The following is a 72,089-nucleotide window of genomic DNA, read 5'->3' as shown; positions in this document are numbered from 1 at the left end:
TCAAAGGTGTTTCAGACAATCATTCCATCTTATTTTCTTTCAAACTTGTCTTTCATTTTTAAGATGGTAAGGTATGATATAGGAGACATTTAGCTGCTCTTTTTAGCACTTACTGACCTATAGAAACTTATAGAAGTTTATATAAGAATAGGCTGTGACATGTCAGTGAAACCAGAGCACTAAATGCACTGGTTTACTCTACTTGTTTCAGTCATTTGACTGTGGCCATGCTGGAGCACCGCCTTTAGTTGAGAAAATTGACCCCAGGACTTATTCTTTGGATGCCTAGTACTTATTCTATCGGTTTCTTTTGCCGAACTGCTAAGTTACGGGGACATAAACACACCACCATCGGTTGTCAAGCGATGTTGGTGGGACAAACACAGACACAAACATATACGGATCTTGTTCAAAACAGGGGCACCAGTATTTTCTTAACAAAACACTTTGAAACTTTGGACACTGGTAGAATGTGTCATATAAAACATCTTTTTCTCTTAGTCTTCTTAACAAAAAAACCTACATCGCAAGTTATTTCATGTTAAAGTTGTCGTATTTCTGTAATTTCAACCAATGACTGACGTCCATTCAGCCGAATAACAGTAAGTGCCGACTACGTAAACAAACGATTGTCAAACGATTTTGGCGGTGATAAAATTATTATTTCCTTGTCAAAAAATGGCTGAAGCATATTGGCAGTAGCTAATAAACCATTCTATTATAGGCACAAGGCATGGTTTTTGAGGGAAGGAGCAAGTCGGTTAGGGTTAGGGTTAGGTAAAACGAACACACGTGTGTTGCCTCTGCAAAATGTCAGAAGTAATGGAGATTAAATACGCTTTACACCGCTTAGGAGTAACTGTAAACAGCTGAATACTTGTCAGTGATTATCGAAATAAGACAATTTTTTACATGAAATAAATCCGAATACAAAATTTTTTTTCTGTTCTATAACACAAAATAGATAAGTATACGAAGTTTGAAAGTCTTTCGGTACCAAAAACACTACATAAAACATTAACGAAAACTGGTGCCCCCGTTTTGAACAAGATCCACATATACACACATACATATATATATATATATATATATATATATATATATATATGACAGGCTTCTTTCAGTTTGCGTCTACCAAATCCACTCACAAGGCTTTGGTTGGCCCGAGGCTATAGTAGAAGACACTTACCCAAGGTACCACGCAGTGGGAATGAACCCGGAACCATGTGGTTGGTAAGCAAGCTACTTACCACACAGCCACTCCTGCGCCTATATTTATTTGCAATTTACAAGCCTCCTGCTTTTCCAAGCTTACCCTTGACGTATAAAACATATTTAAACCTTGCCCAGAGGGATTGATTCACATGACATCAAGGCATGTTTGTGCACAGGTAGCTTCATGTGATGCATGTCTAGCTTGTCTGGGAGGCAAGCCTTCCTCTGAGACGTGTATGGAGTATCTTCTGTTATTTGACCTATAACTGGAACCCTTGACAGGTTCTGCTAAATTGAGCCGGAGTAGACAAATTTGGGAGAAGTGGTGATAAAGGGACGGTCGTGGCTGGAAAGCCTGTCACCATTGGTCTACTCAGTCAGTATGACAGCGGATAGTGGATAGAAACTAGTAAATAATTAATGAACAGAAATTTGTGTGAATGCATGTAGTGAATTTGTATTGTGGTTTACGTACGTAGGCATAGGTATAGTTGTGTGATTAAGAAGCTCACTTTGCAAACTTGTGGTTTTGAGTTCAGCCCCACTGTGTGGAACTTTGGGCAAGTGATTTCTGCTATAGCTCCAGGCTGACCAATGCCTTGTGAGTAAATTTGGTTGATGGAAATTGGGTTTAGTTGCATAAATCACTCCCCATACTTATTTTTAAGCTTGGTACTTATTCTATCGGTCTCTATTGCTGAACCATTGTTTGTTAAGCATTGGGTATGAGGACATAAACAAACACAAAGACACACACATACATAAGCACACACACTTATACACACACATACACATATATATATACACAACACGCTTCTACACAGTTTCCATCTACCAAACTCACTCACAAGGCATTGGTCAGCTCAGGGCTATAGTAGAAGATACTCGCTCATGGTGCCATGCAGTGGAACTGAACTTGAAACCACATGGTTGCAAAGCAATCTTCTTAATCACATGGCCATGTCTACCCATTTAGTTACTGTATAACTGTGGAATTCCCTTCTGAATTATGGGTGTAAGGCTCTGGACTTCAAATTTACTGCAGTTGCTGTTGCCGGAATTTCATTTTGCTTTTGGACAGAACACTCTGTTCTTAGCACCCACTACACTCTCGGAATGGTTGGCATTAGGAAGGGCATCCAGCTGTAGAAACTCTGCTAAATCAGATTGGAGCCTGGTGTAGCCATCTGGTTTGCCAGTCCTCAGTCAAATCATCCAACCCATGCTAGCATGGAAGGCGGACGTTAAACGATGATGATGGTGAGGCAGTAATAATACTGAGAGGTAATATTTATCCCCACTAAGACTAAGTTACAGAGACGTAAACAAACCAATACTGGTTGTTAAGCATTGGGTGTGGGAACATAAACAAACACAAAGACACACACATACATAAGCACACACACTTATATGCACACACACACACACACATATATATCATCATCATCATCATCATCGTTTAACGTCCGCTTTCCATGCTAGCATGGGTTGGACGATTTGACTGAGGACTGGTGAAACCGGATGGCAACACCAGGCTCCAGTCTGATTTGGCAGAGTTTCTACAGCTGGATGCCCTTCCTAACGCCAACCACTCAGAGAGTGTAGTGGGTGCTTTTACGTGTCACCCGCACGAAAACGGCCACGCTCGAAATGGTGTCTTTTATGTGCCACCCGCACAAGCCAGTCCAGGGGCACTGGCAACGATCTCGCTCGAAAATCCTACAGGAGCCAGTTAGGCGGTACTGGCAACGGCCACGCTCAAAATGGTGCATCTCATGTGCCACCCGCACAAGAACCAGTCCAGGGGCACTGGCAACGATCTTACTTGGCTTGCCGGGTCTTCTCACGCACAGCCCATTTCCAAAGGTCTCGGTCCGTAGTCATCGCCTCGGTGAGGCCCAATGTACGAAGGTCTTGCCTCACCACCTCAGCCCAGGTCTTCCTGGGCCTACCTCTTCCACGGGTTCCCTCAACTGTTAGGGTGTGGCACTTTTTCACGCAGCTATCCTCCTCCATTCTCACCACATGTCCATACCAGCGCAATCGTCTCTCTTGCACGCCACAACTGATGCTTCTAATGTTCAGCTTTTCTCTCAAGATACTTACACTCTGACGGGTATTCACATTGACATTACACATCCAACGGAGCATACTGGCTTCATTCCTTGCGAGCTTACGTATGTCCTCAGCAGTTACAGCCCATGTTTCACTGCCATGTAGCATGGTTGTTCGTACGCATGCGTCATACAGTCTGCCTTTTACTCTGAGTGAGAGTCCCTTTGTCGCCAGCAGGGGTAAGAGCTCTCTAAACTTTGCCCAGGCTATTCTTATTCTAGCAGCTACACTTTCAGCGCACCCACCCCCACTACTAACTTGGTCGCCCAGATAGCGGAAGCTATCGACTACCTCTAGTTTTTCACCCTGGAATGAGATAGAAGTTGTTTCCTGTTTGTTTGCAGTCTTTATTGCACCTGAACATCTGCCACAAACAAAAACTAACTTGCTAGTTAACCTGCCTTTGATGTTGCTGCACCTCTTATGTGTCCATAGCTTGCACCGGGTACATCTTATAGAGTTACTACCTACTCCTTTTCTACATACTGAGCAGGGCCATCTACCTGAAGGGGTTTGTGTTTTATCTACCTTCCTACTTATTAGGATTTTGGTTTTAGCTAGGTTGACTCTAAGGCCCTTCAATTCTAGACCTTGATATACACAACAAGCTTCTACACAGTTTCCATCTACCAAATTCACTCACAAAGTTGTTGCCACTGACAGAATTTCTATAACACTGGAGAAAATGCCTTGTGGTATTTATTCTAGCTGTTTGGATTCTGACTTCAAATCCTGTCAAAGTTAAGTTTGCTTTCATCTTCGTAGGGGTTAATGAAATAAACTACCAGTCAAATACTAAATGTGATACCATTAAAAAAAAGTTACCTTCTTGAGCCAAACCAACTCTTAAGGACCAGTTTCCCAGTTTCATAGCACATATATTCCCCACCTGGATGGGACAGTGGTCTGTCACAAGATCACTCATTATTGTCAGCTGAGTGGACTGAAGCAATGTGAAATGAAGTGTTTTGCTGAGAAACACAACACATCAGCCGGTTAGGAATCGAAACCACAATCTTACGATCATGAGTTTAACACCCTAACCACTAAGCCACGTGCCTCCACTAGTCGATTTCATTTTGCACCTTCTGCCAAAATTGTTGGTTTTGTGCCTAAATTAGAAACATTGGTTTTCAAATTATTGTTGTTAAGCCCCTGTGTCAACCCATACCGTCTTTTTAGGTCTATGTAGGAATACATTATCAGATGTTACTTGTCTTTAAGTTAGACAAGTGTAGAATTTGAATGAAATTTGGCTGTTATATCTAGCAGGCCAAACAACCACATAGTGGCTCCTTTGTTAGCTTGATGTTGTTTAGTGCTATGTTAGTTCTGACTGAACACACCTCTGATTACAGACACTCTGGCCTTGGCCATCCTGTTTTTCTTTTTGTAGAGTGGTTGCCATAGTATACTCTTATTCAATGTGCCCTTTTTATGAGAGGAGGGTGCTGTTTAAGGAAAATTTTTTGACTGTTGTTGACAGCAGGAAGACCAAGCACTTCAAAGCTCCTCCATTTCATCTCTCACATTACAGGTTCCAAATCATATGAGAATCCTTCTTGTAAAAGACCAGTATCTTATACACAGAACGATTTATTTGTTATATTCTTAATTTGAAACCATTATTATGATTATTAAGGTGGAGAGCTAGTAGAATCGTTAGCACGTCGGGCAAAATGCTTAGTGGTATTTTGTCTGCATTTATGTTCTGAGTTCAAATTCTGCCGAGGTCCCCTTTGCCTTTCTTCCTTTCGGGGTCGATAAATTAAGTACCAGTGAAACACTGGGGTTGATGTGCCTCCAGTAGAAAGGATTATTATTATTATTATTATTATTATTAAGTTCTTCGACTGCTTAACCAAGCAGAATACCTATATGTAGTGTTTTGTTTTGTTTATGTTTTCTATTGTTTCAAAGACTATATTCTGTATAAAGCATGGGCAAATCCTGACTATTATATCTTTGTATGATGCATGTGTGTGTGTGTGTGTGTATTTCCCTAAGTCCTGAGGTTTGAGTTTTTATATATATACAAATAAATTAGTCTGCATTTTTTCTATCATTGCCAAGGCACCTATTGTTTAATGGGATTGTTTCTATTTCCACTCATCATCATCATCATCAGCAGCAGCAGCAGCAGAAGCAGCAGCAGCAACTGCAGTAGTAGTAGTAGTTGTAGTACCACCATTATTGTCTTATCAGCACTATAATTATTGTTCCATTGTTGCATTTGTAGTTATTATTCTTCACTGTTCTCTATTGTTTCTTCATACCATTTTCACTATTTACGCTGTAAACACCATTCCATCCTGCTTATGTAAAAATATTTGCTAAATATTTGTCAAAATTTGAATATCAGAAGACTGTCTGTTTATTCTGTAAAGTTACTGATATTTTTTTATACTGTTGTTTTAGTTGTGAGTTGAATAAGTGAAGGTTTGTGATTCCTAATTCCTCCTAATGTCATTTTTCAATTTTTTCTTTTTTTCTTGCAGTTCTTTTCTTTCTTTTTTTTTTGGCATTTTTTTGGCTTATTGCTTCCAGAATTCTTTTGAATGAATGCATAAATAAAAGAATGTCAGAATAGCAGGGAAATAACAGTATGATAGATACAACAAATGGAAGTTCCATTTCTTTCAAAGATGGTAGCCAATGAATTTGATAAAAAAAAAAATCTCTGGATGCATGAGAGGGGCTGTACAGAGACAAGGATAGGGCTATGTGGGGACAAGGAAGGAGCTATGTGGAGACAAGGAAGGGGCTATGTGGTTTTTTTTTGTTGTATTACTCTTTTACTCTTTTACTTGTTTCAGTCATTTGACTGTGGCCATGCTGGAGCACCGCCCTTAGTCGAGCAAATCGGCCCCAGGACTTATTCTTTGTAAGCCTAATACTTATTCTATCAGTCTCTTTTGCCGAACTGCTAAGTTACAGGGACGTAAAAACACCAGCATCGGTTGTCAAGCGATGTTGGGGGACAAACACAGACATACAAACACATGTACATATATATATATATATATATATATATATGCATATATACGATGGGCTTCTTTCAGTTTCCATCTACCAAATCCACTCACAAGGCTTTGGTCAGCATGAGGCTATAGTAGAAGACACTTGCCCAAGGTGCCACGCAGTGGGACTGAACCCGGAACCATGTGGTTTGTAAGCAAGCTACTTACCACACAGCCACTCCTACGCCTGTATATGTATTATTTTTACTAATTGTTGTCGTTGTCTGGCCCTAAGCCTTTATTCTGTTTATTGTTTTGTCCCTCGTCCATCCACTGATGGTTTCGTCTTGAGCCCATCTCATTTTGTTATGTTTTGGTCTCATTCCTGGCAAGATTTTGCTGGTTCCTCCAGAGTGGAAGCAATATTATCAATAATGTCTGAAATTGTTCTTGACCCTCTGGCCAATAACTGATGAGAAGTTGGTGACCTTCTGAGTTTTCTGCTTGCCTGTGTATTTAGTATATGATCGTTTGTTTATTTGCTACACGTTTTGTTTTAATTATATATAATTCTTTATTGCTCACAAGGGGCTAAACATAGAGGGGATAAACAAGGACAGACAAAGGGATTAAGTCGATTACAGTGCGTAACTGGTACTTATTTAATCGACCCCGAAAGGATGAAAGGCAAAGTCGACCTCGGCGGAATTTGAACTCAGAACGTAGCAGCAGATGAAATACCGCTAAGCATTTCACCCAGCTTGCTAACGATTCTGCCAGCTCGCTGCCCTATTTCATTATATATGTTTTAATTATATATGTATAAGTGTGTCATATTTTCCGTTTGCTGTCTTCTTTTTATTTAATCCTGAAAATACATGTGTGTGTGTGTGTGTGTGTTTGTCTCCCCATCACCACTTGACAAATTGTATTGGTGTGTTTACATCCCCATAGCCAAACAGTTTAGAAAAAGAGACTCATAAAATAAGTACTAGTCTTAAAAAATAAGTCCTGCTATCAATTTGTTCGACTAAAACCCTTCAAAGCAGTACTCCAGCATGGCCACAATCAAATGATTAAAGCAAATAAAAGAAACGACAATATAATAAGATTTTAGTTCAACGTAGTGGTCCACTTGAGTAAAATAAGAACCAAAAGGGATCCATAGGCAAAAAATGGTTGAGAATCACTGATTTAGTTGTAAGCAAGCATTCATACAGAGACTCTGATCTGAAGATGGCAAGATCTTTCTTCCTTTGTCTGATCAGTCTGAGAGAGACCCTGTAAAAATTTCATCTGACAAAGCCATAGAAGAAAATAGTAAGAAATGCTACAATCTAATTTTTCAGTATCTTGGGATACAGAAGCAAGTCATTTGAAAATGTTAAATCAGTGTAAGCATTGATAATATGAACAGCCATAAATAAATAAATAAATAGACAGATAGAGAAATAAATATAAATAGAGAGATCAATAAATAAATAGATAAATAAATAAATAAATAAATAAATAAATAAATGAATAAATAAAGCAATGTTTTGGAGGCATATTGTTGATTGAATTTTTTTTTAAATAATAGTCTCTAATCCAAATTAAACTACAGAAAACATTATCACAACTTGACATATTGAATATATGACAAAGTACTACAATCTGTAGTAAATCATGTAAAGGAGATATTTGGTCTACAAAAGCTATGGACGTTACCTCCTCTTTCTTACACTAAAATGTTTTTTGCTTAAAAAAAAGCCAAAAGAAAAAACCCCAAAGAATTTGGAACTAACAAAAATAAATTACGCATCTTTAGCTTGGCGGTAGCAAGGATAAGAATATGGAATTTTTGAAAATAAAACAAGAATCTTCATCTTTTACTTGTTTCAGTCAGTGGAATGTGGCCATGCTGGGACACCACCTTGAAGAATTCAGTCGAATACATTGTCCCCAGGACTATTTTTCAGTCTGGCATTCATTCTGCCAATCTCCTTTGCTAAACTGTTAACTTACAGGAAGGTAAACAAACTGACACTGGTTGTCAAACAGTAGCAGGACACAAACAAATAAACACACACACACATATATACATACACACACCCACACACAAACACACACACATACACACACACACACACACACACACACACACACACACACACACACACACACACACACACACACACACGACGAGCTTCCAGACTGTTTCTGTCTACCAAATTCACTTGCAATGTGTTCGTCAGCCTAGGGCTATGGCAGAAGACACTTGCCCAAAGTGCCATGCAGTAGGACTGAACCGAAAACCATGTGGCTGCAAAGTAAACTTCCTAACCACACACCCATGTGCCTTATCTCTACAGAATGGTCATCTTTCTGAGACAGAAAACAACAGACATAATGGTCTCGATGGTTGAATTATTAAAGCATAATCAAGTTTGGCCCTACAACACCATAATTTGGGCAAGTATCTTTTACCATATCCCCAATTTGACTGAAGCCTTGAGAGCAAAATTATTTGAAGGGAAACTGTGCGGAAGCTTGTTGCATGGAATTAACCTATAATTTAAAAACAAAAAAAAAATCAGCCATGTCACTCACTCATATACTGTTATATTGATTCTGCCTAAGGATTACATTAAGGGTAGAAGCATCTCTGGAATACTTACCCGGTTATTCTATAATTCAATATGTAAGTAGTTTTATTGATCAAAATAAGTGGAACGCAAAATCCATCATGTGTTAAGTAGAATAAAAAATATAAATGCGAATATGATGTATGCGTTTCCATATGTGTGTGTATGCAGGATATATGTCTACACACATATACATACATGTGCATTTCCTTATACATACATTCGCACACTCACGCATATGTCTGTACTGCAAATGTGTGTATGTGTGGTGGGGAGTATAAATGTGTGTGTATGTGTATTCTATGTCTGTGCTGCAATATGTATATGTGTATCTGAATGTGTGAAACAGATTTAAAATAAATGAAATATAATATCTGAAATGTGTGTATCCCTGCTTGCACAGCCATTTACATAGTAATTTTAGCCGACTACTTTATAACGATATTACACCCTAAATTATCAGTATGCAGAAATATTGGTCTTTTTCAACTTATTTACCAAGCTATATCTAATATTTATAAAGATATATTAGCAAATCATTAACAAAATCAAGATAGTGTGTGAACCTCTACTTGGCCTGCTAGTTATTTTTAAAAATAGCATATTTATTACTTGTAGGGACACCATATTTTGTTATGCAACCATAATCTACTACAAAATGTATTAAACGTTTTATAAATCAATATTGTGTCCTACTGTGTTAGCAGGGCTATTAAATCACATGTTAAGGTTATCTCTACAGATTTTCTATAGAGATTGTAGCCAGTAGAGGTATTTGTTATGATGTTCATATCTGAAGACGTCTGATGTAAACAACAATTCGATCAAAGATGGAAAAATAGATAATCGGTGTATATCCCAATTTCAGTGCTTAGCCACTTGCACGTTAATTTCCCGAGCAGGCTGTTCTGTCGGTTGAAGCAACTGGAATACTCATCATCATCACTGATGGAGTGCCAGCTTAATGTGTGTATGCACCCCCCCCACCAACATACACAAACGCACACACACACACGCATACATAAGATTAAAATCACACAAATAAAACTCACAAGATAATGAGGCAAAGAGGAGACAAACTAACAAATAATATATGGAGTGACACAAGTGAAATACATAATTGAAAAAAGCATAGAAATATGAAAGTGGGTGGAACCAACAACGGAAGAAGTGGATTCTTTTTCTTTTGCGCCCTTTCAAAGCCTAGCCAGACTCATGGGCCCGGTTTCCCAGTTTCTATGGCGTATGTATTCCCCCCAGCTGGACAGGATGCCAGTCGATCGAAGTGTTACTAAAGAAACAGGAAGAAAGAGTGAGAGAAAGTTGGGGCAAAAGAGTACAACAGGAGTTGGCACCACCCCCTGCTGGAGCCTTGTGCAGCTTAGGTTTTTTTGCTCAAATAAACACTCACAACGTCCGGTCTGGGAATCGAAACTGCAATCCTCCGACTGTGAGACCGCTGCCCTAACCACTGGGGCATTGTGCCTCCACGGGAGAAGTGTATAATGAAAATAAATACACCAGTAGAAGAAGCAGGAGAGTCTATTGGCTCAACTCATTTGGCATGTGAAGGAATGGTTTTCTTGAAAGCAGGTAGGGGTTGAAATCTGGAAGGGCTTCCAGACATAGAAGTTTTTTCCAACCCATACCAGCATGGAAAAAGTAGATGTCTAAATAATGATGTTGGTGTTGATCATAATGATAACAATGATGATGATGATGAAGATTATGATGTTGAAGATGATTATGATGATGAAGATGATGTATGACTGGTTTGTTTATCTGGATGCTGTTGGATACAGCTCATAACTACCCTACAGGAAAGTTGATAATGTTACTGCATTACACTTCCAAAACTAAGTGGTGACTTTATCTCTAAAGTTCAACACACAGATTGCATTCCTGTATAAAATGTGGAACATTTCTTTATGACAAGCAGTAAAAAAATTCTGTTTCCTTTGGAACTTTTCCAAAGAATATCTACTTTTAAGTTTACATTATTTGGTGATGAACTGGCAGAGTTAACAGAATGTTGGATTAAATGCATTGTGGCATTTGTTTCAACTCTCTGTGTACTGAGTTCTGCCCTTGCTGAGGTACACTTTGCTTTCATCCTTTCAGGATCAATGAATTAGTTCCAATCTAAGGAAATGGATTAGTGGAACCATCAGAGAGCCAGATGAGATGTCTTGCAGTATTTGTTCTTGCTCTTTACATTCTGACAACGATAGCAGTGATGACTCTGATGCCAAGCTATTATCAGTTCAAGTTTGCGGATATTTTCTGTGGATAAGCATTTGTGGCACAGGGAGAAGGATGATGGAGAGTTACAGGTATAGGCAAGTGCTAGTCTTCTGCAAAAGATTTTCTCACACTTGCTCATAGATGTGCAGATGCATGGTCAGCACTAACTGATGAAGGCCCTTCTTCGATGATGAGCACAATGGATTCATCATCATCATCATCATCATCGTTTAATGTCCGCTTTCCATGCTAGCATGGGTTGGACAATTTGACTGAGGACTGGTGAACCAGGTGGCTACACCAGGCTCCAATCTGATTTGGCAGAGTTTCAACAGCTGGATGCTCTTCCTAATGCCAACCACTCCGAGAGTGGATTGTGCTGGACAAAATCATTTGTCTATTATGTCTCTTTACATGCTGAGTTCAAAAACCTGTGAATTTGATTTTGATTTTTATCCTTCAGAGGGTCAACAAAATAAGTAGTAATAAAGCACTGGGGATGGATTAAACTGAATATACTCCTTCGTCAAATTGTGTAGTTAAGTCTCTAGGTTAGAAATAATGCTTAACACCATGTCATTCTATGGACTATGACTTTCCAGCTGTAACCATCTGTCATATTTTTTATAGAGCAAGAGATCCAGTACTGCCTTTTTTTTTTAAAGACAGCTGAGAGAGCTGCTATTTCTAACAAGTCAAACAAATAAGTAGAGACTCCTCTATGGACTTATTTACTGCCACGTGGACTTGTTTTATGAAAATTACATGTCTTAAGAACAGGGAAGAATATTTTGAGAGTATTGATGATCAGGATGTATGAAAGGAGTGCCTGCAAAACCAACAATAGACCTATTAGTATCTACTGGGGCCCCTCTCTGAAAGAAAAACTCAAACCTCAGTACCCTTAAATTTTAAGAGGAATCCATGAGCCTGAAAATAGTTTTGTTCTCTCTTGCCAAATTTCACTCAGAGGCTCTTGCTAAAGACAAGATACCAACTAATGATGACCCTTCATCAAACGAGCATGGGCAGCCAAGCACAGTGTCTTTATTTAGCATTTTCAATAATTTATAGATCTAGAGAACTTATACTGTCATCTGAAGAGGTTGGGAATATGAGTAGGAAGGAACAAAACAACAAGCAAATAAGAAAACCAAAACTAAATAAATAACTATAACAGAAATGTCTTTTATTGATGTCTAATTGCATTTCCAATTAATTTAGATCACATCTGGCCTAATAGAGGTCTCCCATTTAATGAAATTGTACCATAAACAAAGATGGTAGATGTTTGCAATATATTAAGGAAAGTAATAGTAATTTCACTATATCCTTAACTTGGATCGATTTGTAGCCAGGAAGTATTTCTCCAGGGTATGTTCTTCACCCACAACACATCAACCCACACCTTGCTACCCTCCATTTACTGGACTACAAAGATGAAAAAAAATGATAACAAAGTAAAAAGAAAACATCCATCTACTTTATAAATGAAGATTTACATCCAGTCAATGATTTACATACATGAAAGCTTTTAACGGAACTGACATGACATTTGAGAGAGAGAGAGAGAGAGAGAGCGAGAGAGAGAGAGCGAGAGAGAGAGAGAGAGAGAGAGAGAGAGAGAGAGAGAGCGAGAGAGAGAGAGCGAGAGAGAGAGAGAGAGAGAGAGAGAGAGAGCGAGAGAGAGAGAGCGAGAGAGAGAGAGAGAGAGAGAGAGAGAGAGAGAGAGAGATAAGTGATTGTGGTAATGTAGGAAAGACATCTGTTGAATGAACACAGTAGAAATCAGCTTTACACATGACATCTGACCAATTAGATATATTGCAATGATTACATACATACAAAACAAGAATAAAATATCAAGCATAGCAAAAATTTAAAAAAAACAGAAAAGAACATAGAATAAAACAAAATATTGTCCATGCTTTTTCATGTATTATTTGTTATCACTCATTCACTGCCCACCCTGATGAATAAAGATAATTCATGAATGGTATGGCAATTGATAATAAAAGGATATTAATACTGATATTAGCATTGCTAAATAGATGACAACTAGCGAAGTTTGGCTTGTTGTATCATTTAGAGGAGCATGAAAAGAATGTTCTTTCTCCAGTCATTAATTTGACAAATGAAGAAAATTGTCATTATTATTCAGTGAACTGGCACAGAGTCGAATAAAATGCCTTATGGTAATATTATTCTGGGAATTTACAGTCTGAGTTCACATCATACCAAGGTAATCTGGGGCTGATAAATATAACGAACCATCAAGTACTGGAGTTGATGTAACTGACTTCTGCCGCTCCTCAAAAACTGGTGGCTCTGTGCCAAAATTTGGAACCATTATTATTATTATCATCATTATTATTATTATTAATATTATTAATATTATTATTATTCGGACAAAACCTTTTGTAACCTTCGTCCTATCTTTGTCCTTATATGTTTTTAATTGATATTAGCCCTTGTGGCCAATAAAATGAATTAATTATTATTATTATTATTACGATTATTATTATCATTGAGTGAGAGAGCAGTACATGCCATCAAAGTGACACTGGGATAAAATATACGAAGCCCATTATACCTACCATGACTACCTGTCTGATAAGGGTACATCAGGTACATGCATCACAATCATATGTGCACAACATGGTGATCTCATATCAAGATTAGCAGTGCATGACTTTGCAGGTGGGACCCAGTTAGAATTTTCTTTATGTCAAGTAGCCCATCTTGCTCAAAAGGTCCCTAAATAAGGGTTGTTTAAGGATGTTGAATGAAACACTCATGTTTCCAGAGGTGAATTATCCAAACCTCAAAGAATTCCTATCAACACATGGCTATGATACTCCCCCTATTATTATTATTATTATCATTATTATTATTATTATTATTATAGTGGTATTTCGTCTGTCTTTACAATCAAAGTTCAGATTCTGAGGTCAACATTGCCTTACATCCTTTTGGGGGTCGATAAATTAAGTACCAATGAAAAACTGGGGTCGATGTTATTGCCACATCCCCTCCCACAAAATGGCTGCCCTTGTGGAAAAATTTGAAACCATTATTATTATTATTATTATCATGGAGGCGCATGGCTTAGTGGTTAGGGTGTCAGCATCATGATCGAAAGATTGTGGTTTCGATTCCTGAACCGGGCAATGCGTTGTGTTCTTGAGCAAAACACTTCATTTCACGTTGCTCCAGTTCACTCAGCGGGCAAAAATGAGTAACGCTGCGATGGACTGGCATCCTGTCCAGCTGGGGAATACATACGCCATTGAAACCGGAAAACTGGGCCCATGAGCCTGGTTAGGCTTTAAAAGGGTGCATTTATTTATTTTTTATATTATTATTATCATTAAGGCAGTGAGCTGGCAAAAATCATTAGCACATCAGGCAAAATGCTTTACCTTCTGAGTTCAAATTCTGCCATGGTCAACTTGCCTTTCATTCTTTTGGGGTTGATAAAATTAGTACCAGTTGAGTACTGGAGTCAATGTAATTGACTTGCCTCTTCCCCTAAAATTGCTGGCCTTGTGCCGAAATTTGAAATCATCATTATTATTAATATTATTATTAAGGCAGTGAGCTAGCTGAATCATTAGCATTCCAGGTGAAATACTGCTAAGCATTTCAACTGTCCTCATGTTCTGAGTTCAAATTCCGCCGAGGTTGACTTTGCTTTCTATCCTTTCGGGGAGCACAGGGGGTGATGTAAATGACTAGTCCCCTCCCCTAAAATTTCAAGCCTTGTGCCTATACTAGAAAGGATTATTATTCTTATGAAGATGATGAAGTGGCAGACTCCTTACAGAAATGTCTTGTACAGTTTCAGTACTTTACACTCTGAGTTCAAATCCTGCTGAAGCTAACTTTACCTTTCATCCTTTCAGGATTGTTAAAATGAAATACCAGTCATGAACTGGATTTGAAGTTACTGACAAACCCCTCCCCTCAAAAAATTGCTGGCCTTATTATCATTATTATTATTATTATTATTATTATTATTATTATTATTATAAATAAGAATAGCCTGGGCAAAGTTTAGAGAGCTCTTACCCCTGCTGGCGACAAAGGGACTCTCACTCAGAGTAAAAGGCAGACTGTATGACGCATGCGTACGAACAACCATGCTACATGGCAGTGAAACATGGGCTGTAACTGCTGAGGACATACGTAAGCTCGCAAGGAATGAAGCCAGTATGCTCCGTTGGATGTGTAAAGTCAATGTGAATACCCGTCAGAGTGTAAGTATCTTGAGAGAAAAGTTGAACATTAGAAGCATCAGTTGTGGCGTGCAAGAGAGACGATTGCGCTGGTATGGACATGTGGTGAGAATGGAGGAGGATAGCTGCGTGAAAAAGTGCCACACCCTAACAGTTGAGGGAACCCGTGGAAGAGGTAGGCCCAGGAAGACCTGGGCTGAGGTGGTGAGGCAAGACCTTCGTACATTGGGCCTCACCGAGGCGATGACTACTGACCGAGACCTTTGGAAATGTGCTGTGCGTGAGAAGACCCGGCAAGCCAAGTAAGATCGTTGCCAGTGCCCCTGGACTGGTTCTTGTGCGGGTGGCACATGAGATGCACCATTTTGAGCGTGGCCGTTGCCAGTACCGCCTGACTGGCTCCTGTAGGATTTTCGAGCGAGATCGTTGCCAGTGCCCCTGGACTGGCTTGTGCGGGTGGCACATAAAAGACACCATTTCGAGCGTGGCCGTTTTCGTGCGGGTGACACGTAAAAGCACCCACTACACTCTCTGAGTGGTTGGCGTTAGGAAGGGCATCCAGCTGTAGAAACTCTGCCAAATCAGACTGGAGCCTGGTGTTGCCATCCGGTTTCACCAGTCCTCAGTCAAATCGTCCAACCCATGCTAGCATGGAAAGCGGACGTTAAACGATGATGATGATGATGATGATGATGATGATATGGAGCTACAAACAACAAATGTGTTTTAAAATACATCTCATGAGCTTTTGAAAACTATCAGATCACTCTCTTAATTGAATGTGTGTGTGTGTGTGTGTGTGTGTGTGTGTGTGTGTGTGTGTGCACGTGCGGGCGCACACATGTGTATGTATTGTGTATGCATGGACTCATTTCATAGAGAAGTGATTGAAAATGACTACATTTTGAAAAAAACAAAAAAAAATTTTTTTGCCATCACACAAATTTCAAAAATATTTGTTAACAAAGCATTCACTGAAGTGGCAGGCAGTAGGAGGATAACTCCCACAAATGAGACAGCAATGTATATATGCTCTTATGAAAACATTTAATAGATTAATATAGAGTTAAACAGAAAAATGATGGAAAATACTCAGATATAACAATTCTACAAATGGACTCTTTTGTAAATGCAATCTTTTTGTCCTTCAGCATGCACAATTTATTTCGACTGAAGTATTTGCATTTTAGCTAAAGTTTTTTAAGTCTCATATTATATAACATTTGTGATATTGTATAACGTTTTTGCTTCATCTACACATTAATTATATAAATATGTATGTACATTCTTACACATTGTAACACACTTTAAATGAATGAATGGGCTCTTATAGAAAATAAGAAAAGGTTATTATTAATATTACAACCATTATCATCATCATTATTATTATTGTTTATGAAGGTACATAGCATAGATGTTAGGTGTTAAGCTTCGAAACATAAGGTTATGAGTTTGATTCTTAGACCAAGTGGTGCTTTGTGTCTTTGAGCAACAGGCTTCACTTTACATTGCTTCAAGAGGAGTACTAACCTAGTGCTGGTGCAGCTCTCAATGCAGTGATCTGACTGAATCAGTAGAGCATCCCTCTCCACAAAATGTTTTGTGATATTTGTTGCAGCTCTGAGTTCAAATCCTGCCAGGGTCAACATAACATTTCGTTCCTCCAGGATTGATAAAATAAAGTACCTGTCAAGAAATGGGAACAACAGAATCAACTTATCCTCCTCCCCTCACTCCTAGTAGTATCATCCTAACCTCTTGTGATGATAGAGAGCAAATGGAAGTGGGAGAGGAATGGAAGACTGTTGCAAAGAAAGAATAGGAAGGAAGGAAGGAAGGAAAAGTGTGAGCTTAAGCAGAAGTGGGACACTGAAAGGGGAGCATTACTCTATGGAGTTGCTCAACTTCACAATGATTGAAAAGGAAAGCAATTTGATGATGCTTGAACCGGAGGGTAATGAACCTAAGTAATATGTTGATTGATCACACATTGTGGGGTCCTTTATGGCCTGGCTGACCAAAAAAACACTTAAGGATTGTTTTGAGTGTTGGGATTTGAGTATATGGAGTGGAAGTTAGTTGTTATAATTCATAACATTTGCTTAAATAATTTGAATGGTTTTTAAGGGCAAAATCATATACTTAAGTCACTGGTTCATATCCTACCGATTCCAGATAATGTTTCTTAGTCTTCCAAATGCTGTAGATACTAGTGAGATTTGTCTTTTCTGTTCTGATCTATTTGGTACAATACTATCAAGAAACACAAAACTTGAGTAAGACATAGAAATACTATCATAATAAAATCTTTCCATTTAACATAATGGCTCAGCCATGCAATAGGAAGGCCATCCAAAAGCAAATAATGCTAAAATACAAGACCTCTCTCTCTCTCTCTCTCTCTCTCTCTCTCTCTCTCTCTCTCACACACACACACACACACCCACACATTTCTAAGCCACACCGCCATGATCTGAATTTATGGCCATATTTGTCTGTAGTCAGTGTCCAACTGGTACTTATTTTATCAACCCCAAAAGGATAAAAGACAAAGCTGACCTCCTTAGCATAATTTGAACTCAGAACATAAAGATGGCCAAAATGCTTTGTAGCATTTGTCCAGTATGCTAACAATACTACTAGTTCTCTGCCAGTGGCTCCCATGGCTTCTGATTTTAACTGAGTGGAAGTGTTATGTACATTGTTTTGTCTTGGTATAAAATATTCTTGCTCAATACCACAGATTTGCTTGTCAGTTGTTTAACCATAATCAGTTGAGCATGTCTCTTAGTGGCTGACAATATGTGCATCTCTGTTCATGAGCAGAAGTAGTGGGGGAGCATCATAGCTATTTGTTGAGAGGAATTCTTTGGGGTTTAGATAATTCAGCTTTGGAAACATGGATTTTTCATTCAACATCCTTAAACAACTCTTATTCAGGGACCTTTTGAGCAGAATGGGCTACTCAACTTCAAGAAAATTCTAACTGGCTCCTCCAGTAAGGTCATGCACTGTTTATCTTGATATGAGATCACCATGTCACACACAGATGGTTGTGATGCATGTGCCTGGTGTACTCTTATCAGACGGTTATTCATGATGTGTATACTGGGCATCATATATTTTACCTCAATGTCACTTTGATGGTATGCACTGCTTTCTCATATAATGATAATAATAATAATAATAATAATAATAATAATAATAATAATAATAATAATAAAAACTTTCAACACAGTGAAAATAAGAGCACCACAACAAACCACAGCACATACCTAAGACACACAGAGCTGCAATCAGTTGTGCAGTGTAAGCATGTGATCAAAATAAGACTACTGAATAATAATAATAATGACGATAATAATAACAACAACAACAACAACAACAATAATTGATTCCAGATTAGTCGCATATTGCCTGTGTGTACATAGCATTTTTCTGTTGGTCCCTAGGGTGGCTCACAATGATTATCATTTACTTTTGTTAATAATTTTGCCTTCTCATTCCATTTTCACTATGTTATTTTAAACTGATCCCTATTGATTATTTTCCCCCTAATAATCTAGAAGAAGGTAGTGCAGTGAACTTATGCAGATCACCAGTTTAGTTTCACTTTTTTATCATGTGTTATTTTGGTCAATTAGAAATTTATAGTTTGTGAGCCATTTCTTTTTTTTTCAGCGCAAGTTTTACAAAGCACATGAGCGTTGTATGCTCACCATTGTCATGATTGCTATTTTAGCCAATCAGTAACTAGAAGTATGTTGAACCATATTTCACCTACTCAAAGAAGTCAGAATCTGTGTGTTCCCTATTAGTTATTTGCTTGATGCTAGACTAGTTGACTAGCTATTATTTATCTTTTATCTTTTAACTTTTACTTGTTTCAGTCATTAGACTGCGGCCATGCTGGAGCATTGCCTTGAATTTTTAGTCAAATGAATGAAACCCCGTACTTCTTTTTTAAGCCTGGTACTTATTCTATCAGTCTCTTTTGCTGATCTGCTAAGTTAAAGGGATGCAAACACCAGTACCAGTTCTCAAGCAGTGGTGGGTGACAGACACAAACAGAAAGACACATAGACACACACACACACACACATATATATATAGGGAGAATTCATAAAAACCAAAAGACAAAGACAGGTGGTGTAGACAACAAACAGATGTATTAGTTTAATGCTCATGAAGTGAAAAAATCTTTAATGTTTCGAGCCTATGCTCTTCCACAGAAAGGAACACAGAAAGAAACAGGGAGAGAAAATAAAGAATGTGTAGTGGCTAGCGTTCTATCATGGTGGGCTTCTTCCTGTTTCCGTCTACCAAGTTCACTCACAACCATGTGGTTGAGAAATAAACTTCTTGCCATACAGCTGTACCTGTGCCTATTGTTTATTTATGATTTTTATTCGGGTAACAACCATGCGTAAACTATCTCTTTACTGTGTCATTTCATTCTCCCTCTCTCCTAGCTAGACAATAATCTTAGTCTAGCTCCAACAGAATAATTTTGATTAGCTTAAGATCATATTTACTTATTTGACGTTTTTTTCTACTTAAGGATAGTTATCTGCTTGCACACATTAAACACTACAACACAAATTGTTTGGTTGACATGAAAATATGAAAATATCCACATTTTCCATAACATTCCTGCAACAAATGACCTTCCTGGCTTTATGATGTACATTTCCATTTGTACATTTCCATTTGTACATTTACACAAATATGCTCTGATTGTTGTAAATTAAGCTTAAAAATTTTCCATGCCTGATGTCTGTTCCTTTTTAACATGGATTCACAACTCATGTGTCGTGTAATTATTGTATAATTTTCCAGCAAGTTCCATTGAAATCTACATTTATGTTGGTATTTAAGAAATAAAAGGAAAGATGATATAAAATCAATTTTTGTTATATCTACAAACAATATTTTAATTTCCTAAACATCCTATAAATAGTTAAATAAATTTTAATATTCATTGTACTACGATTTGGATATAATGGACAACAATAATTAATATAAGTGATAAATAATAGTATGTACACTTACATCATATAAAATATATATGTTTAGAAATATAATATATCAATATCATACAGAAATATCATACATCGATATGATACAAAAATACCGTAGATCAATAACAATAAAAAGGAACAAAAATAAATATTTTCAGTTATATTCCAAATCTGAAACACACTGGAGTTTATAATAATAATAATAATAATAATAATAATAATAATAATAATAATAATAATAATAAGTGATGATGATGATGATAATGATAACGACAATGACGATGACAATGATGATGATGAAATACTCTGTAATTCATGATGATGAATAAGAGAAAAAGAACACCATCCCTGGAAACTTTATGATAACAGTTGGCACGGATACAAAATAAAGTTTGTGAAAGTTGAAGGGTTTTATGTTAACTACATTAAAGTAAAGTAAAATAAAAATTAAATTAAAAAAAAAAAAAATTGCAAAAGTTAACATAGAAATATATTTTAGGAGAATTTTAATGATTGAAGGAATGAAATAAAATAATATTGACAAATAGGATAAAAGCAGTGGAATAAATAGAATAGTCAATAACCAGATGGAAGAACAAAATATTTCTTAATCTATCTGCATGTATACTTGCACAACTGGTAACTGAAACAATGTCCAGTTTTGCCAACGTATAGGGAATTACAAAGTTTATATTTGCTACAATAAACAAGGCCGATAGTGATGCAGTCAAAGAGGATAGTAGATATGAAATTGAGTTTTAGGGCCAGCTATACACTTGCTGTTGGAGATGATGGGACAAGTGTAAAATACAGAATGGGAGCATTTGAAAGTGTCACATTATGTATTACAGGAGGGAAGGGAGCTTCAAGCAAAGTGGTCATGTAGGTTTTGTCATTCTTGAAAAAAAAAAAAAAAATAAATAAATAAATAAAAACAACAAAAACAAAAAAAAGGAGGAGGAAGTGATTAGGAAAGCTTTTAGCTATTTGAGAGAGAAACAGAAAAGGAAGCAGCCTTTGTGAGATATGACTTATTAATCCTTTAGTGTTCAGATTAGTCAGTATTCAGATTACTCTGTCAAATATATTGTGTGTTTATTTATATTGTTTTGAATTTATCATGCACTATCTGTAGTTTAGAGATTTTGATGTGTTTTTTTTAAATTTTAGAATGACATTGTAGGGTTGGCCGGCCGCCTACACTTTTTTCTGCAAAATAGGGGTAGTTTATCCTGTTCAGGCATCTGTCTGGGTGAAAAGTCAGAAAATGAGTTCCATCTTCAGGTGCCTGTGTTTTTGGTAGCAGTAATGAAGTTCTATTGGTGGCCTGAATTTGTTGAAATAAAAATTTGACTAATGCATTTTTTCCTAGCTTGGGGGTTACTCCTGGACTATGGCTATTTATTCTCTGAGTTCAAATCCCATTAAGATCAACTTTGCCTTTCATTCTTTTGGGGGTCAGTAATATGAATACAATAGAAGTCTGGAGTCAGTACAATGAATTGTTATTTCACCCCCAAATCTTGTGGCCTCATAGCTACATAGGAAATCATTATAATATCTTGTTTTTAGATATGTGTGTGTGTGTGTGTGTGTGTGTGTGTGTGTGTGTGTGTGTATTTATATATTGTGGGCACCTTTTCTATGGGGCTTTCATTCAGCAGCACCATTTACATGATGGTAAATCTAGCATCAGTTACCTTCATAATTCCAGAGTACAAATGAAGAACAAAAAGCAAGTCATGATGCTTGTATTCTATTCAATACAGCCATAGAAACCATACCAAATCAGACTGGGGTCTGGTGCAGCTCCCCAGCTTACCAGCTCTGGTCAAACCGTCTGACCCATGCCAACATGGACAACAAACATTTGATGATAATGATGATGTTATCTAGGGCTTATGCAGTAGGAATTCCATATCTGCCTCCTGGTGTTGTTCTTATATTATTATCATATATCATATTGCATTGTATTATTTTGATTTTGTGTATAAGTGTGGTGTATTGTATTATACTGGATTACTGGGATATATCCTTTCAAATGCTGTATAAGTGATAGTAGCATAATTGTCCTGAATAAATGATTGCTGATTCTAAAGTAAGCACTCATCACCTCCTTGCAATAACATGAATAGTTGTAATGCATTGTAGCACAACAAAGTAAATGGAGGAATATCAATAACCTTATCTTTTGATCAGTGTAGAGCAGAAATAAGCAAAACAGAAAAAAGTAGCTTTGAAACATATAAAGAGAAATAAAGAGTGCAAAGGTGAGTTCAAGAATGTCAATTAAAGAGTAAAATAAAGAGACATAATGAACTTGACTCTTATGCAGAAATATAATAGAATAAGTGAGGTTAAGAGAAAGAAATTGTGTGATAGTTAAGTATTGATCCATTTGAACAGACAGATGATAATGTGAACTTCCAATATTTCAGAAGGTCACTTTCAAATTTTCAACATTTGGTAAAGATTTCTTAACTTGCATTTAGATAATTTGCAGAACTGTTAAGGGTTTTCAGTATGAGGTTCTTTTTAGTTATACACATCTTATGTGGAGGCGCAATGACCCAATGGTTAGGGCAGTGGACTCACGGTCATAGGATCGCGGTTTTGATTCCCAGACCGGGCGTTGTGAGTGTTTATTGAGCGAAAACACCTAAAGCTCCACGAGGCTCTGGCAGGGGATGGTGACGAACCCTGCTGTACTCTTTCACCACAACTTTCTCTCACTCTTACTTCCTGTTTCTGTTGTACCTGTATTTCAAAGGATCAGCCTTGTCACACTGTGTCACACTGAATCTCCCCAAGAACTATGTTAAGGATACACGTGTTTGTGGAGTGCTCAGCCACTTGCACGTTAATTTTACAAGCAGGCTGTTCCGTTGATCGGATCAATTGGAACCCTCGTCGTCGTAAGTGATGGAGTGCTAACAACAACACATCTCATATATTTTTATCCAATTCTATATGGTGTGCACTGTTCAAGGATCTCTCACCTGCTATTGAAATTAGTGGCACATTCTTTCAAATTCCAAATGTAACTGGACGAGGTTGTATGCTTCTTTTCTTTTATATCTGAAGCAAGAAGTATGATAGAAGTAAGATTATTTAAATTTACATCCTAACTAACCTATATAGTAGGTATAAAAGATTGGTTTGATGAAGATTAATTTGCTTCACATATGATCACTTCATTATTAGATGGCTAACTCATTTCAACTGTATGAAGTTCCGATCTCTAACTGTGGAGTAACCTGTAGAAGGGTAGATGCAGGAAGACAGGGGATACGACGGTGAAGCATGATCTTTCAATGTTGAGTTTCACGGAGGCAATGACAAGCGATTGAGTCCTTTGGTGATATGCTGTTCTTCAGAATACATATCAAACCAAGTGAAATTGTAGTCATGGCCAGTGCTGGAGACACATAAAAAGACACATACTACACTCTTGGAGTGGTTAGTGCTAGGAAGGGTATCCAGTCACAGAAACCAAGCCAAACCATACTGTAGCCTGGCACAGCTCTGGCTTACTGGTTACAGTCAAACCATCTAACCCATGCCAGCATGGAAAATGGATGATAATGATGCTGATGAAATACATGTCTATTAGTCACATTTAGCTGGTTTGTGTGTTATGAGATCATTCTTATTGGGAGGACAGCTATAATTCAGTTTTAGAGTGTTTCTATTAAATAGTTTTCTCTAGTGGTGATTGATTTGAAAATACCTATTTATTAGAGGTATGATGTTTTTGGCAATACTAGACTTAATGCTCAGAGAAAAAGAAGGCATGAACAAGATGATGTGGCACATGCATCTGTGGTGTGTGTGTGTTTTGCCAATATACATTGGTGAAGGATATAAAGATCAGCAAAAATTTGGTGTTTTATGCATAAGTCCTTTGAGAAATTTGTTGTGCATCACATTATAGATATTCATTTGTCATTATCGTCATCTGAAATGCAGTGAACCAGTGTATGCTTCTGTTGGCAATCTGTAGCCAACAGCGCCATTGTTTAACAAATATGATATGAAATAAAAACAGATAAATAAAATACTAATTTCTCTCTCTCTCTCTCTCTCTCTCTCTCTCTCTCTCTCTCTCTCTTTCTTTCCCTCTGTTACTGTACATATACGCATATCTGTGTGTGTGTGTGTGTATAAGTATTGTATATATACAAATATATATATATATATGCATACATATATATGCATATATATGTGAGTGTATATATATATATATATACATATATATATATATATATATGCATACACATATATGCATATATATGCATGTATATATATATATATATATATATATATATATATATATATATATATAAAATTAATATAAACAGTTCTATGTGTATATATATATACACACATATATAAAATCAATATAAACAGCTCTCTCTCTCTCTCTCTCTCTCTCTCTCTCTATATATATATATATATATATATATATATATATATATGTGTGTGTGTGTGTGTATATATATATATGTATATATATATATAATTTCCAGTGGCAACTTGGAAGGAGAAACACTGATCTCATGTAGCCAGATGGTTAGACAGCTTGTGAGGAGGGAGCAAGCAAAGTCATTGGCAACAACTGAGTAAGGAAGAGTTAATGAATTCCACTCAATGAAATTCAATGATTTCAGACAATTGAAAGAAAATCCAAAATGTCAATTCTAAGAGAGACAGCATGAAATGCAGAGACTTCCACTCCAATGTGTGTGTGTGTGCGTGCGTGCGTGTGTACAGAGAGAGAGAAAAGGGCAGAGAAGGGAGAGAGAAACACAACTGGATAAAGTAATGAATTCAACACAATGAACTGGAGTATTATAATAAAACCTATTTTAAGCTGCAACTTCTCAAATTGTGACTCTGGGATTCATGTTTTACCAATTCCCAAATAATAAAAGAAATGAATCAGATGATTTTGTTTCTTTATATACCAAACCAAAATGGTTGAATGTGCAATGCTCGTTAACAATCAAAGACCTTTTGATTTGGTTAGACTGTATATAACAGTATTATGCAAGACTACTCAGTGTTTACCTGCAAGGCATTCTGAAATATTTCAATATAAAAATTCTTACTCGTGATAATAAAAATATTGAATGATAGATGCTTGTAAACAAAAGAAAATCTTTTGTTTGTTTTCTAATGGACAATTTTAGGTGTCAAAGTAATTACACCAGGAGGAAGACCTAGATATAGCAAGCTTCTTACCACATGGTTCCGGGTTCAGTCCCACTGTGTGGAACTTTGGGCAAGCATCTTCTATTATAGCCTCAGGTTGACCAAAGCCTTGTGAGTGGATTTGGTAGACAGAAACTGAAAGACGCCTGTTGTGTATACACATGCACACACCCACACACACACACACACACACACACGCACACACATATCTTTGTGTTTGTGTTTGTCCCTCCCACCACTTGGTGGTGATGTGTTTGCATCCCCATAACTTAGTGGTCTGGCAGAGAGACCAATAGAATAAGTACCATGCTTTAAAAAGGAGAATAAAACCAAATGAAAGGTACTGGGTCATTTCATTTGACTAAAAATCTTCAAGGCAGTGCCCCAGCATGGCTGCAGTCTAATGACTGAAACAAGTAAAAGATAAAAGATGTATACCAAGGTGTTCAATCATTAGGTATTTAAAACTACTTCAGCAAATATATTCTGATTTATTGGTGCTGAGAGGTTGCTTAAGTTAGAATTCACATGGAACAATATAATCATCTCTACTGAAATACAAAGATCACTGCAATTGGTACCCTGATTATAAGGTCTGGTTTGTTATGATGACTTTCAAATAATTTTATAGTTTTGATAATGCTATTTTCTGAAGACTAGATGTACCTCAGCAAACACATGGGTAAAAATCCATCTCAGGATCTCTGAATGTATGTGAACATTTATTGAATATTTATTTGAAAAGAATCTCAGTCAAGTCAGAATAATCTCGAGAAACCAAATTATAAACTATAAATACTTTCACACAATAAACTACCAATCTCAAAAGACAGAAATTATTTAATGGATAATTTTAGGAGTCAAAGTAATTACACCAGGAGGAAGACTTGGATATAGACAGCTGTTTATGATTCTCATCACAAAGATTTCTGTAGGAAAATTAAATGCACAATTAAAACCCAATTTAACAGTATTCTTGTTAAAAATTATATGATATTACTGATTTATCTAAATTTAAAGAAATGGTTTGTGATTCTACCGCCCATACCATGACTAAATGTAGTAGTACACCAAACAACTTTCGTGTTTTCCATTCCTTAGTGTTTGTGAATTAGCATCATGTTCATCATCCTCATCATTAAGACATGAGTTAGCAGAATTGTTAGCATGTCAAACAAAATTCTGAGACCAAATTCTATCAAGGTTCATTTTTCCCCTTCCATCCTTTTGAGATGGATAAAATAACAGTTGAGTATTATGATCAATGTAATTAACTTTCCCCTCCTCTTAAAACTGCTGGCCATGTGGAATTGACGGAATTATTAGCAAACAAGATGAAATGCTTTGCAGCATTTCTTCTGGTTATACATCCTGAGTTCAAATTCCACCAAGGCCAACTTTACCTTTCATCCTTTTAGGAGTTGATAAAATAAGTACCATTGAAGCAGATAATTTTAGGGGTTGATAAAATAAGTACCAGTGAAGTAGGTACTAATTTTGCACCTCCTGAAAAATTTCAGGCCTTGTGCCTATAATAGAAAGGAATATTAAGGTGGTAAGCAGGAAGAACTGCCAGCACATTGGACAGCATTTCATCTGGCTTTACATTCTGAGTTCACATTCTGCTGAAGTCAATTTTGCCTTTCATCCTATTGAGGTCCATAAAACAGGTACCAGTCAAGCAGTATGTATGTGTGTGTGTGTGTGTGTGTGTGTGTGTGATGGTGGGGTGGGTGTCAACATAAATGACTTACCTCCTCCACCAAAATGTCTGGCTTTGTGCCAAAATTTGGAAGCATTATTAATATTATTATTGCCTTTTGGGACCAATGAAATAAGTACCACTGGAGCACTGGAGTCAATGTAATTGACTAACTTCCTTCCCCCACCCCTTAAATTTCAAGCCTTGTGCCTATAGTAGAAAGGATTATTATTATCATTATCATTATTATTATTATTATTAGGTGTCAAACTGGAAGAATCGTTAGTATGCCAGGCATTTTATCTGTCCTTACGTTCTGAGTTCAAAGTCCAGCAAGGTTGACTTCACCTGTCATCCATTTGGGGTTGATGAAATAAGTACCAGTTATGCACTGGGGCTGATGTAATCGACTAGTCCCCTTCCCCAAAATTTCAGGCCTTGTGCCTATAGTAAAAAGGATTATTATTATTATTATTATCATTATTATTATTATTATTATTATTATTAACTGGCAGAAACATTAGCAGCCGGGTTAAATGCTTAGCAGTATTTCGTCTGTCTCTATGTTCTGAGTTCAAGTTCTGCTGAGGTCAACTTTGCCTTTCATCCTTTCGGGGTCAATAAATTAAGTACCAGTTGCGCACCGGGGTCAATCTAATCGACTGGCCCCCTCTCCGAAAATCTCGGGCCTTGTGCCTAGACTAAAAGAATTTATTATTATTATCATTATTATTATCATTATTATCATCATTATTATTATTATTATTATTATTATTATTATTATTATTAATTCTTAAAACCATGTGTTTCTATGCAACATTATAATTAGAGGCTGCTATATTGAAGGAAGCCATACCAGATGAAACAGTAGATAATGGTAATGTAACATTTTTTTTCTGCTAAATCATTCTTAATGGCAAATGAGTGGTTTGAAGTAATATCTACATGCAATAATTTTTAAATTGGATTCCTAAATGGTGGTGAATATTTGTTTGTTTTTATATCAAGGGGAATATAATATCAAAGGGATTTTCTATCTTTAACAGGCATATTTTGTCACTGCATTTTATGCTTTACTGATTTTCAGGCAATAAGGAAAATGAATCGAATGATCTTATAGTTTACAACACCATCACCACCACCACCATCATCCTTATCATTTTAACATTCACTTTTTTCATGCTTGCATGGCTGGGTTAGAATTTATTGATACAGATTAGCAGATTTTCAATAGTCCAATGCCCTTCCTGTCACCAACCTTTCCCTGTTTCCAAACAAGGTGACATTCCCTCTTCATGGCCAGACATGTTTCCACAGAAGATTGGAAAGAGATATCACTTCTTATATGATAGTGACATGACACTTGTGTATAACTATCACATGATGCTAAGACATAATGTCACCAACACCAACATATACATATATAATGCAAGACTCTTTCTCAAGTTCCAAATGTGAATTTGTCTGTGTTAACTACATCCCAAAGATGGAGCCTTGTATCTTTGTTAGAAACTGGCTCCCTCCTCAGTGGAAGATTTATAATAATTAAGAAATAGAAGAGACATACATAACTGACATTCTGTTGGTTATGACAAGGAGGATTCCAGATGATCTGACCAAAGGAACGGCCTGCTTGTGAAATTAACATGCAAGTGACTGAGCACTCTACAGACATGTATAACCTTAATGTAGTTCTCAGAGAGATTCCGCGTGAAACAGAATTTCACAAGGGCGGTCCTTTGAAATACAGGTACTACTCATTTTTGCCAGCTGAGTGGGCTGGCGCAATATGGAATAAAGTGTCTTCCTCAAGGACAGAATGTGCCACTGGGAATCGAACTCACAACTTTACGATCATAGGCTGAATACCCTACATACATATATACATACATACATGCATACATACACACATACATACACATACACACACACACATGCACCTCAAATGTAAAGTTTTTCCCTGAAGATGGAGGCTGGTATTATCCAATGATAGAATCAATTTACAATCATTATTTTGGACTACCAAGCCCCTAGAAACAGCTGTAAGGTGGCGAGCTGGCAGAAACGTTAGCACGCCGGGTGAAATGCTTAGTGGTATTTTGTCTGCCTCTATGTTCTGAGTTCAAATTCTGCCGAGGTCGACTTTGCGCTTTCATCCTTTCGGGGTCAATTAAATAAGTACCAGTTACGCACTGGGGTCAATATAATCGACTTAATCCGTTTGTCTGTCTTTGTTTGTCTCCTCTGTGTGTAGCCCCTTGTGGGCAATAAAGAAATAAGAAACAGCTGTTGGACTTGTAAAACTCTTATTCAACCCCTTTAATTCCTGATATCAGTTCTATTCTGTGTAAGTGGACCTTTTTATATGTAAATATATGTACATTCTTTGTATTAAATGTATTTAATAATTTTTGTATATCAGCTTGCCAAGCCTGTTTATCTCTACATTTTCTCCCATACATACATACATACATACATACATACACCCATTTACAAAAGAAAATCTTATAATTTAGTTGGAGCATGTAACAGCATCATACAAGATTGTTAAACATTCACTCAGTAAGCATTTTGAAAACGTTTTGGCAAAAAAATTTGACTCATGACACACTAGCATTGAATGCGAGATACATGTTAACAAGAATATGATAAGAAGCTGTTTGATGCCCAGAGCTAATATAGCTTTGTCACTATAAATTGCAATATTTGCTGAAATATTTTAAAATGCTCATTGTTTGAAGGTCAGGTCATACAGTGCTACACTGATACATGCTGCAAACAAATCAAAAGACCTTCTATTGTTAGTGGATACTTTCAGCAGCTTTTATTTAATATATATATATAAATATAAGACTATTTGATATGTTTCTAACATTACTTAGAAATCAGTAAAATGTAAAACTCAGAGTGGCAATGTGTGAAGTTTCAGCTTAAAATAAATTTCCTTACACACATACACACACACACAAAGAAAAGAAAAGGGACAGAGAGAAGAATATAAAGAGAAACTGTTTAATTGATGAATATTTATCTAAGATCAATATTTGTCGATGTGAGATTTTAAAAAGGAAGATGTGTGTAAGTGTGCGTGTGTGAGTGTACGTGCATGCATGTATATGTGCGTGTGTGTGTGGTGTATTTATGCATGTGTGTAAACTGATGTGTGAATGTACTTGGGTGGATGTATGCATGTATGTAGGTTTGTGTGTTAAGCATACATATTTGTATGTTGTGTAGGTGGGTGTATCTAGTAGAATGTAAGTGCGCGTGCACGTGTGTGTATGTTTGCGTATGTGTGTGTGTGTTCATGTGCATTTTCAAATAAAATCAATGAATGTTGATACACATATGCACACATACATACATGCACGCACACACACACACAGGTTTGATAAATGAAGGCAAAAGTGGATGACTGCCTACTGAGAGACACCGTCCTTCATCATGTTCTTCTTCTTCTTCTTCTTCTTCTCCTTACTATTATTATTATTATTATTATTATTATTATTATTATTATTATTATTATTATCGTCATCATTATTGCAGTGGTGGTAGTGATAGTGAATGATGACAGTTTATTTGTGAAAAATTTTATAAAAATGCCAAAAATATTGATGAGATTAGAAACTGGAAGAGTGTGTATGTGTGTGTGTGTGTGTGTGTGTATGAGGGGAGAAAGAATATCTAACTGCATGTGCATTGAGATGTTTATGTGCTTTTAAGCATGTTTTTGTAGGAGTGTATGTGTGTGTGTGTGTGTGTGTGTGTGTGTGCAAGCATAGGTGTTTGACTAAGCAGCTGTGTGTGCATGTGTGTGTGTGTGTGTGTGTGTGTGTGTGTGTGCGTCTAACTATATGTGTGCCTATGTGCGTTTATGTGCATGAGTGTGGGCATGTGCCTAGATATGTGTTAGTCTGCTTTTAGATGTGTCCAGTATCCATGTTTTTGGGTAGTCTGAGACATTCTATTATGGACAGCTGTTGGATGACGGCAAGTAATGCGGGGGGGGGGGGAGAAGAGTTGAGTAAGAAAAAATACAAAGATGAAGAAGAGGGGGCAAATGAGAAAAGCTTCAGAGGTTTAGGAGGAGAGATTAAGGAAAATGGAGAAAGAAAAAGAAGGCTTTGGAGGTAAAGGAAAAAAAAAAAAAAGATGCAGATGAAGAAAGGGTTGGTGTGAGAAAAAAAACGGTTGATTGATCAGAGGTGGTAGTGGTAAAGTGTGGGTGGAGGGGACGGCAAAAAATGGGAGGAGAAAGAAAAAGAAGAGTAGAAAAGAGAGAGAGAGATAGAGGAGAGGTGTGAAAGTGAAGTGAGGAGAAGGTGGAAATGAATCGGGAGGATGTTTTCTCTTTTAATTTTTACTCGTTCCAGTCATTGGATGGCGACCATGCTGAGGTACCATTTTGAAGGGTTATTTGAACAAGTTGACCCCTGTACTTATTTTCTTTTTAAAGTCTGATACCTGGTACTTATTCTATCAATCCTTTTTTGTCTCTCTTGTCAAATCACTAAGTTATGGGGACATAAAGAAACCAGCACCAGTTCTCAAGTAATAGTGGTGTTGGGGGGGGGGCACAAACACATGCATACATATATACATGAAAACACACAAGCATACATACACACACACACACGCACACACACACACACACACACACACACACACACACACACATCAACTCCCATACTTATTTTTAAGTCTGGCACTTATCCTATCAGTCTTTTTTTACAGGGATGTAAACAGACCAATACCAGTTGTCAAGTAGTGCTGGGAGACAAACACACACTTGTCCAAAGTACCATGCAGCGGTCCCTGCATGTTCGATTCCTAGACTGAGTGGTGCTCTTGAGCAAAACATTTAGTTTCCCATTGCTCCAGTCCACTAAATTATAAATGAATGACCCAGTGATGGACTAGCCTTCCAATCAGAGGGAATGTTGGCCTGTTCACTTGACCAGTGGGATGTGATGGCATCATTCAAAAACTAAAACAACACTGAGTGCATTGTGTGCAGCATTGTGTAACAACATCCTAATTAGGAGCAAAGGGCTTAAGTAAGTAAGTGCAGTACTGCAGGATTTGACCTCAGAACATAAAGAGTGAGAACAAATATAAAACATCCCATCCAATAATCTAATTCTACCAGTGCACTACTTTTGACTAACACTTATTTGTCGACCTTGGAAAGATAAAAGATGAAATTCACCTAGGTGGGATTTGATCTCAGAATGCAAAAAGCTGGTATAAATAGCACAAGACATTTCATTAACTGACTCTGTTGTTGTGAAGCAAAATTCTTAACCAGACAGCTGTGTCTGCACCCAGTTAAACTTAATGTGAGCAAAACTCTGTATTATTATTATTATTATTATTATTATTATTATTATTATTATTATTAATAATAATAATGAAATATTTAAGAGGTCACAAGAGTGCACATATCTGATGTTTAACTCATTTTGTATTACATGGTTGAAAGAGAAATCCTCCACTCCTAATTCCTTGAATAAGATATGTGTTCTACTCCTGGAAACTTTCCATGTTAAGGTAAAGTAAGGAGAGTAGACTCCAGAGAATGTCTTTCATTCAAAGATAAAATGGTTTTCCTGCTGTAAGATTTGAAATCAAGATCTGTAAGACAGTCACCTGAGTATTTATCTATTGAAAATTTTTCTAACTCAGTCGTATTAGAAAAGTTCAGACTTGAAATAGAGAGGGGGCATCATTGATGGGATGAATGACAACAAAAGGATTTTGAAAAACCTAACTGATTGACTGAACAATTGATTAGTTAAATGGTTATGCAATTAACCAAGTGGCAAATAAAAATAATAACGAAGTGAAATAGAACCTGTATGCAGGTTTGTTATTGGTATAATGACTCTCCTGAGATACAACAAAATATGTTTTAACACATGAGATCACAATAAAAATCTTGCAAACCAAACAGAAACATGAAATATTTTCATTTATTATTTTTTTTGATTTTTATAGAAAAGATAGGATAGTAATACCCATGGCTTTTCTTCAGGGTTTCTGAGACTTGTATTTAGAAAGAGAGCTGTCTTGAATACTTACAACAGAGTAGACCCTGCTTAAGGCACTCAAGGGTCATCTGGTGAATTTCTTAAGAATACCATTCGAATCTTGCACATAAATGTATATAAAAGCTGTTTACTGTTTGCTTAGCTTCTAGCTTTTACTTGTCTTAGTCATTTGACTACAACCTTGTGGGGTTTAGTTGAGCATATCGGCTCCTATATTTATTTTTAAGTCTGGTTATTATTTCATCAGTCTCTTTTGTCAAAAGCATCAAGTTATAGGGATGTACATAAAGTAACACCATTTATAGAGAGGTAAGGTGGGGGAGAAACACACACACACACCATGTGTGGTACCTTGGACAAGTATCTTCTCCTATAGCTTTGGGCCAACCAAAGCCTTGTGAGTGGATCTGGTAGATGGAAACTAAAAAAAAGCCAGGTGTATATGTATGTGTGTGTGTATGTGTTTGTGTAAGCGTGTACATGTGTGTATGTGAGTGAGTGTGTTTGTGTTTGCCCCACACCACAGCTTGACAACTGGTGTTGGTTTGTTTATGTCCCTGTAACTTATTGGTTTGGCAAAGAGACTGACAGAATAAGTACCTGGTTTAAAAAAAAAAATTACTGGGATCATTCTGCTTGACTAAACCCTTTAAGGCAGTACCCCAGCTTGGCCATAGTCCAATGACTGAAAGAAGTAAAAGAATAAAAGAATATACATACATATGCACAAACATACATATATATGTATATAGGTGCAGGAGTGGCTGTATAGTAAGTAGCTTGCTTACCAACCACATGGTTCCGGGTTCAGTCCCACTGCGTGGCACCTTGGGCAAGTGTCTTCTACTATAGCCTCGGGCCGACCAAAGCCTTGTGAGTGGATTTGGTAGATGGAAACTGAACGAAGCCCGTCGTATATATGTATATATACATATATATATATATATATGTATGTGTGTGCATATGTTTGTGTGTCTGTGTTTGTCCCACCAACATTGCTTGACAACCGATGCTGGTGTGTTTATGTCCCCGTAACTTAGCGGTTCGGCAAAAGAGACCAATAGAATAAGTACTAGGCATCCAAAGAATAAGTCCTGGGGTCGATTTGCTTGACTAAAAGGTTGTGCTCCAGCATGGCCACAGTCAAATGACTGAAACAAGTAAAAGAGTATGTATATACACACATGTGCACTTACACATACATACATAAGGAAAACCTCAAGTTAGCAGTAAAAAAAATGACACGTTCTGTTGATTTGATGAAAAAGCAAATTTGTGTGGTTACAGAGTGATTGACCTTTAACTGAAAATAGTTGAATAAAAGCAATTCAATAATAGCAGAAGTATAAAAGACTTACAAAGGATTTATGATAATCAATACAAGATCAGTAAGAGGAATGGAAATGGTGGGAAGGTACGCAAATAGCTTAGCTTCATCAGATAAATTAATATTTAAGTCTGGCAGGGTAAACACCATTTTTAGATTTGAATAAACCTAGGTAGAAAAATAATCAATATTTGTAATTATAATGTCTAACTAATAACTCTAACACGTTACCTGGCTTAACATGATCTCCTGGGCCTTAGGTGCCTTTAGTTTGTGAGGTAAGCTAATCAATTAAATGCTCTAAACTGATCCCAGAGGAATTCATTCTGTTGCAAGCATTCAAGCTACCCCACTCCACTGTTAGATTTATCCTGCAGATATTGATGTACAGATGTTTAGGCTGAACATAAGCACCATACCCGCTTATCTAATTAACTTATGTCAACTATTATGAAGGCGCGTGGCTTAGTGGTTAGGGCATTCGGCCCACGATTGTAAGGTCGTGAGTTTGATTCCCGGCGACACGTTGTGTCCTTGAGTGGTTAGGGCATTCGGCCCACGATTGTAAGGTCGTGAGTTTGATTCCCGGCGACGAATTGTGTCCTTGAGCAAGACACTTTATTTCACGTTGCTCCAGTCCACTCAGCTGGCAAAAATGAGTAGTACCTGTATTTCAAATGGCCGGCCTTGTCACACTCTGTGTCACGCTGAATCTCCCTGAGAACTACGTTAGGGGTACACGTGTCTGTGGATTACTCAGTCACTTGCACGTTAATTTCAGAGCAAGCTGTTCCGTTGATCGTATCAGCTGGGACCCTCGTCGTCGTAACCGACGGAGTGCTCCTCTCCAACTATTACACTTAATTTCATATAGTAAATTTTTGCTATCATCATTTGGCAGCAAAGAGGTAAAAGGTGAGAGAACCCTGATGAGCCGTAAGAATGACAGAGCTAATTATTTTCATTATTTATATTAGTTACATTTGATGGATTGCTCAGTTTCTAAAACATCATGCAAAGAATATAAGTAGTGGTCATGATACAGACCACGAAGAAATGATCAAGCTCAATAACAATCTATTAAGCAACAACTACCCCAAAAATATACTTTCCACTCCAATTAGGAAGAAAAGAGGGGATGAAACCAATAAACTGTCCACAGTCTGTCTACCCTATGTGAAAGGCCTCTTGGAAAAGATAGAAAAGATATGCGGCCCATATGATGTCAGGACAGTATTCAAGAGTAATACAACACTTCGCAAATTTCTCCTTCAAATGAAACCACTAATAGAAGAGAATATGACCAAAGACTGCATGTACTCCATCCCATGGTGTGGTAGGTTATACAAAGGCGAAACATGTCGCCCCCTCAAAATAAGGGTAGACGAACATCGCAAACCTGTGACTTGGGGAGATATTGATAAATCGGGTATTGCTGATCATGTAGAGAAAAATGGAGACCACCTCCCCCTGTGGGATAAAATTACAATAATAGATAGAGAACACTGCTGGAAAATATGAAAACTAAAAGAAGCAGCACATATGCTAGGACACAACAACCTCCTAAGCAGACTGAGTGCAGATATGAGTAGCATATGGGAACCAGTATTAAGGAAGGATAGAAAAATATTAGATTTATAAGCCCTAAAATTCACTCCATAATTGGCCAGGGGCATATGGCGTAGTGGTTAAGAGCACAGGCTACTAACCCCAAGATTCTGAGTTCGATTCCAAGCAGTGACCTGAATAATAATATAATAATAATAATAACATCGTAAAATACCTTAGGAATGAGAACTCAGGTTCGAAATTTCCCCAAGACACCTGAAGAAGGCTGGAGGCGGGTATTAGCTGAAACGTGTTAACAACAAACAAGATGAGGACAAATACCTCTCAAATGTAAATAATGTAAACAATGTGCATAATTCCTCATCTCTTAAATATAGAACTGTATAATTTTTTTCAGTCCTCATCCAAAGCTACTGAATGATCTAATTTCACAGCAAGAGTAAATACATAGTATGGGATATGACACTAAACACACTTTCTATCTCTCTCACACACACACACACATAAATGTAGAATCGTAAGGAAGCACAGAGGCAGAATAATATGTGAGTATAAATAACTCCAAAAAGCCATCTGCATGAAAAACAACACTGCTTTGATCACCAAAGATCTAAGCCCAAAATAATTATGACGAGATATATCTCGGAGGGGTTGGCGTTGGGAAAGGGCATCCAGCTGTAGAAACTCTGCTAGATCAGATTGGAGTCTAGTGTAGCCATCTGCTTTGCCAGTCCCCAGTCAAATCGTCCAACCCATGCTAGCATGGAAAGCAGACATTAAACAATGATGATGATGATGATGATATATATATATATATATATATATATATATATTCACATAGTAGAATCAGGGTTGGCTCAAGGTACCAGCAATTCAGGAAGTCGCCTGGGGTGCCATGTGCTAGGGGGTGCCAAGGAGGGTATGACAAAGACAAAGAAATTCCCACAACTGTCAGCTTGTACACACTGAAGTTCAGCTTGCCCAGGGTGCCAGCAACCCTAGGGCTGGCCCTGAGTAGAATAAGAAATAATGGTACAGTATTATATATTTGAAAAAAAAATGAATAGAAATGGCTTTTCTGATAATTTTTCCACTTTAATAATTAGATAGTGGAAAAATTATCAGAAAAGTAATTTCTATTCATTTTTCCAAATATCATCATCCTCATCATCATTTAACATCCTCTCTCTATGCTGGCATGGGTTAGATGGGTTGACCTATGCCGGCATAAAGAGTGGACGTTAAATGATGATGATATCTGAAAGAATGAATAAAAATGGTTTATCTGATAATTTTGACACATCAATATTTAGATAGGGGAAAAATTATCAGGAAAGGTGTTTCTATTTATTTTTTCAAATATATAATACTTCACCAAGGTTTTTCTATTTCTTATTCTACTATATATTAATGTGTGTGTGTGTGTGTGAGAGAGAGAGAGAGAGAGAGAGAGAGAGAGAGAGAGAGAGAGAGAGAGAGAGAGAGAGAGAGAAAGAGAGAGTATTATTGTTTTATTTCAGCAAATATTGGAAGCAATTCTAGAATCACAAAGTAAATGTACAAGATTATATGATCGTTGGTGTAGAAAAATAGAATTGTCTTGAGAATGAATAACTGAGAGTTGTTCTCTGCATGTAACCTTTAAAGAGTGAAATGCTTGTCCTTTTCAAAAGAAATCCCCAAAATTTAAGTTATCAAGCATTTAAAATTATTTCTCCATTGAATGATAATGTTTTTAACTCCTTCTGGGAGATAATTTCAATCAATGTAGAAGGGCTTTGAAATAGATGTAGGGAGAGTGTTTGGTATGAGAGTAAAAATGGTGCACTGGGATTAGAAATATAAAATAGAGTAGATTTATAGATACCCACTAAAAAATACATTGTGGTCATGGCTGGAATGTCTTTGATCATAGGTTTGCATGGTCAGAGACATGGGGCCAAACAACAACCACCCAATAAGTCCTAACATTGGTACAAGGCCATACATTTTAGGCAAGGGTCAAGCAAATTTAATTAACATCATTACCTGATTGGGATATACTTCTACTACAGCCCCTGCAGGAATGAAAAGCAAAGCTAACATCACTATGATTTGAACTCAGAAAATAAAATCTTAAATCAAGAAGCCAGAAATTCTGCTCATGTTGTACAGCTGATAATATGAATGGTAAAGTTGTCCCAGACAAGATCTGAACTCAGAACATAGGAGCTTGTAATTAAATAGCATGCTGAAACAAGTGGAAAATAAAATCAATAAACAATGAAATAGAGAAATAAATCCCTATAAATCATTCCATTATTTTCTTCTTTTTATATTACCATTTCTTGTTTAAGTTTGCTGCTCAAATTTCTGTTTAATTTTGCCATTAATCAACACATAAGCACAGCCAAACCTCTTTCATTGCCTATTGATTTCTTCCACTAGTGTTTTTGTAAGGAACAGATGGTGCATCAGTAAAAATACTGATAGATTTCAGACCTTAATGTTTTGCCAGTAGAAAGGGTGACATCTGTTGTTATTGGCAACAGTAGCAGCCAATTAAATGCTAGACACTGTGGTTGTTGGATAGCATTGGTAAGTTGACTGGTGTTATGTCATCATAGCCAAGTAAATGTTAATTAGGAATTCAGATACTTAACAGTCCAGATATGGCCTTGTTTTTTATCAAATATTAATATTATATTACTGGTACTTTATACCTCAGGGAACTGAAATAAAATTCAATTGTTGTTGTTTGGCTCATCTGGCCCAGACAGGCCTGTTTGAGTAAATCTGTAATAAAAAAGAGTTCCAGTAGTGCCCAGCCTCATTTTCTTTTATTTCTGACATAATGAATCAAGAATTATATTACCAAGTCCCACAGGCCGTAGTTATGGGCAAATTGTGGCCCAAAAGGCTTTCTGAATGGTGTTCTTTTATCCTTTTACTTGTTTCAGTCATCTGACTGTGGCCATGCTGGAGCACCATTTTAAAGGGTTTTTAGTCAAAGAAATCAACTCCAGGACTTATTCTTTGTAAACCTTGTACTTATTCTATCGGTTCATTTTGCCGAACCACTACAGTACAAGAATGCAAGCACACCAATACCAGTTGTCAAGCAATGGTGGTGGGGGTCACACACAGATATATATACATGTATATATAAATGATGATCTTCTGTCAGTTTCTGTTTACAAAGTCCACTTACAAGGCTTTGGTTAGTCAAAGGCTACAGTAGAAGAGACTTGCCCAAGGTGCCATGCAGAGAGACTGAATCTGGAACCATATGGTTGGGAAGCAAGCTTCTCAGAACACAGCCATGCCTACACCTAACAAAAAAAAAAATTGTCGTGAATTTGTTTAGCAATGTGATTTGCCTGATGAGCCACGTCTCATTTGGCTTGCTTCACAAAAAAGTTGCCAATGCCATTTGAGGGAGTTTTGAAGTTATTTCCTTTAAATCAAGTAACCATGAAGAGGCTTTCTCATTGGCTCTGTATAGTTGTCCAGCTTGCTAGAAACTGTAGCCCAAAAGTTGAAGTTTGTTTTAGTAGAATTCAGTTTTTCAAACTGTCAATTGACATAATATGAACCTATTGTTGGCATTCTGTCGCTTACGACGTCGAGGGTTCCAGTTGATCCGATCAACAGAACAGCCTGCTCATGAAATTAACGTGCAAGTGGCTGAGCACTCCACAGACATGTGTACCCTTAACGTAGTTCTCTAGGATATTCAGCATGACAGTGTGACAAGGCTGACCCTTTGAATTACAGGCACAACAGAAACAGGAAGTAAGAGTGAGAGAAAGTTGTGGTGAAAGAGTACAACAGGGTTCGCCACCATCCCCTGCCAGAGCCTCGTGGAGCTTTAGGTGTTTTCGCTCAATAAACACTCACAACACCCGGTCTGGGAATCAAAACCGCTATCCTATGACCGCGAATCCGCTGCCCTAACCACTGGGCCATTGCGCCTCCACAATATGAACCTATTACTGAATGTCCAACTGTTTTGTATGAGATCTTGTCAAATCATGTTTGGCCTTTTTGTTTTTTTAAAGTAACTTCTAGCAAAGAGGAAAACAACTAACGATAAAACAGCCATCGAGCAACCATAGAGATATTTCGGGAGTTACAAAAGAAAATGAAAGAAGTAAAGAACCATAGAGCAATCATCATGGGATTTAAAAGCATCAAGATCACGTTTATCTGGACTAAAAGAATAAAGAGGAAGGCGATCCATAAGACAGATAGATGAATCTACTTGAGGAGAAGACTACAGCATTGAAAAGGATGAATATTCACAGAAAGATGAGTCATTTCACTAGTAACCTTAACAGGAAGTACAATGAAAGAAAGTTCTTGTGGTTTGATTAGTAGCTACGTTGGGTGGCTTACTTGGAACATTAGCACAACTTATGATATATGATATCATATTATGTTAATAGAAGTGGTAATGCTTTGTTTGTTAAATGCTGCTTTTTGTCTACTGAAAAATTAATCCATTATTTTACAGCTCCAACTTTCTTAGGTTTTATAAAAGTAAAATTTTGGAAATGCTTATGAACACTGTCTGCTCTCACTGACCATTGTGTTATATGTACAGCTTAAACATAACATACAGCTCTACTTGTTATAATATATCTTATCTGGTGCCTCTCAAAGACAGTTGTACGAAGTGATGCAATGTTGGACATATTACTCCACAGATCATCACCATTCTGATCATTTAATCATCATCATTATCATTATTTAACGTCCACTTTTCCATGCTTGCATGGGTCAGATGGAATTTGTTGAGGCAGGTTTTCTATAGCAAGATAATATTTACTCATAGCTAGATACGTTTTTTTCCATGGAGACTTGAAATGAACAATATCCCTTATATAACAGTGATGCTCGTCACATGATGTCAAGGGAAGGGTACACACACACACACACACACACACACACACAATGGGCTTCTTTCAGTTTCTGTCTACCAAATCCACTTACAAGGTCTTGGTCAGTCTGGGGCTACAGAAGAAGACTCTACCTGCTCTTATCAAATTAAAAGGGGGTCCAAAGTTCAGATTTTATTATTAGCACCCCTGAAGTGGGTGAGCTGGCAGAAACTTTAGCATGCTGGGCAAAATGCTTAGCAGTATTTTGTCTGCCGTTATGTTTTGGGTTCAAATTCTGCCGAGGTCAACTTTGCCTTTCATCCTTTCAGGGTCGATAAATTAAGTACCAGTTACGCACTGGGGTCGATGTAATCGACTTAATACCTTTGTCTGTCCTTGTTTGACCCCTCTATGTTTAGCCCCTTGTGGGCAATAAAGAAATAAGAAACCTTAGCACACCATGCAAAATGCTTAGTGGCATTTCGTCCCTCTTGATATTCTGAGTTCAAATGCAGCTGGTGTCGACTTTGCCTTTCATCCTTTTTCTGGCGGGGGTCGATAAAATAAGTACCAGTTGAGCACTGGGGTCGATGTAATTTATATACGCTCTCCCTCAAAGTTGCTAGCCTTCTGCCAAAATTTGAAACCATTATTAGCACTCCTGTTTCAACTATAACTGTTCAGCCTTCCCTTGGGCATTGCATATAAAGGCTACATAATTTTATATGTCCAACCCATTTTTGAGAGAACAGGATGTAATGTGAGAGAGATTAAACTGCTAATTCTAGTGAGTGAAGTGACCATGTAGTAGTTCCCCCTGTAAGTTTGTGAACCTTGTATAGTATAACTTGTACCTCTGAATATGATACATAACTCTATGTAACAGATTCATTACACCAGTGAAAGCAATCTCTATAAAGTGAAAGGCAAAATAAACTTAATATTTAGTTACGTCCATTTATGCCCAGAGTTCAAATCTCCAAGGCCAACTTTACCTTTCATCTTTGTGAAGTTGATGTAATGAATTACCAATCAGCTACTGGGGTCAATTCAATCAACTGAAAATAATAATAATAATAACGGTGTCTTCCAGGATTGTTTAAGCGAAAAGCTAAACCAAGAATTCTAAATCAATCTTTAGTTACCGTCTGCACTTTAAGGTCAAATGAGGGTGTGAAACCCAGTGGTTAGAATATTATTGTAAAGAGCAAAACGCACAGGTATTATTAGCTTTGGAAAACATAATAATGGAACAATGCCACACAAGTTTTATAATTGATGGGATACGTGGCACATCTATCATTGTGTTTGACATAAGTTGACAGAAACAAAAAATCCTACCCTTCAAATTTGCAGCCTTGTCTTATGATAGAAATCGATATTCTATGTACATACATACGTACATACACAGACATACATACATATACACACTTATACCACATAGACACATATATATACACATACATACATACATACATTTATATACATATATATATTTATACATACAAACATATGTACATTTCACGACACTGCTTTTCCTCTTCCCAGGCTACAGGCCCACACCCCCAACACCCATACTGTTAGGATTGGCACTCTCAACGTCGGCACGCTGAAAGGTAGATCTGGTGAAATTGTTGAGATGCTTGAACGGAGATGCGTAGATATGTGCTGCATCCAGGAAGTAAGATGGAGAGGAGGTTCTGCAAGGTTCCTCACAGGCAAAGAACACAGGTACAAGATTTTCTGGGCAGGGAACACTGACGGGGTCGGGGGCGTAGGAATACTTCTAGCGGAGAAATGGGTGGATAAGGTAATCGAGGTCGTTAGAGTAAGTGACAGAGTACTTAAGATCAGACTAGTGCTTCATCATAGATTAGCTACTGTCATCTCAGCCTATGCACCTCAACCTGGGCTACCAGATGGTCTGAAAGACCAATTCTATGACACCCTCTTGCAAACTACCTCGTCGACGAGTGACAGGGACCTTCTCTTTGTGGCTGGAGACTTCAACGGTCATGTCGGACGTCGTGCTGGGGGCTTCCATGGCATACATGGAGGCTATGGCTTCGGTTCCCGCAACGAGGAGGGAACCAGACTGCTGGAGTTCTGTGATGCAACCAATCTTATGGTCTGCAATACCAACTTCAGGAAACCTGCCAGTCACCTAGTCACCTACCGCTCCGGCAGACACTCTAGCCAAATCGACTACATCCTCGCCAGAAATAGGGAAAGAGGGCGGCTTATAAATGCCAAAACCTACCCTGGCGAAGAATGTACCCCACAACATAGATTAGTAGTTAGCGACTTTGGGATCAAGGCAAAATGGGTGCCTAGAATTAGACAGGCTTGGAGAAGAAGGGTGTGGAAGCTTAAAGACCCTGCAAACGGACAGAGACTTAGAGACAAGTTACTTGAAGCATTTAACGAAATAGAAGGGGATATAGCATCATACAACGTGGAAGACAATTGGAGATTTCTGCGGGACAACCTGTTGAAAGCCACCGACCAGATTTGTGGGTGGTGTAAGGTCCCCTCCCAACCCAGAGTAACGTGGTGGTGGAATAAGGAGGTAGACAGGGCTATTAGACAAAAGAAACAAGCTTGGAAGGACTGGAAGAACGGTGGTAGCAGGGAATTGTACCAATGTGCCAGAAGGGAGGCTAGGCGACAGGTTTATTTAGCCAGAGGGGAAGCAGATAAGGAAAGATTTGCCAATGTTCTGCGCCGTGAGGACCAAAGACTCGAGGTATTTCGGGTTGCAAGACAGTGTAGGAGAGAGAATAGTGATGTTGTAGGAGAGAAATGTGTTCGCATGGATGATGGTACGCTTGCATTAAATGAGGATGCAAAGAAAGAGGTCTGGAGATGCCACTACGATAGATTGCTTAATAAAGAGAATGAATGGGAGAAAGAGAGCCTGCCTTATGTCGACCCAATAGAGGGACCAGCTATCCGAGTTGATAGTACCAGGGTAGATAAAGCAATTAAGAGTATGAAGACCGGGAAAGCCCCCGGCCCATCAGGAATCACTGCAGAGATGCTCAAAATATCTGGCAGTGTTGGCTATAGCCTAGTCACCCGTATTACGAACCAGGTGATACACGAAGGAGTCATACCCTATGACTGGTGTAGCAGCATCATAGTCAACTGCTACAAAGGTAAAGGGGACGCTTTAGATACAAATAATTACAGAGGCATCAAGCTGTTAGATCAGGTTATGAAAGTTACAGAGAGGGTCATAGCCCAACTAATTAGGGAGCGAATCAATTTAGATGAGATGCAGTTTGGGTTCGTGCCAGGTAAAAGCACTACTGATGCCTTATTTCTAGTGAGACAGTTGCAAGAGAAATACCTAGCCAAGGATAAACCTCTGTACCTGGCTTTCGTTGACATGGAGAAAGCCTTTGACAGGGTCCCCCGATCCCTTATCTGGTGGTCAATGAGGAAACTTGGGATAGAAGAATGGCTAGTGAGAGCTGTGCGAGCCATGTACAGAGATGCGGCCAGTAAGGTGAGGGTTGGAAATGAGTACAGCAATGAATTCCGGGTAGAGGTAGGGGTCCACCAAGGTTCCGTCCTCAGCCCCCTATTATTTACCATAGTCCTCCAGGCAATCACAGAGGAGTTCAAGACAGGTTGCCCCTGGGAGCTCCTCTATGCTGATGACCTTGCCCTAATTGCGGAGTCACTATCAGAACTAGAGGAGAAGTTTCAGGTGTGGAAGCAAGGTCTAGAACTGAAGGGCCTTAGAGTCAACCTAGCTAAAACCAAAATCCTAATAAGTAGGAAGGTAGATAAAACACAAACCCCTTCAGGTAGATGGCCCTGCTCAGTATGTAGAAAAGGAGTAGGTAGTAACTCTATAAGATGTACCCGGTGCAAGCTATGGACACATAAGAGGTGCAGCAACATCAAAGGCAGGTTAACTAGCAAGTTAGTTTTTGTTTGTGGCAGATGTTCAGGTGCAATAAAGACTGCAAACAAACAGGAAACAACTTCTATCTCATTCCAGGGTGAAAAACTAGAGGTAGTCGATAGCTTCCGCTATCTGGGCGACCAAGTTAGTAGTGGGGGTGGGTGCGCTGAAAGTGTAGCTGCTAGAATAAGAATAGCCTGGGCAAAGTTTAGAGAGCTCTTACCCCTGCTGGCGACAAAGGGACTCTCACTCAGAGTAAAAGGCAGACTGTATGACGCATGCGTACGAACAACCATGCTACATGGCAGTGAAACATGGGCTGTAACTGCTGAGGACATACGTAAGCTCGCAAGGAATGAAGCCAGTATGCTCCGTTGGATGTGTAATGTCAATGTGAATACCCGTCAGAGTGTAAGTATCTTGAGAGAAAAGCTGAACATTAGAAGCATCAGTTGTGGCGTGCAAGAGAGACGATTGCGCTGGTATGGACATGTGGTGAGAATGGAGGAGGATAGCTGCGTGAAAAAGTGCCACACCCTAACAGTTGAGGGAACCCGTGGAAGAGGTAGGCCCAGGAAGACCTGGGCTGAGGTGGTGAGGCAAGACCTTCGTACATTGGGCCTCACCGAGGCGATGACTACGGACCGAGACCTTTGGAAATGGGCTGTGCGTGAGAAGACCCGGCAAGCCAAGTAAGATCGTTGCCAGTGCCCCTGGACTGGTTCTTGTGCGGGTGGCACATGAGATGCACCATTTTGAGCGTGGCCGTTGCCAGTACCGCCTGACTGGCTCCTGTAGGATTTTCGAGCGAGATCGTTGCCAGTGCCCCTGGACTGGCTTGTGCGGGTGGCACATAAAAGACACCATTTCGAGCGTGGCCGTTTTCGTGCGGGTGACACGTAAAAGCACCCACTACACTCTCTGAGTGGTTGGCGTTAGGAAGGGCATCCAGCTGTAGAAACTCTGCCAAATCAGACTGGAGCCTGGTGTTGCCATCCGGTTTCACCAGTCCTCAGTCAAATCGTCCAACCCATGCTAGCATGGAAAGCGGACGTTAAACGATGATGATGATGATGATGATATATAGATATATATATACATATATGTATATATATATACATATACATACACAAGCATACATATATATATGTATACACACACACACACATACGTACATGCACATGTGTATGTATGTAGGTATGTGTGTATATATAAAATCAATAAATGCAAATTTGCTTTTAAAAGAATTACATGATTACTTCTATGTTTCTATGTTTATATTATTTTTATTTTAAAATAGGGCAAAAAGAAAAACAAAAAAAAACCCCCACTATGGAACTAATTCCAAATCAGTGATGCTAAATAAACAGTAGAGTTATAAATATATCTGTATCTATCTGTAATTCCAAGCTGTTTAGTTCACTGAGTATAATATATTCTTTCACCTTTTGGCATTTAAACTAACCATATCTGACCCAAATATTCTGCTAATTTTAAATTCAAGCCAGCAAAATCTGTCCTCTTACACATAACCTACACTGTCATTCTAAAATTAAACAATCTCATCCTCAAAATCTCGAAGTTATGATATTCTTTTATTCTTTTATTCTTTTAATTGTTTCAGTCATTTGACTGTGGCCATGCTGGAGCACCGTCTTTAGTCGAGCAAATCAATCCCGAAACTTATTCTTTGTAAGCCTAGTACTTATTCTATCGGTCTCTTTTGCTGAACAGCGAATTCACAGGAACATAAACACCCCCATCATCTGTTGTCAAGTGGTGTTAGGGGGACAAACACAGACACACAAATATATACCACACACATATAAACACACACACACACGCACGCACGCATACACACACACACACACACACACACACACACACACACACACACACACACACCCACACACACACACACACACATATATATATATACATACGACGGGCTTCTTTCAGTTTCTGTCTACTAAATCCACTCACAAAGCTTTGATCAGCCCGAGGCTATAATAGAAGACACTTGCCCAAGATACCACACAGCTGGACTGAACCCAGAACCATGTGGTTGATAAGCAAGCTACTTACCACACAGCCACTTCTGTGCCTATATATAATGCATGATTAATTAAAAACAATGTGAATAAATAAGCATTATATTCGACAGAATAATCTGAATGCTAAAGGGTTAACTTTTGGTATATTAAGTTTAATGATTCTTAATCTTTTTAATAACATTGTACATGGGATAATTTCTGATTTGACAATGCAAGACCTCATGTATTAAAGTGTTTATACTTAAATTAACATGATTGTCTAATCAAGCAGTATTAGTTAATTATTATTAGATGTTATTAAGATATGAGCTGGCAGAATTGTTAGAATGTGGTGAGCTGGCAGAAACGTTAGCACGCTGGGCGAAATGCTTAGCAGTATTTTGTCTGCCGCTACGTTCTGAGTTCAAATTCCGCCGAGGTCAACTTTGCCTTTCATCCTTTCGGGGTCGATTAAATAAGTACCGGTTACGCATTGGGGTCGACATAATTGACTTAGTCCGTTTGTCTGTCCTTGTTTGTCTTCTCTGTGTGTAGCCCCTTGTGGGCAGTAAAGAAATAAGAATTGTTAGAATGCCTGACGAAGTGCTACCAGTATTTTGTCCATCTTCACATTCTGAGTTAAAATTCTGTTGACATTGACTTTGCCTTTCATCTTTTTGGGGTCAATGAAATAAGTACCAGTTGTGCACTGGGGTCGATGTAGTCGACTATTCCCCTGCCACAAATTTCTGGCCTTATGGCTATAGTAGAAAGGATTATTAGGTGTTATTATTGTTTAACTATTTTGTTATCATATTTCTGTTCAAATACTCTGCCTCAGTTACTGTTAATTTTTAAAATAATGAAGAATTTTAAAGAAATAACTGTAATTAAAAAGCTGATAATGTAAAACGATGATGATGACATATATACATATATACATACATGATTTAACATATAAACACAGCTATAATACATAAGTAAATATATTTATTTGTGTGCATGACCTAATAAATATTGATCAATAAAATATATCCTAGACTAAAATAGGTACTGGAGTTGATATGGTCATGTAAAATCTTTGAATGTGGTGTCCCAACATGGCCACAGTCCAATGAACCGAAATCCATAAAAGAAATAAAAAAACCAAAACAAATGAAACACCTATCTCTTATACATTGGAAGTTTGGTTAAGATAGGATTAAGTAACCCAAATCATAGTAATCACTATGTTTTTAGCTGAGTTTCACATTCTCCCCTCTAGCCATTCGATATCTTCCAGCACGGCACTAATATCAGCTACTAATATATCGACCTCAATACACTGATCAATATCTATCACGGATAAAGATAGGTGAAATACTCCATCACAAAAATACATAAATAAATAAATAAATAAATAAATGAAGAAAAAACGCACCATAAACAGTTATAAACAAATAAAAGACCTCTGAAGAAAAACGAATGTAAAACTATTAAGGAGGGAAAAGAAGAAGAAATGGTAAAAATCTTTAAATCTTTTTCTATTCTAAGTATCTTTGTTGAAATGATGCTGCATTGAATTTCTTGCTTTTATTTTTCTTTCTTTCTTTCTTTTTTTTTGGGGGGTAAGACAAAGGCAAAAGATGTTGTGAAGGAGGTGGTATCAAGTTGAGATGAAAACAGACCCATAAACAATGGAATTAGCTTGACATAGTTGCAGCAACACAGAGCCATCCATATATAGTTATTATTTCCAGTTCTGATATCATAGATATTCAATTACAATAGTGATGATATAAAGTGACCTTTATTGAACTGAGAGCTATAACTGAATCATTGGCAGCAGAACTAAGGAGAGTGGTTGCATACAAAAACTCTCCAAGAGAAATTTAAGAGGGAATAATATTGAGCAGAAAGGTTACAATGATGATGATGAGACCAAGGATGACAATGACGGTGAGGACGACAATGATAGGACGGTAATGATGATGATGATGAAGATGACGATGATGATGAGAACAACAATGACAATGAGAATTCTATTGATTCTTTTGAGTAGTTTTTGAAATGCTACTTTGAATATTGATTGCTTGTTTCCAACTGAGAAGAACTCGATGATTAAAAGGTTGTAAAGATTATAATCTAAGTAAACAGTTAAACTATTTGAAAATATCGAATTTCTGGACAAAAACCTTATTATTAATAGTTTTAAACAATTAAAGAGAAAGTAGGAAAGAAAAAAAATGGGAAAAGAAAAATTGCAGTCAGAAATATTACTAAGATGATAAATTATCTCTGATTTGTTAAAATCCTTTTCTAGCCTCAGCAGATTTGGTGGATATTATAAACAAATTAGCAATATTGACCTCAACATTATGATATAGTGCTGAAATATGAATAGTGTGTGTGTGTGTGTGTGTGTGTGTGTGTGTGACTGAAACAAATGAAAGAATAAAAGAATGTATATAGATATGTGTGTGTGTGTGTGTGTGTGTGTGTGTGTGTGTGTGTGTATCTATCTATCTATCTATCTTCACTTATACATTTCAGTTTAACTGTTTCTGCTATAACAGGCAGTACATTCAGAATTGAGTGCTTATGCAACATCGTATAGTTTCTTCAGAGCCAGTTTAAAGTGATTACAATAACTCCTGTTCTTTTGTCATTCATTTATTCATTCAGTCACACACACACACACACACACACACACACACACACACACACACACACACACACACACACACACACACACACACACACACAAAGCCTGCCCTGAAAATTCTTTTCTGTCACTTGCAAAACTGATTTAGGAAAATTCAAGTCAATGAGGAAGTTTCTACATGCGACTAATGTGCTAGAAATAGCAGACAAATCTCTGTTATATCACACGAGACTCTTTTGATCATAGGTCTGTTGAATTAGAACCAGCCTGGGGCTAAATAAATAAATATGAAAGCAACAGCAACATTTAGAAGACACAGCAAATTATGTGGCAAAATCAGCGTCTCTACATGGAATATTGTAGACGCAATCTTCTGATATACATTGCAAAATGTGTATGGACATGTCACCATCTGTAAGTATGTAAAGATATGTGAATTATGCATATGTGATTGTGTTTAAGAATGTATATGTAGATGTGTATGTGTGTAAGAGAGAGATAGAGAGAAGATGAGAGTGAGAGGGATATCAGTGATGCTAAATAATGTAAAATGCTGTGTTATCATATTTAGTATGTAACACAGAATGAATTAAAGAGACTATTGAAGCTGGAGAATGTAGATTCCTTACTTCAAAGGAGGATGCTTCAAATAGTGTGTTTGCTTGTGTGTATGTGTGTGTGAGAGAGAGAGAGAGAGAGAGAGAGAGATAGAGGGAGGGAGAGAGAGAGAGAGAGAGAGAGAGAGAGGGAGGGAGAGAGAGAGAGAGAGAGAGAGAGTGTGTGCATGCAATTTCAAAGCCCTCCATACACTTTCACAAATGTATTATCCAGTTTACAGCAAGTAGAACAAAAATCCGTTTAGCAATGGTTGATAAATTCTTAATTTGGGATAGGTAAAACAGCCTGAGATAAACTATGCTCTATGGAGTAGATTTCTAGGAAAATAGGAAGAAAGAATTCTGAATGTAAGCATGTAATATAGCAAATGAGAATGGAGAAAAAACTACTCCGTGATAACACATTGCAATAGAGGAATGATATTAGCTACAAATACAACCTTATTACATTATATACATTATTTCACAATCCTACTGCATAGAGATTTCAGCTTGTAGTTCTGTAATTTTTGCTTCTACAGTTAACTCAGGTTTTAAACTTAATTCATCATTCAGTTTAACACCACTGCCTGGCACTTAGGGGCCTCTAGCAAAGTTTCACCCAGTTACAAGCATTCTGGACAAGGTCTCAACTTTCTTTCTCAACCTCTCACTTTTCTTGGGGGTTCTGAAAAGGCTTGTGGATGTTGCCATTTTGCCTTCATCTGAACTGTAAGAAAAAAACTTTAGCTTCTATTTTGTATTTGTCAACCAGAGGGAGCTATCAGGCAGAATGACATACTCTGTAGTTGAATATGAAAAAGATAGATTTGAGTGCTGTCTTGTTATTAATGCCAACGAAACATTGAAATTTGTAAAATTAAATATTCCATTCCAACTAGATATACTGTCTGGCAAAATTGTTAGCACACCAGAAAACTTGCTTAGTAGCATTTTGCCTGGCTTTATAATCTGAGTTCAAAATCCAGCAAGGTAAATTTTGTTTTTCATCCTTTCAGGATCAATAGTGTAAGGTATCAGTTAACTACTAGTGTTGATTTAATTGACAGACCCTTTCCCCAACATTTGAGGCTTTGGACCTGTGTTAGAAAGTATCCTAAGTGTAGGGAATTCACTGAATCATTAGAGCATCAGACCAAATGCCTTTGCAGTAGGTGTTCTGGCTCTTTGCATTCTGAGTTCAAATTCTACTTAGATAAGCTTTGCTCTTATCATTTCAGATTTGATAAATAAAATATCATTCAAATACTGGGGTTGATTTAAGTAACATACTACTCCCCACCAAATTTCTGGCCCGGCACTTACGTAAAAATCATCATCATTATCATTACTATTGCTATTATTAACTGTGCCATCCTAAATTAGCTGTGGAGAATTTCTTCTCTGAAGGAATCTAAGAATATTAACTACATCGTAATAATGAAAGCCATCAGTTACACTAACAAGATCTTCCATAAAATGCCCAGTTCCTTCATTCTTGAATGATTCATCAAAACAGAAAAGCAATGTATTTAATTTCACTATAATCTAAAGCTGATAAAACGCTCTGATTACACAATTTTATCTTACACTTTTCCAAGCAAGAACTTAATATTATCTGTAGTCAGAGTCATTTGGTTTCTAGTTAGAGAGCCTGAATGAAGTATAAACACATATGGATACAAAACATTCAGGCGGGGTCCCTATTAAATCATGGTTTTATGTAAAACTTCTCTCAAGAGTGCCAACTATACAAGGAAGGGATGGTGATGGGGTGAGAAATTCCAAAACTGATCACTGATATATACTAAGTTCCATCCTGAGAAATTCTCTAAACAAACACCTTTTAGTTCTTTATTTCTTTACATTCTTTTAGCCATCACAGTCAAGTTCCTGCTGCAGTACTTGGTACATTCAGTTTTTAACAGAAGTGAAAGTAAGAAAACCTGCTGGTGTTATGTTTGGGAGTTAACGATAAAAAAAGCATATTTCCTTTCATCAGTGCTTCCAGTTATTAATTAATTATGACTTCCATATTTATTTCATTTGATGTTCAACAGATGTTTCCTTGAAAATGAAATGAAACGAAACTAAATGGCGAGTGTATATACTGACAACCCAATATTACTGAATTTAACACTTCTTGTTCACACTGTTATGCAATTCTATTTGATATCGAAGTTATCAACCATCCCACATGCAAACTGTTATACACATCTATAATAGAAAGGAAACATATAATCATGTAGTTAAGAAGTTTGCTTTGCAACCAAATGGCTCCATGTTTGATGCTAATAATGCATGGCACCTTCGGTGTGTCTCTGCTGCAGCAGCATCAGGTTAACTAATACCTTATCAGTGAAATTTCGTTGTAGAGAACTGTGCAGAAGCCTACCAAGCTCACTTTGCAACCATATTGTTATGGATTCAGTCCCACTGTATGCACCTTGGGTAAATGTCTTCAACTACAAACCAAGAGCAACCAATGCCTTGTGAGTGAATATGTATGTATGTATGTATGTATGTATGTATGTATGTAATCGACTTAATCCTTCTGTCTGTCCTTGTTTGTCCCCTCTATGTTTAGCCCCTTGTGGGCAATAATGAAATAAGAAATGTTATTTTACTGATCAAAATTAATCAAGGTACTGTATGAATTCCATTGTTGTTTTACTAATTGAGAAACTGTTATATTGCAATATAACAGTGGCGACGAGGATTTCGTAGCTCACACGTTAATGATTTCAAATTTTGGCACAATGCCAGAAATTTTAAGGGTGTGGAAATGTTACTGGTGTAGCCATCCGGTTGCACCAGTCCTCAGTCAAATCGTCCAACCCATGCTAGCATGGAAAGCGGACGTTAAACGGTGATGATGATGATGATGATGATTGTTGAAATGGTACTTATTTTATCAACCCCCAAAGAGAGTAAAAGACAAAGTTGTCCTTGGTAAGATTTGAACTCAGAACATAATACAAATACTTCCTGTACATCCAACTTCAGTACTAATTGATATTGTTGAATCCAAAGTCAGCTTTGATTAAACAAATCTATGATCAGAGATGTTCCAGGCATGACAAGCTTGTCTTTTATCCAATTTACTTTCAATTTTGAAGATATAAAAATTTGAGTGGAGAGAAATTCAGCTGCTATTTCTAGCAGTCTCAGTGACCATATAAACACTCCTTTGTCAGCTCCATCCAACACTAATTAAAATCACCAAGGTAACAAGAACCATCAACTACTAACTACTTCTGAGCAGTGTTTATAGACATCAAATAGTAGATAAAAAAAACATTAAAAATGTTTTCAATGTGTAACAGGACTGAAATATAATATTTTAAAACAAATAAGCTAAAATTTCTCAGTGAAAAAAAAAAAGTCTTGAGTTATATAGAGCCATTATAATATTAGAAACATCATCATTTTAACAACTGCTTCTTTTTTTTTATACTGGTATGAGATGAAAAGATTTTCCATAGAGTATACCATTAATCTTCTCGGTTTTTGTCATCATCTCTGCAGTAAGGCCAAGCTTCATAAAATCTGACCTCAGCCTGTTCTCCCTGCTTTAATTATTCCTCACATTTTATCATCTTACTGGTGGCACACAAGCTGATGGGGGGGGGGGGGGGGGAGGGGGGTCTTGTGCTATGCAGTTGCTTGACCTACCAGAAAAAGCAGTAAAATTTCATATCACACCTTATATTAAAACAAAAAAGGGCCTATCTAATGCATGTCAGCATGGAATACAGATGCTAAATGATGATGACGATGATAATGATTATATATATATATATATATATATATATATATATATATATATATATATATAAACAATATATGAGTATATGCATATATATGTACGTGTATGTATATACGTTCATCTACATGTACATATAGATACATAACTGGGTACATGACGTGGCAAAAGAACATGGACAAAATGGTAAACAAGGTGCAACAAACAAGCAGACCACATAGAAACAACCCCTTCATCAGCTGCCACCATTAAAACTCCGGCGTTTCGAAGAATTAAGGCAGTACGCATCGTTAAAATGGTTCTTCCCACGAACACAAATTAAATTGTTTTCGTGGAGGGTAGTGGCGGACGGAAAACAAGACAGGAAAACGAAACGGTGAAATAAACAAACAAAAGGCTGTACAGCCAGACGCGAAGTGTGTATGTACTGAATGCTGTGAAGCACGTACAGGAGGGGCAAAGAAGTATGTGCGAGCTTGGTGATTCCAAGAACGAAAAGAAATAGCAGCCGGACACACGTGACCAAAGCTGTGTGAAGAGAAAGAGTAGCAGAGGGTAAAGAAGGGGAGGAAGTAGAATAAAAGTGAACAACGAGAGGTAGAGAGAGAGAGAGAGAGAGAGAGAGAGATAGTAGTAGTGACGGTGAGAGGCGAAGGACGAGTAACAAGAGATAGAGAGAGAGAGAGAGATAGTAGTGACAGGTAGAGGCGAAGAACAGTAGAGGGAAGAATGAGAGGGGGAGATAGAAATAGAGAGAGTCTCGTTAGAAAAATAGTTAAAACTTACTGTATAAAGGTAACGCGTGCGTTCTGTCATGATACAAACAGTATATGAGTATATGCATATATATGTACGTGTATGTATATACGTTCATCTACATGTATATATATATATATATATATATATATATATATATATATGTATGTATGTATATGTATATACATATATACACATACACACACACACACACACATACATATATGCATATATATATAGGCACAGGCATGGCTGTATGGTAAGGAGTTTACTTCTCAACCACATGGTTCCAAGTTCAGTCCTACCATGTGGCACCTTGGACCAACCAAAGCCTTGTGTGTAGATTTGGAAGACAGGAACTGAAAGACCTTTGTAGTGTGTGTGTGCGCACGTATGTGTGAGTGTGTATTGTGTTGTGTGTGTATGTGTGTCATTGTGTCTGTGTTTCTCCCCACTATCTCCACCACCAATAAATACCACTTGACAAATATTGTTGGTTTGTTTACATCCCCATAACTTAGCAGTTCAGCAAAATAGATCAATAGAATAAGTACCAGGCTTAAAAAGAAAACGTAAGTACAGAGGTTGTGTTTCTTCTCTCATTCAATTTTTAATTTGTTACATGTGGTTTGTTCCTGATGACTATGCTTGAGGTATTTCTCAACACATGAAACTATTAGTAGTACATAAAAACAGGTATTGTGTCAATTAAATAATATTTATCTCTCACCAAATGGAGTACTTTTTTGTTGACCTTATCACCATCTTGGAGCCTGGTGCAGCCATCTGGTTCACTAATCCTCAGTCAAATCATCCAACCCATGCTAGCATGGAAGGCAGACATTAAATGATGACGACGACGACGACGACGACGATGATGATGATGATGATGATATCGTTTTTATAAAAACAAATCTGGAGAAGAAACACACTCTAAAAAGCAGAGCAGTAATATTTTTTTGCTGGTGAAGGCCAGTTTATGAGGTTACCCTGGGTTTCCCATCCATAAAGGGCTTAACCCCACGGTGCCTCGTCAGACCCCAAGACCTACACCGTGGGGTTAAGCCCTATATTGACGGGAAACCCAGAATAATGCCATAAACTGGCCTTCACCAGGAATATATATATATATATATATATATATATATATATATATATATATATATATACATATACATGGGAAGAGTTATTCTAACAATGCATCCTGCCCTAACTCTTCGAAACACTTAGTTTAGAATAGGGGCAGCTGATGAAGGAAATGTTCTCTATGTGGAAAGTTTGTTTTCCGTGCTTTGTTTATATTCTTGTTTTTCATTTTGTCCACGTTTTTTTGTGACGTCCTGTACCCAGATATGCATCTATATATACATGTAGATGTAGGTATGTACATACATGTGCGTATATATGCATATACTCACATATTATTTGTAGTATATATATATATATATATATATATATATATTTGAAGGTTTGGAAGTGATGTACAGAAATTATATAGAAAACAATTTTAATTAAGGTACTCAGAAACCTGGATGTTTGTACATTTACAGATTTTTATTAATGTCACATATTAAATGAAGCGCTTTTCACCTAGTCGTGTAGGTTTTTCACACATATGACTGAATCAAGTCTCAGTAAATTGCTGGTATTGATGCTGGAGAGATGAAAGGCCAAATCAGTTTTCATGGAATTTAAACTCAGAACATAAAGAGATGCATCTAAATATTGAATGACTTTTTCTCTTTTTCTCTGTTGATGTATTGCTCAAACATCCACCATCCTCTAGACCTAAAATAATAACACTGGTGGTGGTAATTAGCTCATAATAATTTTTATCTATTAAAAATATAATAATGATCCTTCTTGATATGTATGTGTAAGCAAATGAGTATGTATATGAGTGTGTATACATGCATATATACATTCATGATGGTTAATTTATAGATACACTGTAAGCAACTACACAAAAAATCCCCTGACAAAAATAAAGGCTTCATCTTAATTATTTACCAGCATAAATCTGAACACTCATTGCTATCAACTATGTATGACTCTTACTTGACATTAAAATCCTATTAAAATTATATCACACAGCACTCCCAGAAAATCTGTTTTTATGCTTCCTAGTGTATACAAGAAGATTGAATCTTCATTGGCTTCTCCTCCTCCTTCACCTCCCCCTTTCTTTGGCAGTCTTTAATTAGCTGATGTGCTAAACAACATAAAGAAACATAGACCATACACACATTCCAGATATCTATGTAGAGTTAAATACTTTTTCATGTGAAACCCAGACTTCTTTCAGAAAGTCACACTTAACCCTTTTGTTACCATATTTCTGTTGAAATATACTACCTTTGTTGCAATTACTTTTGAAAAGAATATTAAAAAATTTAGTAAAATGACTTTGTCATTATTAAACTGGTATTTGGAACATAAATTAAGATGAAATGTTGTTTGAAGTTTATAATTTACATCACTTTAAGACAGGAAATCTGTATCATAGAAATAGGAGTGACCTCAGGTAGAACAGTATTAAAAGAGTTAATATCAGCCCTCTGTGTGTGTGTGTATATATATATATATATATATATATATATATATATATATATATATATATATAAATATATATATATATATATATATATATATATATATAAATATATATATATATATATATATATATATAAATATATATATATATATATATATATATATAAATATATATATATATATATATATATATATATATAAATATATATATATATATATATATATATATATATATAATAATATTAGGGACAAAATCCAAAATTACAGGTAAAAACTCAATTAAAATAAATTTATAAAAAATTAAAATTAAATTGAGCTTTATAGATAAAATATATATAAAATATATAGTTTTAGGGAAAATAACCAAGTTTCAAGAACTCATCATATTATACTCATTTATTGTGCTTTTAATTATTAATTTTTCTATATGTGATAGTGGATTTTCATCGATGAGTTCTTGAAACTTGGTTATTTTCACTAAAACTATATATTTTATATATATATATATATATATGTATGTATATATATATATACGCACACACATTAGCGAATCACTAAATTATCCAATAATTTGGATGATGAAAACATAAAAGCATAAACTGCAAAGCAGGTCCAGAAAAAGCTGAACAGTTGAGTGGGCTTAACTGATGAGGCAGCAGAAACTTCTGATACTGACATCAGTATTAAGAATTCTTGATCAGCATTTTTCAAACAATTATGGTTCCTGTTAGTGTATATGTTTTCATTCATGTGTGTTAACTATAGCATAAGAACACTTTAGCTTTTATTTCTAGCAATGTAGGCGTTTCCTAAAACCCTAGTGACATTTATGGACAATTATTATTCTCCTTTTTGGTGTAACATTGCTAACTGCTGTTAATATTAATTTATATATATATATATATATATATATATATATATATATGTGTGTGTGTGTGTGTGTGTGCGTGTGTGCGTGTATATATATATATATATATATATATATATGGCGTGGCCGTTGCCAGTACCGCCTGACTGGCCTTCATGCCAGTGGCACGTAAAAGCACCCACTACACTCTCTGAGTGGTTGGCATTAGGAAGGGCATCCAGCTGTAGAAGCTCTGCCAAATCAGATTGGAGCCTGGTGTAGCCATCTGGTTCACCAGTCCTCAGTCAAATCGTCCAACCCATGCTAGCATGGAAAGCGGACGTTAAATGATGATGATGATATATGATAGACTACTTTCAGTTTCCATCTAGCAAGTCCACTCAGAACACTTTTGTTGGGCTTTAGTAGAGGACACCTGCACAAGGTGTCACACAATGGCGCTGAACTGAAAACAACCTGGCCAAGAAGCAAAATTCCTAATTTTACTGTCACACCTGCAAGTAGTCACGTCTACAACTAGATATACAGTCTGAAAAAAGAAAAAAAAGCAGGCTTGTCATAGCTGAAATATCTTTGATAATAAATCTCATTATACTGGCTGACATAGGTATCAATAAATGGTTTTGTTTATAATCTGTGATATCATTGCTCAATTTCACTATGATATCACATGTGGAGGTATGTGGCCTAGTGGTTAGGGTGTTGCACTCATGATCATGAGATTGTGGTTTTGATTCCTGGACAGGGTAGTACATTCTGTTCTTGAGTAAAGCACCTCATTTCACATTGCTGGCAAAAATGAGCTATCCTCCAAGGACTGGCATCCCATCCATGATGGGAAATATATATATATATAGTGCAGAATCTGGGAAACAGGTCTTATGAGCCTATGATTCACATAATACTACACCTCTTTTATTTTTATCCTACTTTTATGAGCCAAAATGAAAGGATTCGTGGGTCTCTCAAACAACTAGAAATAGCAGACGAATTACCCTTGAAGAAAATTCAGCAGTTTTATAAAAAAAAAAAAAAACAGCACTTCTGAATACAATGGATTATGAAGTCTGATGTATGAAGAACAAATTATGCAATGAGCTTGACAGGAACATTTTCAGTTATAAACCTGTGAATGTTATTTTCCCCCTCTTACAAAGCCATGGAAATAAAAACCTCATTCTTATTAAATATAGTGTTAGCCATGAGTTATAAACAATCACGTCCTTTTATACCTCTTTAAGACTCCCCCCCTCTCTCTCCTCATATAAATCATTATTGTGGCTTTTGCTCATAACCTTTACAACCTTTTACTTTTGCTTTTAACCCTTTGCAAGCCTTGACCAAAGTAATGTTGTTCGTCTTTGACATGAATAAAACCTTTTAGCCTCACATGAATATTTTCTGGCAAATTGTCTAGATAAAGCATTTACCGAGCCAACAAAATCTCTCGGTATGCTAGAAATATTAGTTAAATTCCTTCAAATAACACCCCACAATCTTAAAAAATGATAGACCACATTAGATAGTGTTGTTCAAGATAATCTTAAAAGGACATGATGAACAAAGCTGAAATACTTTTGATTTTTGATCTGTTCTCTCAAGATTTAACAGGAGATTAAAACAACAACAGATCATCCCTAAAAACACACTGGACTAACTTAGACCTCTTTTAATAATTAATACTATCCTCTAGTCTATTTAACCTGAGAAAGTATCCAGACAAACAGAAGAAATGCCAGAAATGTTTAGAGGAGATATGAATATCAACAACTTTAGATATGCAGGAGATACTGCCTCATTAACTTTCAACAAAGATGACCTGCAGAACCTTGCAACTACAGTACAGGACAAAGGAATGCTTTGTGAGATGAAAATGAATGTAAAGAAAAGTAAATCAGTGGTAATCAGTAAGAAACAAAGAAAGCTACTAAAAATACATATTACAATTGAAGGAAAGCCAGATGAACAGATACAACAAAGAACAATATATCTGGGATACATTGAGAAAATAGGAAATGTGGAATAGATATCAAAAGAAAGATTGAAATAGTTTGAAAATCATTTGGGAAAAAATGTTCAACATATTAGCATCAAGAAATATTAATACTGAATACAGAAAAAACATTCTTAAAATGTTATGTATGATCCATTCTATCATATGGAGCTGGAAATGGACATTAACAAAAGCATTAACTAATAGATTAGAAGCCTTTGAGACGTGGACTTATCGAAGAATATTGAGAATATCATGGACAGAACATATAATGAATGATGATGTATAAAGAATGGTAAAAACTGAGAAAATCTTATGAGACACCATCAAAAAGAGAAAACTAAAATATTTTGGACATTTACTTTGAAAAAATAGTTTACACTGCTAATAGAAGGAAAATGAAAAAGTAAAGAGGAACACCAAGAATTATGTTAAAAAAAAACACAGAGCAAACTTAGAATATAGTAGATGGATAATGACAGCACAAGAAAGACCAAGATTGCAATCCATGATATTCAACCAGCTATGAGTGGCAGATATCTAATGAAAATGACAGTTAACCTTGATTTAATTCAAATTTTGGTCTGAGGCACTAAATTCAGTAATACTAGGCAGAAGGTATAGTCATCTTTCTCTTCTTTGCTCTATGCCACATTGCTCATGGACATTAATTCCAATTCAAGAGCACAGCATGTCTTTCATTGGAGTTTTCATGACTGCAGTCTTGGACCAGCTGCAGGGTTTGCCAGCCCATGTAAAGGATGTTTTTAGGAGACTCCATTGGATGGCCATTGGCTCACATTGAGCCCATCATTCCTTTGCTTTTTGTCCAGTAGAGTGTCTACAACACCTTTATCACCTGGCAGGCCAGGTGGGAAAGCTGGTTTAATTACCAACCACCCAAACATGGCAAAGGTATAGACATGGCTGTATGGTTAAGTTGTTTGCTCTATAGCCATTTTGCCTTTGGTCCAGTTGTACTGCATACACATATATGCACACAAATAGATATGTCCTAAAGAGACATATTCACATGAAGTAGAAGCGCAGGTGCATGCATCTATATATAGGCACACACTAAGTCAACCACATTTTCCACATATTTACAAACACTGGGAACTGTCTTAGCTCAAAATGTCATGTCACTTTCTTAGCAACTGACTTGAACTTCATGAAGAACTTAAATAAATCTTTAAGAAAGCACACACACACACACACACACATTCACTCACACATACATACATATGTGTGCATGTGTGTTTGCATGAAAGTTGCCATTTCTGTGACTCATATGAGACCGGCTAAGTGAAAAACTGCCATTATGTTTACATTCTTGGTGAATATTGCATCCTACAACTCTATGTCCTGAAAGTAGAGGAGGAAAAAAAACCCATTTCTTGTAATACAGGAAAGGCTTAGCAGCAAAAAGAGTAACTGGTAGCAAGAATAGTGCCTTAAATAAGTACCTATCTAACACATCCCAGCTTAGAAAAAGATATGTAAAACCAATAAATTAAGAATGGCCTCTTGACTTCTTTTATAGTTATTAGAGTACAAGATGCAGCATCTGTGGTCATTGCACTGTTTTTGAGATTGGCTCTGTTAATGCAATGGAATATCTGCAGGTTGGTGTCTATGAAGGAGGAGTTCCAGAAGATAAGTCTTGCAAGGGTGAAAGAACATGGTTAAATATTTAATGTTAGCTTATAGCAATCACCATGCAACAACCAAGGAAAATTAGACTGTTTTCCTCAGTCATTGCACAGTGATCGCTATAAGCTTTAAACTTATATAAATACCATTATTATTATTTACAGGATTGTAAAACTAAGCACTGTATAACAAAACCATTCGCATTTAATGTTAGATTTAAAAACAGATTAGATTTACAAGAGGACTGATAAACAATAAAGGGGACAACTAGAGAAGGGAGCAGGCGTTTCAAGTGGGCTTAGATGTAGGTACTAAGTAACCTAATAGCTTAAAGTAAAGGCTCTTAGCATGAGTTGTACCACCCCACTGGTCTAAGGGAGTGTTAGGCTTCAGGAGGCAGTGAGATGGTTGGTGAGGTAACATAATTAATATACTAAATTTTACCTAGAGTAGTAATTATATTATACATGATAAAAGTAGTAATAGTTATTAAGATAAAATGAGAAATAAGTAGTGTACTACTATTTCAAGCAGATCAAGCAATTGTACAGAATCTACTCAATTGTTTGACCTGATAAAAAAAATTTAACAAGATCTCATTAAGTCCAGGGAAGCCATTAACTTGTGTCATATAAAGTAAATTTGCTACTTTTGTTTTTATTCATTTTTTATCACTTTAACCATTTAGCGTTTAAACTAATCATATCTGGCCCAAATATTCTACTTGTATTATATTCAAATTGACCAGATCTCTCACATGTATTCTCACATGTATTCTGCAATATCATTCTAAAAATAAACAACCACATTGACAAAATTTCAAAGCTACATGATAATGCATGAGTAATTTCAAATGATGTGAATATACAAGCATTACATTTGACAGAGTAATCTGTATGCTGAGGGGTTAAAACTTATGCAATCCATTTTCTGAGTAAAATTTATAAATTATTATCCATGTTAAATTAGTTGTGTAATGATACATCACTCACCACTCTAGGTGGGCTCTAGGCATAACAGCTTCCTAAAAAGGGATACAACAAAAAAAAAGTTAAGGAGTGGCTGTGTGGTAAGTAGCTTGCTTACTAACCACATGGTTCTGGGTTCAGTCCCACTGCATGGCACCTTGGGCAAGTGTCTTCTACTATAGCCTTGAGCCGACCAAAGTCTTGTGAGTGGATTTGGTAGGCGGAAACTGAAAGAAGCCCGTCGTATATATGTATATATAATATATATATGTGTGTGTGTGTGTGTGTTTGTCCTTCCACCATCACTTGACAACCGATTCTGGTGTGTTTACATCCTCGTAACTTAGCGGTTCAGCAAAAAGAGACCGATAGAATAAGTACTAGGCTTACAAAGAATAAGTCCTGGGGGTCGATTTTCTTGACTAAAGGCGGTGCTCCAGTATGGCTGCAGTCAAATGACTGAAACAAGTAAAAGGGTAAAAGAGTAACCACTAGCTTAGAGGAACCGAAGCTGTTTTATTAGAGGTAGAAGAAACTGCTCATCTGTAATAAGCTTGTTGTAGTATGTTGTTGAGTGAGACTTAACTGCAAATAAAGCTTAATGATATTTTTTAAGAAGTGTAAGACTTATGTGTTGAAGTTTAACAGTAGTAATACTCTCCCAGATATGTAAACATTTTCTACACCACATCATGTTAGAACCAAATGGAAATCAACTGAAGTTTCACTTTTGCTTCTCTGTTTGTTTTCTTTCATTTTTTTAGTTTTGTTTGTTAATTTTTCCCCCTCTCTTGTAACTAACTATGTTACTATAATTGCAGCAAAAATTGGAATGTTTCCTCATTTGCCCAAAGTGATGAAAACCTTGCTCTCTAAGGCATTCCAGGAACTTTTACATTTACACCAAATCAACAACACTCAATCATTTTTCTATTAGTAAAAAATGGCTTTGAACTTTGAAAATATTTCCTGACAGTTATTAACCAATGAAAGGTAGTAGAAGCTCATTTTACAGCTTTACAGCTGCTTTGAAAGTCTGTGGTGTTGAAACAGCTTATAACAAGCATAATTTCAATTTCAGTCATACGTTTAGAGTCACTACTATATCAGTAGATGAGCCACCAGTATACTAACACAACAAGTACCTACCACACTACCACCATAAGTACTATTGTACTACTACTTCTACCACTAACCACACATAGTATCATCACTACTACATGTACACAACTGCAGACACTATGATAACCATCATAGTTACAAATGCACGAGTGTAGCTATAACTGCTTTGATCTACCACGTCCATCATCACAATTACAACTACCTCCACATCATACTGCAACCACCACCACATCACATTAGTCATCCTAATACTACCAACACGACACAACTACTGTGGTAACTACCCTCACGTCACTACATTCACTACCACATCCACTACTAAACCAAATGGGCCAAAGATAAAACCTCTACATATCTACTTAATCTGCAAGTAATAGTAATTAAATCACAGATCACGTTATCGTTTTAAAGAAAGGACATATTGAGTAATGTTGTTCTGAGTTCTCTAAAATTAGGGGAAAAGACGGGATGACTATGTGTTATGTCTCAAGCTACTGCTATCCATCACCTTCGGATGATCTCTACTCAACCACTACGCAACTGTTACTCGACTGCTACTCAACACTCCTACCACAGCCAGACTACCTCTATTTATGTGTCTTGGGAGATCCTACTTCTTCGCCTGGGGGCGTCTACACAACACTATGACTGGAGAGCTTTTGATCATAGGTCTGCTCTATTGGGGAAGACTTAGAGCTAAACAACAAGACTATCAGAGCTACCATCACATCCACCAACACACTATCAATACTACAATCATTTGCTACAGCTTCATTAAGTATCAATTTCAATATTTTACATGGCAGTAGTGGTTGGCTTTGGTGGGATTTGAACTTGTAACCATAAAGTGCCAGAACAAATTCCACAAGGCATTTTGTCTAATGGTCTAAGGATTCTGCCAATCCACTCTATCATCATCATCATTTAATGTCTGTTTTCCATGCTGGTATGGGTTGGACAACTTGACAGGAGCTGGCAAATCAGAGGACTGCATCAAGTTCCATTGTCTGCTTTGGTACAGTTTCTACATGGTTCCTAACACAAACCATTTTACAGGTTGGACTGGGTGCTTTTTATGTGGCACCAGCACCCCTGTGCTTTTCCTGTGGCACTGACATTATATATGTGTATGTGTGTATGAAAATAATGTATGTGTGTGTGTGTGTGATAATAATTGGGTCTGATTTAGGTAATTTTAGAAAAAAAGGTTAGCCAATTTAATCGTTCTTGCTATTTAACTGTCGGTTATCAACCCTGGAGGGATGAATGGCAAAATTAGGGTAGAATTTAAACACAAAACGTAGAATTTAAACTCAGAATGTAAAGTGCCAGAAAAAATAATGCAAAGTATTTTCTCTGATGTCCTACCAAAAGTATATATTACTGTGGCTGTGCTTAGTAGATTTGAATTCATGATCATGCAATGAATAAGTTGACTTGTTATCAGCACAACAAATGAGATAAATATTTTCAGCAAGAGAATAATGAATGGGTAACACTCAAGTATTACCAATGAGGAAGCCTCTATACAAATAGTAGCCAAATCTCACTCAAATCACAGTTTATTGATTTAACCCTTTTGTTATATTTCTTTGTTGCATTTAAATTTTAAAATAAAGACGAATTTTAAGCTGGTTTTTGGAACATAAATTAGCATGAAATTTTCAGGGTCAATAAAATAAATATGAACTGAGCACTGGGGTTAATTTAGTCATCTCAAACACCACCTTTTAAAAATTGCTGGCCTTGTGCCAAAATTTGAAACCATTATTGATATCATTCTTCATATTTTTGCCTTTGAGACAAGAAAGAGAGGAAGTACCAGACTAAATGCCGTTTGGTATTTAGTTTTATGCCAATCCATATCCCATAACCAGCAAGAGTCAATAAAATAAAAGTTAGTCTTGTTGTGGAGTTAATTCAGCTGTCTTTACTCCCACGACTGCAAACTCATGGTCTTCTGCAAGTGTAATAAACTACTGTTACTCTTGCTTTCAGCATTGCTTGGTTAGTGTAGCAGTTTTATGGACCAAGTGTCTTTCAAGTATCCTTTGTCTTATCATGTGACATCAAGTGGTTGAATTTTCAGTCTATCACAACCAACACACACACACATATATGTATATATATGCATGTGTGTATTTGTATATACACACACACATACATGTATACTGACATATATGTATTATACATTTACTTACATAGAAACACATACACAGATATACAGATACATACACACACTTATATGTATATCAGATATATTGCTGTCAGCACAATTCAGTGAAATGTCGCTACCTGAACTTAAGCATTATTACGCAGGTGGTTTTGTTTTCCAAAGTGTCCAGAAAGATTTGAGGAAGATCATTGACGCAGAGAATAAGAGAAGTGGGGCTAGTAACAGATCTCTAAAAAGTATTTGGGTTGAGGAATCTGGGAATTAGAGCAGCAAACAACAAGCTATGATATGGTTGATATAAAACAAATGGATGTTTGTTATAGTATAGCTATAAGAAAGGTTGACTCATTGTTTAACAGTAAGCTTGCTGTGATCAAGTTAGACCTTTGCTAAAAAGTATTCCAGCTATGGCAATCATACCATTTTTTTTTTACAAGTATAGTTTATTCTATACTGTTCTATTCAGTGTTATGTTCCTTTTCTGAGATGGTATCTTGTAATTTAAGAGCATCATTATTATTGTCATCATTGTTATTGTCATCATTGTTATTGTCATCATTGTTATTGTCATCATGTCTACTAACATCTGTGAGATTGGCGAGCAGCTGGCAAGCCTGTCAACCCCCACCCCTGAGAAGAGGGGATTTTTGCTAGTAGATGAAGGGTTAGGTATGTAACAAGGACATGAGGCAGAGAAGGTTATGGCTGTAGAGGGGTTACATGGTCACTCACATTTAGAAGAGAGTTAGAAATGAATGGTTAATAGCTGCAAAGAGACACATAGTGGTGATAAGCTGTCCAGGTGGCACCTCAAGGCATGAGGTAAGTAGAAGTGAATGGGGACAGAGAAACTAGGAGGTGGTGGGAGTTTGTAAGAATGTATGGAGAGAAACAGACAGGGAAAATGGGAGGCAGGAAACCCCTGAAAGAATTGGATAGGGTTGAAGAGTGGAGGCAGTGGGGAGAGGGATTGCCATTTATGTCTTGATTGGAAGATAATAATAATTTCTGTTATAGGCACAAGGCCTAAATTTAAAAAAATTTTTTGTCAGGTGGTGGTGGCAATCAATCACATCAGCTCCAACTGTTACTTTTTTTTTATCAAACCCAAAAGGATGTCAATCAACTTTGGTGGCATTTGAACTCAAATATAAAGAGCTGGAAGAAATACCACTAACCATTTTGCCTGGTGCAATAACGATTCTGCCAACTTGCCACCTTATGATGTCTTATAATGATAGCATCATTCCCAGTATAACACCAACAGTGGGCGTTGTTTATGGTAGCTCTACTTTACTTATAAAATACAAGATGTGGACAAGGTTTGACTAAAACAGGCTGATAAATTTATCAGTTTGCCTAACCCTCAACAAAAATGTTTGTAATGGAACTCGAAACCCCATATTTCTCTAGTGCGTGTGTGTGTGTGAGAGAGAGGGGAGTCTTCATGAAGATAAGAAATACTTGTGGAATTGAATAAAAATATAAATGAAAGAGTAAACATGGGTTTTATGTTACTTCCAATACAAACAAGTCCAAGAGAAATTTGTTGAGATGTTGGTTGGAGCAATTTAGGAATTATAAATTGTTGACAGAAGCAACTATAATAAATGATATTTAGCATATAAGTGTGTCTATCTATCTATCTACCTATCTATCTATCTATCTCTCTATATATATACACACACACACATATATATACATATCCATATACATATATATATATGTATACATATGTATACACATGCACACACACACACACATGCACACACACACACACACACATATATATATATATGAGATAGCTCTGTATACCTTCATACAGAAACATACATAAATGTAGACAGATGAATGTTATACTGCAAAAGCAAATTAAATCAAGAGCAAATCTGTTACTTCAAACATGCTAAAACATACACGAGCTAGACTTAATCTAAATTCTGTAGAAAAAAAAAAAGAAAAAAAAATGGAATAAAAAAAATAGAGATTTTAAAAAATGAGGAAATTCATGTAATGTGAAATGGTAAACAAGTAGAATGCTGTTGAAATGAGAAGAATGAGAGTTTAAAATATGAGATAAACTTAACAAGATGAGATGTGAAGAGAGCAAAAAAAGCAATATTCAGTTGCCAACAGAAACTAGATTAATTGGAAAAGTACTTAGTTCTACCACTAAAAAACTATGGTTTTGGTAACTTGTGCATTAGCATCTCTCTCCCTCTCTCTCTCTCTCTCTCTCTCTCTCTTGTTTTTCTATTTTTAGAACAGCATTTCAAAAGTTGAGGGTTTGGATCTTCATATTTTCATAGGATTTCTATGGTTTACAACAAGAAGGAAAATCTTATTGGTAAATTTATTGAAAAGTAAAAATCAAACTGAGATGAAGGAGAATAAAAGAACAAGGAATCTGGGTAAAATTATGGTCAAGGACACAAGACATAACTAAAGGGTTAGGGTTAGGTACTATGAATACTTTCCTCCTCTAATGTTTTTTCGAATATATGAACTACTGACAATACACACACACACATGTTCTTCACTTCACAATCAAATGGTTCCTCAATTAATCCCAGTGTGAGACAGCTTAGGTAAGTATTGACCCAGTAAGCATGGAAAACTGGATAATTAAATGACGATGAATTCTCTCATCATTACTTCAGCAAGTTTTGTGAAGCTTGTACTTCCCTGATGAGATCATAATATGACTGAAACATGCTTGAAGTTGTCTTCCATTTGTGTTGAACACTTTTCATATCATAACATGTGGGGTTTTATTCACACTAGGCACCAAACTGTGTTTGCATTGGACTCAACTCAGTTTTCATGTCTGTCTTCATCTGTGGCCATAAATGTCGGATAATGACCAAAAGCGTACAATCATGAAAACAAATGACTGAAATGGAGTTATTTTGAAGAATCTCTTGGGTAACATTACAAGGTGAATAGTTCAGAGATCAGTGAGTTTCTCCATATTGAAAGGCTGTAGTTCTGGTACTATGGACATGAGATTAGAATGTCAGAGGAAAGAATCACAAAACGGATTCTTCAAGGTGAGCCAATTGAGTAAAATATAATAGGTACTCATCATCACCATCATCCCCATCATTGTTTAATGTCTGTTTTCCATGTTGGCATGGGATGGACAGCTTGACAGGAGCTGGCAAGGTCAGGGGCTGCACCAAGCTCTATAGTCTGTTTTTAGTTTGGTTTCTACTGATGGATGCTTTTCCTAGTGCCAACCACTTTACAGAATGTACTGGATGCTTTTTACATAACATCATCACTAGTACTTTTTACATGGCACTGACACTTTTTACATGGAACCTTGGCTTTAGAATATCAGTTTTTTGTGGTGAGCAGTGTTGAAATAAGTAAAATAGCATCAGTCATTAACTTTGTTAAATGATAACTCTTTCTCTCTATTGAATTAAACGATAGCCATTTCATCAATCTTCTTTACACACATATTTTTCTGACATTTCCATGTCACTACTTACTAAAGGTATATTTTCCTCACAAACAATGAGAGCATGGCAATGTTGTTAAGAAAATTGCTTTTCAACCACATGGTTTTGATTCAATCCCACTGCATGGCACCTTGGGCATGTGTATTTTATTGTAGCCTCAGGATAGCCAAACCCTTACCTCAGCAGAATCTAACTTAAATTAGCTGATGGCACATAGCTAAAACACTCACAAAACTACTCAAAAATGAAGCCTCTGTGTAGTAACTTGATTTGTTGGAAATACCAACTAAATCTCTCCCAAATCAGACTCTATTATCTTTTTAAGAATTTGTATAGTTTGGAGAATACACCAAATAGCTTTATGTAGTTCTTGATACAGAATGTCTGATAAACCAGATGGTCATGGCTTGAACAACTCTGTCACAAGTCTGCTAGAATGCCTTTGATTGTAGATCAGGGCTGAACTTCTGACATTCCATGAAAGTTGCAAATGAGTTTCACTGTCATACAAGCAGTGTCATTCATTTCCAATATTCTGCAAAAATGTGTTTGACCATTGGGAAATATTCCTTGCTTAGAAACAGGTGAAGGTTGGTGATAAGAAAGCTATTCAGTCATAGAAAACCTGTCTCAATAAACTCTGTTTGACCCATGCAAGCATAGAAGAGTGGACATTTGAAGGATGATGATAAGATTTTTTTAAAAAATTGTCTCATAATAACTCACCAAAAATATGATAGCAAGACAAATGAAGTCAGGGTTGACTTAAGGTTAAACAACAAGAATATTATCTCAACAGCAATCCATAGAACAGTATTAGGCAACCTGCAACCTACAGGACTTTCTGAATGGCACATCTAACAAAAAGTTACATTGAATTTTTTTTTTTTTTTTTTTTGTGCAGCCCATCTGATGATGAGCAATGTCTCATGTAGCTTACTTCTTGAAAAAGGGTTTCCCATGACTGCCATAGACTGTACTTCTTGTACTTCCTCTTCTGGCATGAAGTAAGCTGAAATTACTACAGCTATGCTCAGATGCTGATTCTCTACAAAGCTAAGATCTACTCACATTAAAATCTTGCTCACATATTTGGAGTGATGTCATAAGATTTTGGACCAAATAACTTAGTCAGTCACATTATTTGTTGATAATGAATAAATTAGAAAATAGATTACTTAAAAATAAAAGTAAAAAGTAACAAATAAGAAAAAAAGTAAACAGAAAAAGAAATTCCATTAACGAACATTTTTATTTTGATGGAAATGTTTGTAAAACTGTCATTTTGTCAAGTTTAAGCTATACTGTCCCTCACCATTATTGGAAAGTAAGACATATTGTTCTGGGTTTCTTTTACAAATCAGTTTATATGAATTGACAGATATAAAAACAAAAATATAAAAATTAAAGAACTGCATGATTCCAGATTATAGAATTGGTCACACACACACATAGAGCAATCATTCACACCAGTATGTGTATGTGCACATATATTCAAACACATACATACACATGTGTTCATTCAAGTGTACATGACTATGTATCTGCATGCATCTGTACAAACATATACATCTGCATACACATGCTACTATGCATAAATGCACATGTATAAACAAACACACATGATGCAAATATGTATGCACACATTCAGCCACATGCACACACACACCTATATTGCAGATATATAAGCAAGCATGCAATCACATGCAGACACACATTACATACTCACACATCACACATACAGCTTACATATTTACATTACACATATATACAAACATACAAACATTTACACACAGACTTCAAGAAATTCAACAATATGTCTGAAGAAGTTGATTATTTTGGAAACGCATTTTATTTGTGTCAAATTGTATTGGATAGGATGTCTTGAGTTAATGATTCTCCTCCCCTTACTTTCTCTCACTATCTCTCTCCTTTTTGTTTGTGTCTCCATCTCCCTTACTCTCTTCTCTCAATATATACATATATATATATATATATATATATATATATATATATGTTAGCCCTCCCCAACATTCTCTCTCCGCCACTCAGTTTGTCTGTCTCTGATAGTTTTATTTTTCAGTGAAAAACCAATTTTTTAATGAAACAAATCACCAGTTTTGATTAGACCTAAAAAATTATTTCAAATTATCAGAAATGTAATTAAAAGAAATTAACAAATATTGTTTTTTGATAATAATAATAATAATAATAATAATAATAATAATTATTATTATTATTATTATTATTATTATTATCATCATCATCATTATTATTTTCTATTCTAGGCACAAGGCCTTGAAAATTTTTTGGGGAAAGGAGAATAGTCGATTACATCGACCTCAGTGCATAACTGGTACTTATCTCATCGACCCCAAAAAGATGAAAGGCAAAGTTGTCTTCAGAGGAATTTGAACACCGAACGTAGCAGCAGATG

General features: G+C 36.7%; 1 long non-coding RNA gene across 1 annotated transcript; it reads right to left on the bottom strand.

The window, feature by feature from the left end:
• Nucleotides 1-12,326: 12,326 nt before the first annotated feature.
• LOC128247275 (uncharacterized) lies at nucleotides 12,327-37,283 on the bottom strand. The gene is made up of 2 exons (XR_008263632.2): nucleotides 36,494-37,283; nucleotides 12,327-12,589 (listed from the first exon to the last, which is right to left on the bottom strand). It is a non-coding gene; the product is annotated as an uncharacterized LOC128247275 (long non-coding RNA).
• Nucleotides 37,284-72,089: the final 34,806 nt, after the last annotated feature.

Source organism: Octopus bimaculoides, chromosome 3 (genome assembly GCF_046866305.1).
Source record: "Octopus bimaculoides isolate indiv1 chromosome 3, ASM4686630v1, whole genome shotgun sequence".
Taxonomy (NCBI): Eukaryota; Metazoa; Mollusca; class Cephalopoda; order Octopoda; family Octopodidae; genus Octopus; species Octopus bimaculoides.
The sequence above is the reverse complement of the archived record's forward strand: the minus strand, read 5'-3'. Positions and strand labels throughout refer to the sequence as shown.